The 71609-nt window shown below is 40.9% G+C and overlaps 7 protein-coding genes across 8 annotated transcripts in view; 1 reads left to right on the forward strand and 6 right to left on the reverse strand.

The window, feature by feature from the left end:
- Positions 1 to 1787, reverse strand: part of LOC103985861 (uncharacterized) — a 5733-nt gene extending 3946 nt beyond the window's left edge. Inside the window, exons 1-2 of the mRNA XM_009403721.3 lie at positions 1352 to 1787; positions 1216 to 1269 (exon numbers count right to left, since the gene is read on the reverse strand). Coding sequence (XP_009401996.2) covers positions 1216 to 1269; positions 1352 to 1726 — 429 coding nt within the window. The 5' untranslated portion in view covers positions 1727 to 1787. The remainder of the gene's footprint in view (positions 1 to 1215; positions 1270 to 1351) is intronic.
- Positions 1788 to 2870: 1083 nt separating this feature from the next.
- Positions 2871 to 9243, reverse strand: LOC135673950 (VAN3-binding protein-like). Its single transcript, XM_065183345.1, has 8 exons — positions 9091 to 9243; positions 5104 to 5283; positions 4473 to 4568; positions 4319 to 4381; positions 3801 to 4197; positions 3576 to 3686; positions 3335 to 3439; positions 2871 to 3151 (listed from the first exon to the last, which is right to left on the reverse strand). The coding sequence occupies exons 1-8, from the start codon at positions 9241 to 9243 to the stop codon at positions 2976 to 2978; spliced, it is 1281 nt and encodes a 426-aa protein (XP_065039417.1). The 3' UTR covers positions 2871 to 2975.
- A 28716-nt stretch (positions 9244 to 37959) lies between these two features.
- Positions 37960 to 38469, reverse strand: LOC135673952 (putative invertase inhibitor). Its single transcript, XM_065183346.1, has one exon. The coding sequence runs from the start codon at positions 38467 to 38469 to the stop codon at positions 37960 to 37962; it is 510 nt and encodes a 169-aa protein (XP_065039418.1).
- A 696-nt stretch (positions 38470 to 39165) lies between these two features.
- LOC135673953 (pectinesterase inhibitor-like) lies at positions 39166 to 39669 on the reverse strand. Its single transcript, XM_065183347.1, has one exon. The coding sequence runs from the start codon at positions 39667 to 39669 to the stop codon at positions 39166 to 39168; it is 504 nt and encodes a 167-aa protein (XP_065039419.1).
- Positions 39670 to 40206: 537 nt separating this feature from the next.
- Positions 40207 to 41761, reverse strand: LOC135675078 (E3 ubiquitin-protein ligase ATL4-like). Its single transcript, XM_065185347.1, has one exon. It carries the CDS (start codon positions 41705 to 41707, stop codon positions 40577 to 40579), a length of 1131 nt encoding a protein of 376 aa, XP_065041419.1. The 5' UTR covers positions 41708 to 41761; the 3' UTR covers positions 40207 to 40576.
- A 4476-nt stretch (positions 41762 to 46237) lies between these two features.
- LOC135674203 (pentatricopeptide repeat-containing protein At4g17616-like) lies at positions 46238 to 50169 on the reverse strand. Of its 2 annotated transcripts, none has more exons than XM_065183806.1 (3): positions 49967 to 50169; positions 47729 to 49855; positions 46238 to 46658 (listed from the first exon to the last, which is right to left on the reverse strand). In XM_065183806.1, the coding sequence occupies exons 1-2, from the start codon at positions 50045 to 50047 to the stop codon at positions 47804 to 47806; spliced, it is 2133 nt and encodes a 710-aa protein (XP_065039878.1). In that variant the 5' UTR covers positions 50048 to 50169; the 3' UTR covers positions 46238 to 46658; positions 47729 to 47803. The 2 variants fall into 2 exon arrangements, with proteins under 2 accessions (XP_065039878.1, XP_065039877.1); XM_065183805.1 differs by having other exon boundaries at positions 47295 to 49855.
- Positions 50170 to 66777: 16608 nt separating this feature from the next.
- Positions 66778 to 71609, forward strand: part of LOC103985856 (uncharacterized) — a 7445-nt gene continuing 2613 nt past the window's right edge. Inside the window, exons 1-3 of the mRNA XM_065183807.1 lie at positions 66778 to 67046; positions 67128 to 67499; positions 67570 to 68031. Of these exons, the coding sequence (XP_065039879.1) occupies positions 66897 to 67046; positions 67128 to 67499; positions 67570 to 68031 (984 nt within the window). The 5' untranslated portion in view covers positions 66778 to 66896. The remainder of the gene's footprint in view (positions 67047 to 67127; positions 67500 to 67569; positions 68032 to 71609) is intronic.

The following is a 71609-nucleotide window of genomic DNA, read 5'->3' on the forward strand; positions in this document are numbered from 1 at the left end:
TAAAAATAGCCTGTATCGACACCTTCATTGGTCCACCAAAGTGGAGTAAGATGTTAGAAACCTATATGGTACAGACTGTTCTAATTGATTGAGAAGTCCTCCAATTACAATATGTAGACATAACCAGCTTTTTGGCTTTTTGGCTCAACCATCCAACTAAGAATGAAGCATCAAGGATCAAAGAAGTAGCCCTTTTTGGCTTTTTGTCTTTCTTGTAGTGAGAAACACAGGCCCTTTTTGTTAAGTTTAACCACGGGCTATGCAGTGTGCTAATTGAACATGAGTTGCAAGGATCAAAGAAGCTAAACATGTACAAATGGAGAGTTTGGTTGAAAAAATGGAGTTTGTCAAGCATTTGATGATCTCGACGTTGCTAGATGTCAGTATATATTAATGTGTGCTTCTTATTAACAAGGAACATCTTGGTTAGTTCCTCCTAAAATATTTAAGGAGCTTCATTAAGAAATTTTGGCATGGCTGTAAACCTAATTAGGGTTCAAATATGAGCTCAAGCGAAACTAGAGAAAAGGAACTTTTTGTTATTTATGCAAATTAAATGCTCTACTAAAAGGACACAAGGTGGACTAGTTACAAGGCTAATCAAGAGCTAATAGTCATATTAAATTTGGCAAAGTAAATGGTCAACCTAATGTACAAATATATTTAACAGATCAACTATGATTTTTTTTTTTTAGTCCAACTAGTCCCGTTATATGTGACACCAGCAACCTAATCAACCAAACAAAACCATGACCTAACAAAGGAAGTGAAGGAAATGTAACTGTACTCAAGTAATAGAATTTCCTCTTGGATGTCCTCAGTTCTTTTATCTGTATACCCATTTATAGCTGGACTTCCAAGTGATTAAAATTCAGCATGTACATCCACCTTGACGACAGGCAATGCATTTGACGAAAACAGACCAATTTAATTATCATTACATGCGCCAATCTAGAATCAAGATTAAAGATTGGCAATCAAGAAAATGGAGACAAGAGTCAAGATTAGCAATCAAGAAAACGGAGACAAGAGTCAAGATTAGCAATCAAGAAAACGGAGACAAGATTCAACACTAGCAGTGTGATCAAGAAAATGAAGATAATATTCAAATATTAGTAGCAATCAAGAAAGTTGAGACAAGATTCGACACTGGTAGTAATCAAGAAAACGAAGATAATGCTTACGGTTAGTAAAAGTAAGAGAAAGAGAACTCACGGCCACGCTTCTGCCTAGGGGTGTTTGCAGAAAGCCATTAAGCTCTCTCCTGTACTGCGGAAAAGAATCCAAAAGAAGCATCAGAGTCTTGAAAGAGTGGCCAAAAGGATCGATCGAAAAGGAAGCGAAACCGAACCCGAGGCCAATTCCTGGAGAAATCCACGGAGAACGACCTCCACTGCCGCCCGATCCCCAGCTCCTGGTCAATCTTGCGGGCCCAGTTGGCGGCGGCGCGGGCGGCAGAGTCAAACCGCCGGAAGAGATCGTAGCGGCGTTCGAGGCGCTCGGCGGCGCGGCGGGCCTCGAAGGCGACCTGCTCGATCCCGTTGTTGGCGCTCCGCCATGCGTCCCGTAGGGCCTCGCCGGAGGCGACGCGCCTCGCGAACCCGTCCAGGTCGCTCCGGCGGAAGGCCCGGACGGGCGCGCCGGGGCGGTGGGAGACGAGGAGGGGCGACGGGGCGACCAACCCAAAGGCGGAGGGGCGAGCCCACGGGACGCTCGTGGTCGCCATGGATGGACTAAGCCGCAGGTGGAGTCGGCGCGGATTTGGTTATTTGGTGGTTGTTGGGTTAGGCGTTTCGGCGTCAAATAAGACAAATATGAGGTTAAAAGACTAGTTTTTCTTTTTCTTTACCTTTATTCTTTTCTTATAGGATAAATTCATTAAAATTTTTTAAATAATACTCTAATATTAAAAAAATATCATAAAATATTTTTTAAATTATTCATTTTATCCCTGTCGACTATCGCCCTCCGCTTAGTTGTTGATTGCCCCTCCATCTGAATAGTCGGTCATTGTTCGCGACCATGTGCAGAGCCAACCAACGATAGAGGCCTCACCTTTGTCGAATCCCAACAATCACCTCCATCGCCCATAGGCCTCGCCCTTGCCGTAGTTCTCATCGTCGAGGTCTACGAATTCCTCATGCTATTGACCGTAGAAAAAGAAGAACGAGAGGCCTCGCACCTTTGTAAGGGATGGTGCAAGGAGGCAAGGGTAATGGTGTAGGTCAAAAATGACGATGAGTCTCACGAAGATAAGAGTTAGATAATCTTTTTATATAATCACAAACGTTCTACATTAATTTTTGAAAGTTAAAATACTATATGAGAATTTCTCATAAATATTTTTTTTTCTTTTTTGAGGATTCACCTTTATCTTATTTGCACATAAATTTGTTTGCGTGTGAATATCATATAAAGAAGGCACGTAAAGGTTGAAACTACGGCAGGGAAACAATGCTATGACGTCGAGGGATTTGTAGTTGCTAATCCCAGAGATTTCATGCAATTGCCAAAGCTCAAGTCATGTCTATAACAAGTACATCGAAGATCATGATAACTGAATCACAACACAACCATGTCGTCAACCAGCTCGACGTACATGCAAAAACGCTTGCACTGAAAAGTACATACACAGCAAAAGATTAGAAAAAACCTCAGTAAATGTAATATATTTTCCATCAAGGAGTGATATAGAATCTGCAAGACAACAATGATGGACAGGAAACAACAAATGAGATTGCTTCTCGGACCAAAGCTTGAATATGATCCACACAGTTTTATCCAAACTCTGCGGATTGGCTTTTTGCCTGCCTGCATTCTGCGTGGAAATAATTCATTGGCAAAAGAAAAAGAAAAGTGTATGCGTTTTTGCTAGGAAACGAAGCACAGAATCTTCAATTACAGTTTTATGTTTGGTGTATACACAGGAAAGCATCCATGGTTTAGCACCGGCGACGACTCGGATCTATTAGCTTTCAGCAATCACACAAGAGGTGACAGATGGTGGACCTCCAGATTCTGTATTGCACTTGTTGCTCGAACATGATCTGGATGGCTCCCCCAGTGGTGCCAAGAGTTATCGAGTAGAAGCCATGATCATCCTTAGAAATGCCACCTTCCTTCAAATCCTCCATTGCATTAAATATCGTACCTGAAAAAGAAGTATATTAGAATGAGCATAAAATATCGATGCGTGCAGTAGCTTAATCTTTATACAGAGAGAATGACTAAAGCATTCTTGAAAGTCAACTTGTTTGAATCATTTTGGCACAAAAATGTTGATATCCACAGCAGCACTTTTACAGGACGCCGGATGAGGTTGGCAGTATCTTACACTCTGTGTATGTGCTGATTACTCCACGAATGTGTTTCTTCCTTAATCTTATTGTAAGCTTATCACGCTTGAGGAAAATGTACACCAATCTTTGTCGAACTTTCCCTGCAAAACATCCACTCACGATGCAAGCCTAGTCATGGAATGTAATAAATAGTTCAGGAAAGTTCATCGGAGCAAATGAATGCTTGCAGGTACGGTATCATGTCTGATGATGAGGATTTCGACCATGAGTTCTTACCTTCAGGCATGCGGACAGGAAGTCGAGCACCTCTTGCAAGGGTCTTCTGGTCTTCTGATGCATGCCTACCAGCTGCTGCTCTCAGTTCGAGTGTGGCAGCTCCTCTTAAACCTACAGTAATTAACCTTTTTTTATGATGTGAATTCATGGAATGCTACGTCTGAGTTGATATCTAGACAAGACTCCTTGAGTCATCTGTAGAAGAGGTCGTAAATGGTGCATTACATGTTGCAGTCAGCGTGACCATATCAGCTGAAGTTTTGGTCGCTAGGCCTGTGCTGATGGCAGATGCAACACCCTCTCTGTTGGCCCCCACGGACTCGGCTGCTTCGGCGCACACAGTTGCGACCAAAGCTGCGGCAGAGGCAACCACAGCGTTCATCTTCTCATCCAAAGCCCCTCCTCCCATGCCTGTCATGCTCGTGCTCTTTGCATTCGTTGGTTCCAACCTAGAATTGGCAGAGATGCCTGCGATGGCCGCAGCCAGCCTCGCGACGGAGAGTGCTGCATGGACTCGAGCCTCCCGGACTCGCACTTTCTCGTTTCTCTTCTCTCTGCATCCTCTGGACAAGCTGCTAAAGAGTTCCACACCCAACCATGCCTTCATTCGTCCAACGTTCATCTGTGCAATTTCGAAGAAATCACACTGTAACGAGACCGATGTGGCCTTGGCTTCATCTTCCCTCGTAAACATGCAGTAATGAGACAAAAGTATTTGAACGTGTTCTTTCCTCAGGACTTACCCAACCAAAGTGTAGTTGCTTGAGCTTTCCTGATCGCACAAGATTTCCAGTTGAAAGCAGTGTCTAAAGTGACCATGAGCAACAGAAGACAGTCAGCTAACTTACCCGAACTAGATGACCATCTAATTTACACAAGGGTGAGAGAGGTTCTTACCAGTGCTTGCTCCAATCTGGTTTTATCATCCTCCTCGAATTGGACAAGGTTTTCCTCTGTTTGCTGCTCCTGGAGCCCTTGGTCAAGCTCCCCGCCCTGCATCCAAGATTCAAACCACCCATGTGAATTGACATTCATGACAGCCATTGATGACTTGAATGTGCCAGGAATTGGTTTAGCATTTGATGCACCATGGGTAGCTGTGAAGGGCTTAATCATGGTGGAATGTGATCTCGGACACTAATTATTGGCTGCTCGAGAGATATGCATGGATCACTACCTATCGATGCATCCATCAAAACTCATTTTGACGATTCAGAGTTCAGATGTTCAAGTGGCTGATCAGTATGACATATCAGCTTCGGTGAACGCTCAGCAGAATGATGATCGGTCACAGAGCTTCTCAACAAGGACAGAGCTAATAAGTATATGCCATATGTCCTCCTTCACATGCATCACCAAGCCAAGCCGTATGGTCCTCCTCTTTAAGCTTTCTTGGGTCTCACGTACTAAATTCCATATCTTCACGTCTCCAGAGACAAAAGTATAATAGACAGGGCGTGTAGTATGACTTCTGCCGAACATAGTATATAACGAACATGGATTAGAATTAGCTCCTTTGACTACTTACGTTTGACCAAAGTATTTGAGAGAAATCCGAGGAAGATGGGCTCCAAGTTCCAGAGAGGAACTCCATGGCCTCGTTAGGACTTTTGAGGACCTCCGATGGACAATAATATGTCGACAGCTGTGACTTCTCCTTGAACAACTCGATCTGTCCTTGCTCCTCGAGTTTCTCCATTTTCTCATCCTGAAGTAGATTTAGAACAGCAGAATAATATTCAGAGTCAGATAGCCACAATTTAATCACATAACCGGTACATGTTTCTGCAAGAGTTCCATATGATCATTTGGGCTGTTCAAGTTTCAATCATCCGTGAGGCCAATGAGGGCCAAAAGACTTGCATTAAGGAATTTAAAACCAGATTTAGTTGACAAGTTTAAGAATTACTTTAATTCGATGTGCTAAGTCGGGCGAATACCATGAAGTAGGGAACTGAAGGATGTCTTGAGAATGACACTCTCTCTACTTTAGTTCCTCTTCTTGTTCTCTCCATCTTGAACCACTTTAATCTGTTCAGGAAGCAGATACAGAGCACAAGGAGACAGAAACTTCATTCATTGCCTATACTAAGTAGCTTTTCTGATGATATGTTCAGTTCATCAAATGTCAGACAAAGCCAGTGAGCTAAAAATCACTTATTCCTTGAGTAGAGTTTCCACTCCTCAAAAAGTACAGGCATGCATGGTAAGTACAATAGAATCAAAGAAGTTCTTAGGAAAGAAAACAAGAGAAGAAGAAAAGCCCAAAGGCTAATAGGGTCATGAGAAACAAAAGTGTGCCATTTTAACAAAACGGAGGGGAGGTCTCCCCAAGCATGCAGTCATCACAAGAGCAAACACCATTCCATGAGTGTCAAGAGATGTCAGGCGATATGCAACAAGCTAAAAGTAGAAGGAACAAATCACTGATGCCAATATAAAGCTGAAATGAAAATAATGGGAACTTACTCGAAATAGAAGGCCCAAGGAATGTGTCAAGAAGCTCTTTGCCTGACGCGTGCATCCTCGGAGCTGTTATGCACATTCTTAAAGAAGACTTCACGAGGAGGAAGGCACCAAACAAAGAATACCCAACTTCTCTTAAACTATTCTATATCTTGGAATTATCATTTGTGTGCAAATAACTAGTCATCAAATTGGATCGTATCAGATCAACAACTTAACTCGTACAGAGTCATGTTCTTCACTTGTGATTGGCAAATGATATCCTCGGTATCAACATGCTCTTTTCTGTATCTTTTTCTTTTTTATTCTGAAGCTTTTGTGGAAAGAAAGTAAGAGAGACCACAGCAGCTGCTCAAAATAATAGAGCGAAGAAGCTAGTAGACCACAGCCATGGAGATATTAAAGCAGAAAGGAAAGCTAGGTAAAAATTGATGTAGATGGCCTTGCAAAAATATGCATTGGTGATTAGTCATATCACATTATTTTCTATGGAAATTTATAATGAACAATGAAGACTAGTTCGTGTCTATTATCCAACAAAAAAAAGCACTAATTGATGTAGAACTATCTTAGGTTTTTGCATGTCTATGTCCTACCAGCATATGTCATCCTTGTTAGGTTTCCTACAGGAAGCATTCTTCAAGGATCAATCACGCAATGTAGGAAGCATGAGTTACCTATAATCCTTCTCCTGGGGAAGCTTCTTTTAATGAGCATGTGCATCTGCAGTACCTCATCAGGAAGGAATGCAAGCAGTGCATCTCCATACCACGCAGCACAATTTTCACAATGGCGTGCGTCTAAATGGGTTGATTAGGCCCTAAGCAACTAATAATTGGGGCCACAGCACATGTTGATGCTCCCCAAGTGACACGATCATCCACGCCCCATCAGCTTGTGCCGTCATCTTTCTTGCTTGGTGCAGCACCTACTGTGCTGCTGTAAAGAGGGATGAGTTCTATCAGACAACCAGTACCAAGTTGACTAAATTAATATAAATCGACAAGGAAATTCTACTTCAGTTTGAGAAAAGCAAAAGCATTGTGAAAGCTCTTCACGTGTGTAATGTTACATACTTCATGCAAATAGATTACAGAGGAGGAACTCTCGAAAGCAAATATTTCCTTCCCCGCTTGCATCCTGCAATGACGAGAATGACTAATGTTCTTGCTCTGTCACCACCAACAGGCTGTTGGGCTGACAGCCCACGAATTTAGTTAATTAGTCAGTTTTAATAGTCCCCCATCTCTCTTTTAATCTAATCTTCGATCTAATAAGGAAGGATGATAGTAGTGAAAATAAGGAGAAAAATTACAGCAATTAGGTAGAAAATTACAAAAGCAACTTGATTCATAAAATAAGAGAAAATGATAGAAAAATAAGAGAAGGAAATAGAAAAAGATAAGTACAACACAGAGAGACTATTCTCAATCATCCAGGTAGTATTCTAATATTAAGTTAGATTAGATCTGATTCTTATTATAATTATTTGGGAAGAATTTTGATATTATGCTAATCCTTATATCCCAGTTATTATCTTGAGATTGTTACTTGGGTTTGAGCAAAAGATTCTGAGATTTGTATATTCATTATTCTTATAATGGATTATCTCTCGTTTGCTCGATGATTTTTAACCTTCACGTTGGAGGGATTTTTCACGTAAATCTTAGTGTCATATTTGATTGTGATATTTATTTAATTTCGTTATGTATTATGGCTTGCTTATATTTGTTTGTATATAAAGTTTGTTCTCTCTTTTTATCCCATCAATTGGTATCAGAGCAAGGTTTTGGTAATTTAATTTTTTGTGTTTGAACATGGAGGCCGGTAGTGTTTCTCGCATGATTAGCTTGAATGGAAACAATTGGATGATATAAAAACCAAGAATAGAAAATCTCTTATATTGCAAAGATTTATATGGACCTTTGTAGGGGGATAGTGCAAAGCCCGCAACTATGATAGATGATGAGTAGAAGATATTAGATTGAAAAACTATCTGGTTTATTCGACAGTGGCTCGATGATAGTGTCTTTCACTATGTTTCTACTGAAAGTTCTATATATTCTCTTAGGAAAAAGTTGGAAGGTCACTATAAAAGAAAAACAACTGGTAACAAAGCTTTCTTGATCACAAAACTTATAAAATTGAAATATAAAGTGTTAGGAACCAATCGGCATTGAGAGAGGGGGGTGAATTAGTACAACAATAAAAACACCGATTTTGAAAAAATACTTCGTACGATAAAAATCGATCCCGAAAATATGCTTGATTTGAAAGCGTGTTCGTAAATGTGTTGAAAGCAGTAAGCAAGTAAGTAGTTTGTAGTTAAAGTAAATTGCCCAAAATAAATGCAAACCAGATTTTATAGTGGTTCGATCGTCGTGACCTACCTCCACTCCTCTGATTCCTCTTCCGACGAGGCCACCGACATCCACTATCGGTCTTCCTTCAATAGGCGAAGATCAACCACCTTTTACAGCTCTTTCTCCTTTTACCAGGTTTAGGAGATAACCCTTACACCCCTACTTACTCATCTCTCAAACTATTTTAACACTTAGAACTTTAAGAGGAGTTTCACACATAATTACAATAGAGTTTTCTTTCCTTTTTTACTCTCAGTTGTGTGTAACTTAACTAGGGATGAGAGGGGTATTTCTAGGCTTCAAGTGGATTCAAACTTGGAGCCTAAAAATATCTCATCCCGGGTTTCGGGGTACGGGAGGTACCACCGCTTGTGCTGGGTGGTACCACTGCCTAGCACCCTACCATTGGGCGATACCACCTCCTGACACGGTTTCGGAGACTGTGCCACGATAGTGCCAACTCTTGGATCACTGTTTGGGCCCTTCATTAGGCCCAACACAATCCTTACATGGGCCTAATTGGCCCCTAATTTGGTTGGCCCAATTTCAATCCCAGTTATGTGCTAACTACGAAATCTAAGACATTTCCTAAGCTAAACAAATCCATAAGTCTAGGTTTCTTCAAGCGAGCTTCCAGCGATCTTCTAGCGGAATTCCGACGATCTCTCGATAATGTTTTAACGGACATCTGGCAAACTCTTGAACTTCACGATGATCTTCTTGGCGAGTTCCGACGAGCTTCTTCTAACAAGCTTCTGGGTTTCTCGGTCAATTTTGGCAAAACTTTCGACGAACGTCTGGACTTTAGATGAACTCTCGAACTCCCAACAAAATCGCATTCTTAAATTCGAGACTTCATTTTGCTTTATGCTTTGCTATTGTAGTTAATCTTGTACACGTAAAATACACTTCAATCTAGACAATTATTACTAAACATGAATCATGTTGTCCGGCATGTCATTGGTCCATCGACGCTTCGTCCGATTCTTCGGTGCATTGTCTTCTCTTGTAGCCTATTGCCCAATCGGTCAGTTGACCTCCACAACTCCAATATCCTTGGCGCAATATCCGCTCTTCTTGGCCCGATGCCCGAACTCATGGCCTAAAGCCTTCTGTCGATATGTCGATCGATCCTTCGACATGATGTCCAATCTTCTGATATGTTTTTCTTTGGCCCAACATGATTCTTCCTGCTTTAATTGTCTCTCCCTGATCGAAGCATCCTGCGACACTCAAAGCACAGATCAAATCATAAATACTTATCAATTGGTTTCATCATCAAAATCTAATATTCAATAATCTCCCCCTTTTTGATAATGACAACCAATTGATTATGGAGTTTAAACAAACTCCCCCTATCAATATGTCATATTGATAGAATCTTAAATTCAAGCTGAAATCAAGTTATTGTAAATTTCAACATGAATATTTGCAATACGTCATCATACATAACATGATCATACTTCTCCCCCTTTGTTATCAACAAAAAGGAGAAGTGTAAGTTCAAGTGTTTGAGATACAAGTTCAAATCATTGCATAATAAACATAATCTCCATTTTTATCATTGCAAGTTTGTAAATTTTGCTAGATGTGCAAGTTTAGCATATTTTGCTTCTTGAGATAGGCAAGATAGCACTTTTGATTCTCTTGAGATTGCAAGCTAGCAATTCTTGGTGATGTTCAAGATAGCAAGTTCTACATCATGCAAGCTAGCAAATCTTTTACATCATTTTAAAAAAATATAAGCTAGCAATATTTGAGATGTTTAAGAAAGTAACTTTTGCTTCTTAAAATATGCAAGTTAGTGATATTTGCTTCTCTTTTTAGATAAGCAAGCTAGCATGTTTTTATATTTTCTTGACTTATATAAGCTAGCTATCTCCCTTTTGTCATTATTAAAAAAAAAGAAGAATATAATTTTGTATCTCTTTTTTCCTTTATAATAATTTTTAAATTAGACAAAAGTAAACAACAAAAATGAATATCAAAAGATCATATATCATTTTTGACAAGTTTCTTCTTTTTGTAAATGGAAAGCATGAAAGGAAATAATCTTGATTTAAAAAGAAAACTCAAGTTATCATTCAAAAATTCATAAAAAAATCATGATTCATTTGACAAAAAGATTGTTGATTCATACATTTAAACCAACATCACTTCCACTCATCATACATAATTTCAAAATGTAAAATCCTCAAACATGATACAAACATTAGTGTTCAAAACCTTTATCATTACTCCGATAATAAAGCATTCATGATACCAAACATTAAATCAATATTTTTAAGTACTTATCAATTCATGATTGTTGGTACCAAACATTAAATCAACATTTTGATCATTTATTTTCTCTTTAGCAATTAGCAAAAAAATATATAGGAGAAATAAATGATATAATATCTTAATTGATGCATAAGAAATCTCTAGTTATAAATATTGAAAAATCAAGATAAAGCTTATTCAAATTTAAATCATCAAATCAAAATTATTTTCAAGAGATTCATAAAAAAGATATAGATAGATTCATTAATCTTTCCTTTTTAGAAAAATGGTAAGTAGAAACATAGGAGTTAAAAAATAAGATCTTGATTCATAGAGAAATCTCATATATCAAATATCGAGAAATCAAGATGATGATTCATATAAAAAATATCACAAGTTATAATCAAGAGAAAATTCATCATTTATCTTCAAATCATTCAACTTGTTAAATCAACAAAGTCACTTTTAAGAGATTCATAAAAATGATACAAATAGATTCATCAAAATCAATAAGATAGAGAAAAAAGAATTTTCAAAAAAATATTTTCCTCGGTTTAGTTGTTTCAATTTAAGTGATTGATTTCATAGAAGCATGTCTTTTTCATTTATGCCGAATAAAAACATGCATCAATGTTTATGATCGAAAAATAAGTTTCACTATAAAAACCATCCATCTTGTTTATAACTGAAAAAGTATTTTCATTGCAACAAAATCAATAAGCCATGAATCACAAAAATCATCATGCATAATTTCATATTAAGCATGATATCAAACCTCTTAACATTTTTATTAAGAAATAAAGTATGGTTTTAATCAAAATAAAAAATCATCAAGATATACATTATTTCTTCTTGAAAAACATACATAGGATTATTATTAGATTTAAATCTAATATTTTATTCCTTTAACATAAAAAAAATAATTTTCATTATCTTTTCAAAATTACTAGCATGATCCTAATTTTTTATATTTTCATTACATTATTAAACATGTAATTTTCAAGAAAAATAATTTTTCTAAACTAAAATAGCAATAACTCATGAAAAGCATTATGTAATTTCAAAGCAAACTAAGGGCATTTTGATTACCTCATTGTCGAAAGCCGTTAAGGCGTAGTTTGCCACCTCGCCTTTATTAATTTTCTCATTGTCTTCGGAGGAGCTCGATTCATCCTAAAATGCTTCCCTCTTCTTGCGTTCATAGCAAATAGTTACGTTCTTTTTGTTCCTTAATTTTTGTTTCATAAACTTTTTAAATTTAATAGTGAGGAGTTTAAGTTCACCATCACTTGAGCTTATGCTCGAGTGGTCTTTGATTGTTCTAAGTTCGAAATCCTTCTTGTTCTTTGAAAGGTTATTCTCAAGTTTGTTTTGTGCCACATGTGTCATAAAACTCATTTCATAGGTCATTAAAGACCCTATAAGTTCTTCAATTGGAATGTTGTTTAGGTCTTTAGCGTATTGTATTACCATTATTTTTGAATCCCAATTCTTATGAAGAGAACGTAAAATTTTGTTTACAAGTTCAAAATCCAAAAAACTTTTACCAAGTGCTTTTAAACCATTGACGACATTAGTAAAATAGGTGTACATGTCTCCAATATTTTCGCTTGATTTCATAAGAAACAATTCGAAATCATGCATTAAAAAATTGACTTTAGACTCTTTAACTCTGTTCGTGCTTTCGTGTGTAATTTCAAGTATATGACAAATGTCAAAAGTCGTTTTATAAGTAGAAACGCGATTAAACTCATTTTTGCTTAAGGCACAAAATAGAGCATTCATAGCTCTAGCATTAAAAAAAAAAGTCTTCTTCTCTAAATCATTCCAATGGTTCATTGGAAGAGAAGACCTTTAAAAACTAAATTCGACTATATTCCATAAATCGAGATTCAACGAAAGCAAGAAAACTCTCATTCGAGTTTTCCAATATGTGTAGTTCATCCCATTGAACATGGGAGGACGAATGAGAGAGTGACCCTCTTGAAAGCTGAAAAGAGTCATTTCTCTTGGGTGTTAAATCAAATAAGAAATAACGAGGCTTTGATACCAACTGTTAGGAATGAGTCAACACTAAGAGAGGGGGTGAATTAGTGCAGCGGTAAAATCACGTCAGTTTTGAAAAATTCTTTCGTACGTTGAAACTAATTTTAGAAAGATGTTAACTTGAAATATGTTCGGAAAGGTATTGAAGGCAGTAAGCAAGTAAAGTTGTTTGTAGTTAAAGTAAATTTCTCAAAAGAAACATAAATCATATTTTTATAGTGGTTCGGTCGTCGTGACCTACATCCACTCCACTGATTCCTCTTCCATCGAGGCCATCGGTATCCACTATCAATTTTCTTTTAATAGGTGAAGACCAACTACCTTTTACATCTCTTTCTCCTTTCACCGGGTTTAGGAGATAACCCTTACACCCCCACTTACTCCTTTCTCAAACTATTCTAACAATTAGAACTTTGAGAGGAGTTTCACACATAATTATAATAGAGTTTTCTTTCCTTTTTTGCTATCAATTATGTGTAACTTAACCAGGGATGAGATAGATATTTATAGGCTTCAAGTGGATTCAAACTTAGAGCCTAAAAATATCTCATCCCGAGTTTCGGGGTACGGGCGGTACCACCGTCAGTGTCAGTCTAACACTGACACTACACTGGGCGGTACCACCGTCCAGTCTGGTAGTACTACCACTTGACACCCTGCCACTAGGCGATACGATCGCTTGGCACCCTACCACTAGGTGGTGCCACCACTCAGTCTGGCAGTACTATCGCCTGGCACCCTACCACTAGGCGATACGATCGCTTGGCACCCTACCACTAGGCGGTACCATCGCCTAGTCTAGCGGTACCACCACCCAGACTGGTGACACCACCGCCTAACATGGTCTCAGAGATTGTGCCACGACGGTGTCAACTCTTGGGTCATTATTTGGATCTTTCATTAGGCCCAACACAGCCCTTACATAGGCCTAATTGGCCTCTAATTAGGTTGGCCCAATTTCAATCCCAATTATATGTGTAAATCTAGACATTTCCTAAGCTAAATAAGTCTATAAGTCTAGGTTTCTTCTAGCAATCTTTCAGCGAACTTCCGACGATCTCTCGACAATGTTCCAACGGATATCTAGCAAGCTCCTGGACTTCACGACGATCTTCTTAGTGAGTTCCGACAAGCTTCTTCTGGCAAGCTCCTGGACTTCTCGATCAATTCTGGCAAAACTTCCGACGAACTCCCAACAAAATAGTGTTCTTGACTCCGAGACTTTATTTTGCTTTATGCCTTACTATCATAGTTAATCCTGCACACGTAAAACACACTTTGATCTAGATAATTATTACTAAGAATGAATTATGTTGTCTGGCATGTCATTGGTCCATTGACGCTTTGTTTGATTCTTCGGCGCATCATCCTCTCTTGCGGCCTATTGCCCAATTGGTCAGTTGACCTCCAACTCCGATATCCTTAGGACAACATTTGCTCTTCTTGGCCCAATGCCCGAACTCATGGTCTGAAACCTTCTGTCGATATGTCGACCGATCATTCGGTATGACGTCCAATCTTTTGACATATTTTTCTCTAGCCCAATATGATTCTTCCTACTTTAATTATCTCTCCCTGATCGAAGCATCCCGCGACACTCAAAGCGTGGATCAAATTATAAGCACTTATTAATTGGTTTCATCATCAAAATATGAGATTCAACATAAAGATGATGCTTCTATTGTTGAGCATTTGAATGAAATGCAGAGTATCACTAACTAGTTATCCTCTATGAAAATGTCTCTTGATGATGAGTTACAGGCATTATTACTTTTCTGTTCTTTGCTAGAAAGTTGGGAGACACTAGTGGTTTCCCTCCGTAATTCTACGCTAGATGGTGTTGTCACAATGAGTCAAGTAATAAGTAGTTTGTTGAATGAGGAATTGAAAAGAAAGAATTCAGTAAAATTATAGAATGATTCATATGCACTTATCTCAGAGAACAAAAGAAGGTCAAAGTTTAAGGATAGAAACAATTCATGCATGGGTAGAAGCAAGTCAAGATCAAGAAAATATATTATTTATTATAATTGTAGTGAGAAATGACATTACAAGAACCAATACAAGCAACCTAAGAAGAGCAAGAAAAAAGGAAAAAAAGTGGAGTCTACATAGTCAAAAGATAATACTAAAACTATAGTGCAGGGTAGTGATTATTTGATTTTATCTCCTTTTGATGATATTTTTTCTTGTGTGTATCAGAATCTTGAGTGGGTGATTGACATATGTACTTTTTATCATGCTACACCACAGAGGGAGTTTTTTACCACCTATAGGCTTGGAAATTTTGGTGTTGTCAAGATGGGCAACTATGGCATGGCTGATATCATTGGCATAGATGATATCCACATAAAGACCAACCTTAGCTGCAAGTTAATGCTTAAGGATGTGAGGCATATGATTGACTTGATGTTGAATTTAATTTCAGTTGGAAGACTAGATTAGACTATGATAGTAAATTTCACAAAGGGCAGTGGAAGCTCAATAAGGATTCTCTCATTATGGCTAGTGGAAAGAAATGTTACCCTTTAAATAGGTTGTAGGTCAAAGCTTATGGTGAGAAACTGAATGCTATAGAGAAAGACTTCAGCATGGAGTTGTGGTATAGGCGATTGGGACACATGAGCGAAAAAGGGCTATGTATGAACCCTTGTATCGATTGTTTGGCTGGTAAACAACACAGAGTTTCTTTTGCTAGTCATGCTTTATCTAGAAAAATACATGCCTTATATCATGTTTATACAAATGTATGTGCTCCTTTAAGGATAAAAACTTCTTGTGGATCTGTTAATGTTCCTAGTCCAATGGTGCACTTTATTTTGTCACTTTTATAGATGATTTTTTTAGGAAAGTTTGGGTCTATGCTATAAAGACCAAATATCAGGTTATTAATGTTTTCAAAGAGTTTCATGCTAGAGTTGAAAGCGAGACAAAAAGGTAATTGAAATACATAAGATCAGATAATGGTGGTGAGTATATATGGTTGTTTAATGATTATTGTAGGTCACATAACATCCAACATAATATGATAGTTTCTGGTACAACTCAACATAATGCAATTACAGAGAGGATGAATCGCACTATCATGGAAATGATAAGATATATGCTTTCACAAGCCAAGCTACCTAAAAAAGTTTTGGGATGAGGCTTTGAGGACTACAATTGATGTGATCAACTTGTCACCATGTACAACCCTAGACGGTGATGTTGTAGAACATATATAATCAAAGAAAAATATTTCCTACAAGCATTTAAGAGTGTTTGGTTGCCATCTATTTGCACATGTTCCAAACAATAAGAGGTCCAACCTAGATGATAAAATAAAAGAATATATTTTTCTTGGCTACTAACATGATCAGTTTGGTTACAGGCTTTGGGATCCAAAAAAGCAGAAGGTGTTTAAAAGTAGAGATGTGATCTTTTTTTAGGATTAAACCCTTGAGGATTTGAAGAAAAAGGCACAACTAAGACTTTTGTAGAAGGATTAATAGATTATGACCCAATTTTTCCTCCAATACATTAGGGTGATGGGGGAGATGTGTAGGAAGACAATGTACAACCTGATGTTGATATACCTATAGGACATATTGAGCAAGAAGAAGTTGGGGAGCAACTTCCCACATAACCTCAATTAAGAAGATCTTCTAAACAATGTCAACCTTCTATAAGATACTCTATAGATGAGTATATGATGCTTATTGATGAAGGTGAACCAAAGAGTTACTAAGTAGTTGAAAGTGAGCAGAAAAAAAGTAGTTAGTTGTTATATAGGAAGAGATGGATGCTCTACAAAAGAACCACATATATGATTTGGTGCAACTACTAAAAGGAATTATGGCCTTGAAGAATAAGTGAGTTTTCAAGTTGAAGACTCAAGAATATTATTCTCAACCAAAGTACAAAACTAGATTGGTTGTGAAAAGCTTTAGTCAAAAGAAATGTATTGACTTTGAAGAGATTTTTTCTTCTGTTGTTAAAATATCTTCTATTCATATTGCTTTTGGTATTGCTGCTAGCCAAGACTTGGAGGTTGAGTAATTAGATGTGAAGATAGCTTTCCTTCATGGTGATTTAGAGGAGAAAATTTATATGAAGTAACCAGAAGGCTTCAAAGTCAAAGGTAAAGAGAACTTTGTCTGCGAGTTAAGGAAGAGCTTATATAGGCAAAAGCAAGCTCTAAGATAGTGGTATAGAAAGTTTGATTCATTTATGAATAAAAATAGATATAAAGAATAGTTTCAGATCATTATGTGTACATTAAATGATTTGATGAGAATTTTATTATTCTCTTACTTTATGTTGATGACATGCTTATCATTGAGAAAGATATGTCTACAATTGATAAGTTGAAGAAGGAACTAAGTGAGTCTTTTGTAATAAAGGACATGGGGCTAGCAAAGTAAATACTGGGCATGCAGATTTCCTATAACAAAAAAACCAAGAAGATTTGGTTGTGATAGGAAAAATACATCAAGAATGTATTGAAAAGGTTCAGTATAAGCAATGCAAAACCAGTTGGTTCTCCTCTTGCAGGTCACTTCAAGTTGTACTTATAACAGAATCCGTCAAGTGATGAGGAGAAGGAGAAAATGCAAAAGGTTCCTTATGCTTTATCAATTTGGAAGTTTAATATATGCAATGGTATGTATGAGGCCGAACATCACATATGCAATAGATGTTATTAGTAGATTTCTTGCAAATCCAAGCAAAAAGCACTAGGCAGCAGTGAAGTGAATCTTTAGACATCTTAAAGGGAGCTCTAAGATTTGTTTAAGTTTTGGAGGTAGACCACCTGTGTTGACATGTTACACAAATACAGATATGGTAAGAGATATTGATACGAGAAAGTCCACATCATGTTTTGTACTTACTTTTGTAAGGAGAGTTATGTCATAGCAATCCAGATTGCAAAGGTATATTGCTCTCTCTACCACAGAGGCAGAATATATTGTTGCTATAGAGATTTACAAAGAAATGTTATAGTTAAAGAATTCTTATAAGAATTGGAACTGAAACAAAAAAAGTATATGGTAAATTATAACAGCTAAAGTGTCATCCATTTATGTAAGAATTCAGTTTTTCATTCCAAGTCAAAATATATAGATGTCAGATACCACTGGATTTGAAATGTACTTGAAGAGAAGTAGTTGCAGCTTCAAAAAATTCACACAGATAACAACGGAGTAGACATGCTAACAAAAACCTTACCAAAAAAAAGGTAAGAGATATGTCGACAATTGGTCGATATAGTTTCACGTTGAAGAGTCATAAGACAGCCTCTCTTATAGGTTAAAGAGGGAGGTTGTTGGGCTGATAGTCCATGAATTCGACTCATAGTGAGCTTTAACAACCTATAGCCCACCTCCCCGTTAATCTAACCCTAGATCCAATAAGAGGAGGTGGTAGCTGCGAAAATAAGGAGAAAAACTATAACAACTAGGCAGAAAATTACAGGAGCAACTTGATTTAAAAAATAAGAGAAAATGATAGAAAATTAAAAGAAAGAAAGAGAAGAAGATAAGGATAACTCAGAGAGATTGTTCTTAATCATCCAGACAGTGTTCTCATCTCAGGTTAGATCAGATCTATAGTAGATTCTTGCTGTAATTACTTGGGAAGTATTTGGATATTGTACACAGTAACATAATCCTTGTATCCTAGTTATTCTCTTGATATTGTTGTATGGGATTTGGACAAAAGACTCTGAGATTTGTATATTCATTATTCTTATAGTGGATTATCTCTGGTTTGTCTCGTGGTTTTTATCCTTCACATTTAAGAGATTTTCTATATAAATCTTGATATTCTATTTAATTATAATTTTTATTTAATTTCATTATATTTCGGTCTGTTTGTATTTGTTTGTATATAAAATTTATTCTCTCTTTTTATCCCATCACGGGCGTTCATATGTTCTTTAATATCTGATATTACTTAGTCTGAAAAATATAGAATCCTCGTCATTGCTTTTTCCCATAGTTCCAATAGAGAGATTTATGTGTCTCAAGCGTAACGAAGTTTATGTTGTGTTTCGGAGGAATTCAAAGCTCAAAGATTTGTTCCTTCCACCTCCCAAGGTTTCTGAACTCATTCATGAAGCAGGAAATATCTTATACCTTTCAAAGTAGTGTTCTATGGGAAAAAGATAAACCAACAAACCCTTGTTGTTCTCACAATTTACTGATCAGGTGCAATAGTATGGTTGTGAGTTAAATACTTCAAAATGTAAGCATTAGATAAAGACGATCAGACCACTTCACAAAATGTGGTGGATTCAAACAGAGGCAGAGCCCGGACTAGTCGAAGGTAACATGTTTCCGAGGTTAAAAACACCAAAATTATCCTAATAAAAGTCAAAGAATTCTAAGCCTAGAGCTTTTTTATTGTTCTTCGAAAGAAAACATCGTGGCTCATGAAACTAAAGGATACGTAGTTGTCCACACACACACAGGACCTTTTATTTTCCTTTTATTTTTTTATATATTTTTTATTTTTTATATATTTATTAAATCTGTTTAGTTTAGTTAAAGTCAAAACTCATCAAGGAGGTCGATCCCCTCAAAGCGATCTTCTATTTCTCTTCCTTCTTTTACGATAAAACTTTAGGGTTTTATCATTTGGTATCAGAGCGACGATCCTTGGTATCTCACTGTAGTGATTGATGTAGCTATCATAAAAAAAATAAAAAAATAAAAAAAAATTATGAGAAAGGGTAAAGCCGACACCATGAACGTTGTTCCTTCTCAACTGAGAAGGAACCTTTGCTTCCCGACGCTGACCACCACTGCCTCTTCTCCACCGCTGGTGCTGCTTCCTGGCCGGCGACCAATGCAACCGTTGCTCCCTAGCCAGTGCCCACTGTTGCAGCTGCGCTCCGACCAGCAACCTTCTCTCCTCGCTTCCCCATCTCGCTTGAGCAAGAAGGTCGCGCCCGCTGTTTCCCAACCAGTGGATCACCCCTCGCAGTCGCCCATCGACGACGCTGCCCTAGCCAACCCACCACCACTGCCAGCCACCATGCGACGATCATCGCTCGCCTCCCAAGCGCTGCTCTTGCTCGCCTCCCAACCACTGCTCCCCCTTGCTCTGCATCTGTGGTGATCGAAACAAGGCAATCACCACCGTCGCAGTCGCGAGTCCCCTTGTTGTCGCAGTCGCGGATCCCCTTATTACTACGAACGCCGACTACCACCACCATCGCTACTACTGCCCAGCTAGTGACGACGCCACTCGTCGCCCAGCCGTGATCCTCACAGCCTCCCCCTTGCCCTAGTGACAAAAACAAGGCAAATCACTGATTACCCTTGTTCCCCGTAGTGCTACCGTCGATTCCTATTCTCCACTACAACCTCTGCTAGTCATAAGTGTCCAGCAAGCCAATCACGTGAGTGATGGCACGTGTGACTTGATACAGAATCTTTTTGCTTATTATATTTTGGCGTATATCACTTTATAACTATTGCATAAATGCATATATATTGTGATGTCCTTGGATTTGTGCAATGGGAATCGGATCGTGATGAGATCACGATAATGAGACCGATTCACCTTTAAACACATATCCTAAATAATCCCGGTCATAGGTTACTCGAGAGGGACATCGTGATAACCGGATAGACTGGTGTGCTGTATACCCGTCCATATGATGGATGCAGCTGGTCTCATAGCTGCTCGTGTAGGGACACTAGGGATACAGTACAGGTGCTCATTGGAGAATGAGTTCACTGATTGATCCGCTTACGGAATGCTGGATGGTTGATGATGCCTTATTGTCAGACAACGATTCCGTAGTCCTAGTGGTGTATCTGGTTCTTAGACTTGAGACACCAAGGATGTCCTGTATGAGTGCTCCACTCTTTGATACCAGACTTATAGGTTTGGCTGTTCCCAGATCTAGTACAGCTGGTCATTGGGAGTGGTAGTCGACCTTACGAGGGCTATTGAGTGTCGATAGAGGATCATCCACTCTCGGTATCATGAGAGGAATATCCCATGTGTTCTTGCTCAGACAAATCCCTGGCCAGGGTCATTCGGGTTGAGAGAGAAAGAGTTCTCCGGGAGAATCCGATTAGAGCGAGACTCGAGTAGAAACCGTATGGGTCTGACAGCACCATGCTCGATATACGGTCTCTGGGATATTAGATGGATGAGGGACTATAGGTACATGGTAACTGAGGACAGACAGGTCCAATGGATTGGATTCCCCTATATCGTCTGGGGACTACGGCGTAGTGGCCTAGTACTTCCGTAGTCGATGAGTCGAGTGAATTATTACAGAGATAATAATTCACTCAGTCAGAAGGAGTTCTGACAGGTATGACTCACGGCCAGCTCGATATTGGGCCTAGAGGGTCACACACATATGGTAGGCATTGCGATGAGTAGAGGTTCGGATATGAGATATCCGACGGAGCCCTTGTCTTATTGGATGCAGATCCAATACCCACTAGGGAAAGGACCCATTAGGGTTTTGACACGGGATCTCTATAAATAGGAGGGATTCACAGCCTCATAGGCTAGAGTCTTTGCTTGCCCTTCCTATTCTCCTCTCCCTCTCCACCTCAGAGTAGGCTTGGAGTTTTGAGGAGCGTCGTCGCAACCCTGCTGTGTGGATCACCGCTAGAGAGGAGGACGCTTGACCTCCTTCACCCTCTCCTAAGGATCTGCAAGGAAACAGGGATATACGATCTCCCTAGGTAACACAATCTCTATACGCAGTTTTGTGTTTTGCGGATTTTGCGCACCAATCTTCGCACGACGATGAACATCTTTTTGGGAATCGGGGATTTTTGTTTTCTTGTTCTTCCGCTGCGCATATGATGTCGCCCCCCCTATGATTTCCCAACAGTGGTATCAGAGCCAGGTTGTTCGTGCGAATGATTGGTTTTTGAACTGCGTGTGTTGTGTTTAGGAAGAATATTGACGTCAAAATCGTTGACGCAAAAGCAAGGAAGGGCAGCAACAGTTGCTGCCCTCGATCTGCATGCCTGCAGCCAGCCGCAGCCGCAGCCAGGCAGCACAGCGCCGGCGCATGCGCAAGCGCTGTGCCTGCAGCAGCCGGCCGACGGTCTGCTTGCAGCAGGCTTGCGGCCGGCGGGGCTGGCAGCCCGCTCGGTAGAAGCGCCTGCGGCTACTGAGCCCGCGGGCAGAGGCGCCGCGGGGCAGCAGCGCGGGCTGAGGCACCGCAGGGCAGCGGCGCCTGTGGCCGCTGCTCCCACGGGCAAAAACCCCGCAGGGGCGGCCGCCAGCGAGACAGCACCACCTGCGGGCGCTGACTCGCGGGCAGAACCGCCCGCGGAGGCGGCGGCGCCCGCGGGGGCGCCCACCTGCAGCGGCAGCGACCCCAGCGGGCGTGCCACCTGCAAGCGAGGGCAGTGCCCTCGCCCTCGCCGCACAGGCCGCCGCCAGCAGGGTGGCGGCGGCGGCGGCGCAGCAGCAAGGGGGAGAAGGGCATTAGGGTTTTCTGGGCAAAAAGACAGTTTTGCCCCCTCGGAATTTGAGAAATTCCAGTTTCTGTCTTTTGTCCAAATTACGAAAATACCCTTAGGAATTGAGAAATTCCCTATATATCCCTGATTTCAGAAAATATTAATTAATTAAAAGGTTTAGTTGATTATTATTTTTATTATTATCTAGTAGTCCTACATGATGATGATTATTTATACATGTGATGTATGATGAGTGGACGGATGATCATGGACCGTGTGATGTGTGTACTTGTGATTATTATTATTGAGGTCTGCGAACCTCCATTATATTTCTCGTTTATTGTCGGGCCTGCGTGTCTATGATTAAGTTGTAATCACATGAGGAGGCGCAGCGGGAGCGTGGATGCCATAGCGGGACCCACGAGACGGACGATCGTGATGCATGGAGATGCATCAAGATGTCAACGGAACCGACGAGGACGAGATGGACGATCACAAGGCATGGAGATGCACCGTTGCACACATAGATCTTGATGTGAGTGATTAGGCCTACTGGCTCGGGCCTAATCATATTAGGTTGTGGTCCATGATCATCTGGTGTGATTGCTTATACACATACTAGATATGTATATATATTTGCATGCGATGTAGATATATATTAAATATGTATATGTGTGACATGTCATATTAGGAGACCAAATCATAGAAACATCTCTCGATAAAATTAAGTCGGTAAACGTGAGGCAATTAGATTGACCCACGTGGCCTTCCATCGTTATGAGTAGGAACCGAATCCCGGTGTAGGTTGAGTTGGTCGAGTCCCTCGAGACTCACCTATATCGCGATTCGCTATCTTGCTTACGACATAGAGATGTCACCGGTGACCTGAGGGCATGATATGCTTGGTCGAGTCCCTCGAGGGTATATCATCAAATCAGACTCATCTTGTAACGAAGGTGTTGACTTAACCGAGCATCATGGTTGGTCGAGTCCCTCGAGGCCATGGTGATTCGGAGGCCGAACAGGACGGGAATCACAAGGAGTTGTGATCGGCAAGAGTTGTCTACCTTTTAGGCTTAGTGTGATTGGTCGAGTCCCTCGAGGTTACACTAAGACGCTGATTGGATCCTGATCCCCACTAGAAGTCTGCCGGAGACTTCCGTTTCACGTGCTGAGGGTGTCGCGTGACTCGTTAGTAAAATAGTGGGAGCATATTAAGATAGAAGTCCATATCTTGATAGTTTATTTCTTGCAAAATCTGCATGTTATTCATTTTTGCTACATCTTTATTTTCAGAAAATGTCGCTTTCAAATCCCTTACGTGGCATACTTGATGTCAACCGCCTCACTGGTCCAAATTATACGGATTGGCTCCGTAACTTGAGAATTGTTCTCACAGCGGAGAAAATCGTGTACGTCCTTGATACAGTGATGCCTACGCCCGAAGAAGGGGCAAGCGAGGATGAGATCGCTCGCTACGTGAAGTACATTGATGACTCCACTCTTGCTCAGTGCTATATGTTGGGCTCTATGACTCCAGAGTTACAGAGACAACATGAAAAGATGGATGCCAGATCCATTCTCCTACATGTCCGTAAATTGTTTGAGGAACAGGGAAGGACTCAACGATATGAGATATCCAAGAGCCTTTTCCGCGCTGGGATGACTGAGGGGACACCGGTTCAGAACCATGTCCTAAAGATGATTGAGTGGATAGAGAAACTCACAGGTCTAGGAATGGTCCTAGAGGATAACTTGTGTGTGGACATTGTGCTTCAGTCCCTACCATATTCCTTTTCACAGTTCATAATGAACTTTAATATGAACAAGCTTGAGGTGACTCTCCCAGAGCTCCTCAATATGTTGAGGGAGGCAGAGAGTACTATTAAGAAAGAGAAGCCAGTTCTCTACACTGGTGAGACCAGAAAGAAAAGGAAAGCAAAAAGGTCCCTTAAGAAGGGAAAGGGCAAGGGCAAACAAGGTAAAGCAAAGGTTGCTAAGAAAGACCCAACAAAGGACAAAGGCCAGTGCTTCCACTATGGTAAAGATGGGCACTGGAAGAGAAACTGCAAAGAGTACCTTGCAGAAAGGGCGAAACAAAAGCTTGATGAAGCTTTAGGTACATTCATGATCAGTCTCCATTTGTCAGACTCTTATGATAACACATGGGTATTGGATACCGGTAGTGCTTATCATATATGCAATTCGTTGCAGGTTCTGGCAAGGCCTAGGAGACTAGAGAGAGTCGAGATGGACCTCAAGATGGGTAATGGAGCAAAAGTTGCTGTATTAGCTGTTGGCGAGGTCGCCCTACATCTGCCTAGTGGAGCTTTTATTGCATTAGATGCATGTTATTTTGTTCCTTCTATTATCAAAAACATTATCTCCATTTCATGTTTAACAGTTAGTGGATATAAATTTGTTTTTGAGAACAATGGTTGTTCGATATTATTAGATGATAAGATCATCACGAAAGGAACATTGCATAATGGTTTATTTATGTTAGACACCACTCCACATATCATGAATATAAATGTGTCCAAAAGGAAACGAGATGAGTTGAACAGTGCATACCTGTGGCATTGTAGGCTAGGTCACATCCATGAAAGAAGGATTCAAAAGTTGCTAAATGATGGATATCTAGATCCATTCGACTATGTGTCATATGCAACTTGTGAGCCTTGCATTCGTGGAAAACTGACCAACTCTCCATTTAGTGGAACTAGAGAGAGAGCCACTGAGTTGTTGGAACTCATACATAGTGATGTATGTGGACCCATGTCAACTCATGCCATTGGAGGTTACTCCTACTTCATTACATTTACTGATGATTTCTCAAGGTATGGATATGTGTACTTAATGAAGTACAAGTCCGAGGCCTTTGAGAAATTCAGAGAGTATAAGAATGAGGTGGAGAACCAGACTGGAAAGAGTATCAAAACTCTTCGATCAGATCGAGGAGGTGAGTACTTAAGTACAGAGTTTACTCACTTCCTCAAGGACCATGGGATATTATCCCAATGGACACCTCCTTATACACCTCAGCTCAATGGTGTCTCTGAAAGGAGAAATCGTACATTATTAGATATGGTACGGTCCATGATGAGTTTCGTTGACCTACCCATCTTATTCTAGGCATATGACCTAGAAACCGCAGCTTACCTTCTGAACAGAGTTCTAACTAAGTCGGTAGTGTCTACACCATATGAGATATGGAAAGGGAAGAAGCCTGATCTTAAGGTTGTTAAGATTTGGGGCTGCTCTGCCCATGTTAAAAGACACAACCCCGATAAGTTAGAATCAAGGACAGGGCGATGTAAATTTGTGGGATACCCCAAGGAAACTTGTGGGTATTACTTCTATCATCTCGAGGACCAAAAGGTCTTTGTAGCTAAGAGAGCAGTGTTCCTTGAGAAGGAACACATTCTTGACGGAGACAGTGGGAGAATGATAGAATTGAGCGAGGTTGGAGAACCAAGCTCAAGCACCACTCTACAGCCCGAGTCTGTTCAGGTATCTAATACACAAGTTTCAACTTTACGCAGGTCTGATAGAGTATCCCATCCTCCTGAGAGATATGTGGGACATATTAGAGCAGAGGATGTAGAGGATATTGATCCTCAGACCTACGAGGAGGCTATTATGAGTATAGACTCCGGGAAGTGGCAAGAAGCCATGAATTCTGAGATGGATTCTATGTACTCCAATAAGGTTTGGAACCTAGTTGATGCACCCGAAGGTATTGTACCCATCGGTTGCAAGTGGATCTTTAAGAAAAAGATCGGAGTAGATGGAAAGGTAGAGACCTATAAAGCAAGGCTAGTGGCTAAGGGGTATCGTCAAAGGCAAGGTGTTGACTACGACGAAACTTTCTCACCCGTAGCAATGCTAAAATCCATCAGAATTCTATTGGCTATTGCAGCACACTATGATTATGAGATCTGGCAGATGGATGTGAAAACCGCATTCCTCAACGGGAACCTGGAGGAGGAGGTGTATATGATGCAACCTGAGGGATTCGTGTCCAAGAACTGCCCAGATAAGGTGTGTAGGTTGCTTAGATCCATTTATGGACTAAAGCAAGCTTCCCGAAGTTGGAACATAAGATTTGATGAGGCAATCAGATCTTATGACTTCGTTAAGAACGAAGATGAGCCTTGTGTATACAGAAAGGTAAGTGGGAGCGCTATTAGCTTTTTGGTATTATATGTGGATGACATCCTCATCATTGGGAATGACATAGGAATGCTATCCACAATAAAGGCTTGGTTATCTAGACACTTCTCCATAAAGGACTTAGGGGAAGCATCCTATATCTTGGGGATTAGAATCTATAGAGATAGATCCAAGAGGATGCTTGGCTTGTCCCAGTCCAGGTACATAGAAACCATTGTCAAAAGGTTTGGCATGGAAAATTCCAAAGGGCAAACATGGATATGATACCTTATGCCTCAGCAATAGGGTCTATCATGTATGCCATGCTATGTACTAGGCCTGATATAGCGCATGCTCTGAGTGTCACGAGCAGGTATCAGGCGGATCCAGGCTTGGAGCACTGGAAAGCAGTAAAGTGTATCCTTAAGTACTTGAGAAGGACTAAGGATCTTTTACTAGTATATGGAGGTAATAGCCTTAAGGTTGAAGGCTACACTGACTCAAGTTTTCAGTCTGATGTCGATGATAGCAAGTCGAATTCAGGGTATGTGTACACCTTGAATGGAGGAGCAGTGTGCTGGAAGAGTTCCAAGCAAGATACCACTGCTGACTCGACCACAGAGGCGGAGTACATTGCTGCATCAGATGCAGCAAAGGAGGGAGTCTGGGTGAAGAAGTTCATCACAGATTTGGGAGTCGATACAGATAGCAACAAGTCGACTTCCTTATATTGCGACAACTATGGGGTGATTACTCAAATAAGGGAACCCGGGTCTTATCAGAAGTGTTCTGAGGAGGTTCCAGCTTATAAGAGAGATCGTAACCCAAGGAGATGTAGCAGTGGAAAGAGTTCCATCCGAAGATAACATTGCAGATCCACTGACAAAGCCGTTGTCTCATTTTGTCTTTGAGCGTCACAGGGGTCTGATGGGGATCAGACACATAGGTGATTGGCTTTAGGTCAAGTGGGAGATTGCTAGTCATAAGTGTCCAGCAAGCCAATCACGTGAGTGATGGCACGTGTGACTTGATACAGAATCTTTTTGCTTATTATATTTTGGCGTATATCACTTTATAACTATTGCATAAATGCATATATATTGTGATGTCCTTGGATTTGTGCAATGGGAATCGGATCGTGATGAGATCACGATAATGAGACCGATTCACCTTTAAACACATATCCTAAATAATCCCGGTCATAGGTTACTCGAGAGGGACATCGTGATAACCGGATAGACTGGTGTGCTGTATACCCGTCCATATGATGGATGCAGCTGGTCTCATAGCTGCTCGTGTAGGGACACTAGGGATACAGTACAGGTGCTCATTGGAGAATGAGTTCACTGATTGATCCGCTTACGGAATGCTGGATGGTTGATAATGCCTTATTGTCAGACAACGATTCCGTAGTCCTAGTGGTGTATCTGGTTCTTAGACTTGAGACACCAAGGATGTCCTGTATGAGTGCTCCACTCTTTGATACCAGACTTATAGGTTTGGCTGTTCCCAGATCTAGTACAGCTGGTCATTGGGAGTGGTAGTCGACCTTACGAGGGCTATTGAGTGTCGATAGAGGATCATCCACTCTCGGTATCATGAGAGGAATATCCCATGTGTTCTTGCTCAGACAAATCCCTGGCCAGGGTCATTCGGGTTGAGAGAGAAAGAGTTCTCCGGGAGAATCCGATTAGAGCGAGACTCGAGTAGAAACCGTATGGGTCTGACAGCACCATGCTCGATATACGGTCTCTGGGATATTAGATGGATGAGGGACTATAGGTACATGGTAACTGAGGACAGACAGGTCCAATGGATTGGATTCCCCTATATCGTCTGGGGACTACGGCGTAGTGGCCTAGTACTTCCGTAGTCGATGAGTCGAGTGAATTATTACAGAGATAATAATTCACTCAGTCAGAAGGAGTTCTGACAGGTATGACTCACGGCCAGCTCGATATTGGGCCTAGAGGGTCACACACATATGGTAGGCATTGCGATGAGTAGAGGTTCGGATATGAGATATCCGACGGAGCCCTTGTCTTATTGGATGCAGATCCAATACCCACTAAGGAAAGGACCCATTAGGGTTTTGACACGGGATCTCTATAAATAGGAGGGATTCACAGCCTCATAGGCTAGAGTCTTTGCTTGCCCTTCCTATTCTCCTCTCCCTCTCCACCTCAGAGTAGGCCTGGAGTTTTGAGGAGCGTCGTCGCAACCCTGCTGTGTGGATCACCGCTAGAGAGGAGGACGCTTGACCTCCTTCACCCTCTCCTAAGGATCTGCAAGGAAACAGGGATATACGATCTCCCTAGGTAACACAATCTCTATACGCAGTTTTGTGTTTTGCGGATTTTGCGCACCAATCTTCGCACGACGATGAACATCTTTTTGGGAATCGGGGATTTTTTGCTTTCTTGTTCTTCCGCTGCGCATATGATGTCGCCCCCCCTATGATTTCCCAACAACCTCAACCCCAGCCATTTCAACGACCGCTCCCTCTTGTTCTGCCTCCGCTACCGTAGTTGCCGGTTGCCATCATCGCAGCGTCAACCTGACTATTCGACGATCGCTCCTGTGAGTCACAATAGTTGCAGCCGTCGCCTTCCAGCCCTCGACGCTCTCATCTCACGCAGCGACCAAAACACAGGGCAGCACCTCTTCCTCCTCGGAACAACCGCAACACTACCCTTGGTGTCCGTTTCCTCGACAACTTCGCAGCCATAGTATGGATGCCTTTGACCAGACATTAGAAATAAGAACTAGGGATTACCGATTTACAATCGTACGCAATGGCTGTCGATAACTCAGTGAAAGCATAAATGGAAGCGTTGGAAATCAGAATTGAGAATCGGTTACAAGAAACCCTTCATGATTTCAAAAAAAGCTTGTTGGAGTACTTCAGCCAGTTTCAACAAGATGGGAGCTCAAGTTCTACACTGAATAGATTGGGAGGTGCAGAAAAAGGGACCCAGGATGGTGACACACACTACTCATGCATTAGGATAGAATTTCCACGATGGGAAGATAGAGATCCGACCAGTTGGAACTCTAGGGCGAAAAAAAAATTTCGTTTTCACATAACCCCAGAAGAATTTAAGGTAGAAGTGGCCTCAATCCAGCTCGATGGAGATGCAATCCAGTGGTACGATTGGTACGAAACTTACCACGGAGTTCCTTTGTGGGAGTAGTTCAAAAGAGGGCTTCTTGTTCGCTTTGGCCCATCCGAATATGAGAATATTGATGGCCAGCTCGCCAAAATTTGTAAGACTTCTACAGTATTGGAATATCATAGTATGTTTGAAATATTGTCAAACCAAGCTATAAATTGGTTAGAATGATAACTTTTGGATACATTTATTGAAGGGCTTATTCTAGAGATTAAGTATGAGGTTAACGCTCATCAACCTCGCACTATAATGGCTGCAATTTCATTTACATGCTTACACGAGGAAAATATCAATGTGGAATATCATCGAAACAGAGGTGCTAATAAACATGTGATTACCAAGCAACCTATCTCATCTACTCTTAGTCGAAATCATAACACTCGCAAACTAACCCGAGAAGAACTCAAAGAAAGGTAAGCAAAGGGTTTGTATTGGCATTACGATGAAAAGTGGAGTAAGGAGTACCGATGTAAACAAGGAAGACTTTTGATGATTGAACCAATCGAGGAGGAACCGGAAGTAGAAGTGTCGGATTTCGATCATAAGGATGTAGAAACTAATGAAGATGTTGAAGCCATTACACATACCGTGCATGTATTGGCTGGCTACTCTAATCCATAAACTATGAAAATTGGGGGAACTCTGAAACACCAGCCTATCATTATTTTGATTGATATGAATAGCACTAATAATTTTATGGATAGGAAAGTTACAGTCCGATTGGCTTACCACATCAAATGTTGTGACAAATTTGAAGTCAAAGTCGTCGATGGACGGATTTTAACCTGTGATAGCAAATGCTCAAAGATAAAACTAACTTTGCAAGGCCAAGAATTACTTGTGGATTTTTTTTTATTACCATTGGAAGACTATGAAGTGGTATTCAGAATTGAATGACTATCAACCCTAGGTGATGCCTCCTAGAATTTTTCTAAGCTAATTATGAAGTTATTTATTAATAGAAAGCAGGTGACTCTTAAAGGAAGACGCGGAGGTAAGGTTGCAACTATCACTAGCCATCGGATAGAGCGGGTCCTCCGGAAGATACACACCGGATTCTTGGTGCAATTGCAGAATATTGAAAAGGAAATGACAGTGAACATCCTAACTGAAAATATTGAATCATTGCTAACAGAGTTTGTAGATATATTTGCAGAGCCACACAGACTTCCACCTCTTAGATGTCATGATCGTCAGATCCCACTATTACTCGGGAAAGCATCAACCAACGTCCGACCCTATAGATATCCACATTTCCAAAAGGTAGAGATAAAGAGGATTGTTACAGAGATGCTCAAAACAGGAGTTCTATGAGCTAGTGTTAGCCCATATTCCTCCCCAGTCTTACTGGTCAAAAAGAAGGATGGCTCATGGCAGATGTGTGTCGATTATTGAGCACTCAACAACATTACAATGAAAGATAAATATCATAATGGACTATTGGACGAATTGGGAGGAGCTCAGGTCTTCACTAAATTGGACCTACGATCGGGCCATCATCAAATCAGAGTATATAAAAGTGATGTTTAGAAAACTACCTTCAGAACACATAACAGCCATTATGAATTTCTAGCAATATCTTTTAGGTTAACCAATGTGCCCTCTACCTTCCAGAGTTTAATAAATAATATATTTCTAGCTCATCTCCGTAAGTTTGTTTTGGTTTTCTTTGATGATATTTTAATTTATAGTCATTCTCTAGAAAGTCATTTATTACATTTATGAATTATTTTTAATATTCTTCGTGAGCATGATCTTTTTGTCAAGAAATCTAAGTGCAGTTTTGGGCAACCTGAGGTTGAGTACCTCGGCCGTATCATATCTCAAAAGGGCGTTGCAGTTGGTCCTTCAAAAATCCAAGTGATGACAGACTGGCCAATTCCAAAATCAATCAAAGCTTTAAGGGGGTTTTTCGAACTAACGGGCTATTATCGAAAGTTTATAAAGAATTATGGCAAAATCAGTGCCCCCTTGACGTCACTTCTAAAGAAAGATACATTCAAATGGTCAGAAGAGGTAACTCAGGTATTTCATTTCTTGAAAATTACAATGACTACTACACTAGTGCTTGCTCTACCCGATTTTAATAAGTTGTTTGTGATTGAATCTGATGCTTCTGGAGCTGGAATAGGGGCTGTATTAATGCAGGAAGGTCGGCCTATCGCTTACGCTAGTAAGGCTCTTTCCCATTCCCATTTGAGTTTATCCATTTATGACAAGGAGATGCTAGCCATAATACATACAGTCACAAAATAGAGACCCTACCTAATTGGTTGGTAGTTTCAAATATGCACTGATCACAAAAGCCTTAAATATTTTCTAGAGCAAAATATTTCTTCTTTAGAGCAGCAGAAATGGGTCACAAAGCTACTGGGATTCGATTATGAGATCGTTTATAAAAATGGGAGTGAGAATTTAGTAGCAGATGCCTTCTCACGCCTTCTAGAACAAGCTGAACTAGTAGTTATTTCTATTCCTATTTACGAGACTTTGGAAGTTATCAGAAGGGAATGGTTAGATAATCCTAAGATCCAAAATATCACAAAAAAATTAGAAGAAGCCCCAAGTTCTATCCCAAATTATAGTTGGGATTCGGTGGACTTGCACTATAAAGGCCGAATAGTGGTTGCCCTACATTTTCTTGCCATGCGATAATTCTGAAGGAGTTCCATTCATCACCAATTGTTGGTCACTCGGGATTTCTCCACACTTATAAGCGAGTTCGACATTTTTTTTACTAGAAAGGTATGAAAATTTTCATCAAGAAATTTGTTGTAGAATGTGATGTTTGCTAGCGTCACAAAAGTGAGACAGTAGCCACCCCAAGCTTACTATAGCCCCTCCCTATTCCCGATGCTACTTGGATCGACATATCTATAGACTTCATTGATGGACTCCCACCATCTCAAGGAAAAAGTACTATACTTATAGTCGTAGATAGGCTTACAAAGTATGCTCATTTCTGTCTTTACGACATCCTTATATTGCTACAAGTGTTACTCGTATTTTTATGGAAAACATAGCTAAATTACATGGAAGTCCCCGTTCCATTATTAGTGATAGAGACAAGGTTTTTACTAGCTCCTTCTTGACACAACTTTTCCATTTATAGGGTACTCAACTGAATATGAGCATTGTTTATCATCCACAAACAGATGGGCAAACTGAAGTGGTAAACAGGTGCCTAGAAAATTACCTCCGATGCTTTACTAGCGACAAGCCGAAGGAATGGATTAAATGGCTTCCCTGGGCGGAGTGGTGGTATAATACCTCTTACCATTCTTCTATTAAAATGACTCTATTTAAAGCAGTTTATGGTCAACCCTCACCTACAATTACAAAATATATACCTGGTTCTTCTAAAGTTGATCAAGTGGACAAGGAATTGATTAATAGAAATAAGATTATTCAGCTTTTAAAGGATAACCTCATAGTCGCATAAGCAATATTGAAACAATAAGTTGATAAACACCGAAGTGAACAAGAATTTACTATGGGTGATTGGGTTTTCCTTCGTCTTCAACCCTACAAGTAAACTTTCATAAAGGTCTGATCTTCTATAAAGCTATCTCCTCAGATTTTTGGGCCTTATAAGATATTAAAATGCATTGGACCAGTTGCCTACCACTTGGATTTGCATGCTAGCTCTAAAATACATCCGGTCTTTCATGTTTCATGCCTTAAGAGAAAGTTGGGTGAAGATGTGATAGTGCAACACCATTTGCCGGACACTTCTACTACCGGGGAAGTTCAAGTTCAACCACAAGCCATACTTGATCGACGAGTTGTAATATAAGTGAAGTGTTGATGCGATGGGCCAACTTACCAAAGAAAGATACCACTTGGGAGTCCTACAACACACTTAAGGAGAAGTTTTCAGAATTTGATACTACACAACCTTGAGGATAAGGTTAAATTAAAGGAGGTGAAATTGTTATGACCCTTTTATTTTTTATGTATTTATTAAGTCTATTTAATTTAGTTAAAGTCAAAATTCTATAAATAGGGAGGTAACTGTTTCTTTTTTTGTTATCTATGAAAAATTTGACAAACCCTTGAAGGTCGATTGCCTTAAAATAATCATCCATTTCTCTTCCTTATTATCACCCTGTTTTTTCCAAGTCCCGTAACCTAGAAACTGTGCCAAACACACGTAGCGACGCATGCATTGTTGCAGGCCAATCTGAACGAAATCCTAGCCATCACATGCCGCCAATTAGACCCAATATTTTTTAATTAAAAAAATAGGCCTAATTTCCGAGTTCAGATTTCAGCCCATATATTTTAATTAAATGCATCAAATATGCCAATAAATTAAGATTTAGCCAAAGCGGACCGTGTGTATACATATATATATATATATATATATATAATGCAAAACAAAACCTGGTGCCTTAGAAATTTATGGCCCACGGGAGAGAGGGAACCATACGAAACAGACGAAGACCACGAACCAGCCAAGAAGAAGAATCCTTCCCTCCTCCTCCTCCTCCTCCTCCTCCTTTACGCCATCCGAGAGAATCGAAGCTGAAACCCTAACGTCTATTTTTATTCTTCCTCTCCTATTGCTACCACTACTCCAATGGCGGAAGCGAGGAGAGGAACCGAGGCGCCAGCGGCGCAAAGATGAAGTGCATGCACCACCCGTACGAGGACGGCCCGGGCGTCTGCGCCTCCTGCCTCCGCGATCGCCTCCTCGCCCTAGTCGCTCCCCGAACGGAGTGCTCGCTCGGCCATCCCTCCACGCTGCAGCCACGGCCTCTTCCCCTCCCCCTACCCCCCTCGGCCTGTCGCAGGGAACCTGACGCCTCCGCTCCCAACCACAATCTCTCCTTCGGTGCTCCTGAGGTTGGGCCTTCCTCCTCCGTTAGCCGGCGGTCCGGCTCCGGCAAGCTTTGTATCCTGTCCATCCTCTTCGGCCACCACCCAAAATCCGAGGAACCGAAGCGAGATACGAAGCGCCCCAAGTCCCCGATATCAAGTCAGTGGGTCCCAACGCTCACCCACGGCCGCCGGAAGAAGAAGATATCACGGCTGTTCCGGGGGCGGTAGTGGCTGGACGGCCGAGAATGTACTGCCGCGGGGGGAACCAGGAGCTGTCGCCCAAACCCATGGTGTCCGTGACGTAAAGCGGGAACAGGACGGAGTCACCAGGTGGGATGTGGTGGCGCTCGACGCCCTACTTCCGGCGGGAGACACCGCGAAGCACCACCACTGCCACCGGCGCAGACTTGGCCGGGTTCGCCATGTGCCTCAACCCGCTGGTGCGGCCGAGCCCCGGCCGGCGAACAGATCCGGGTTTTTCGGAGATATTCAGAGGGCGCTTTGCCAGCGCGACCACCGGCCACCTGCCGGCAATGAAGTGGCGTTGTGCCCTGACCGCTCGCGTAACCTAGCGGACGTGCGTGGATTTCGTCAACGCTTTGGCCCTATTATTGCGCGTTATTCACCGTCGTGCCATCTCTAATTTTGGCAAAGAAAAAACAAACATAACAACTTTCTGTTCTGTTATTATTAAGTCAAATAGACCTCGTCGCTCTTTTGTTAAAGTCGGTGTATATGATTGTAATATTTTATTTCTCAATGGATTACAGTGCTAATTGTTTCATTTGTTGTAGTAATTACAGTATTAATTTTGCAAAAAAAAAATGACAGTATTAATTGTGCCTCTGCTTGCGTTCAATATATATATATATATATATATATATATATATGGAAATGTATAGTGGATTTCCTTTACCCTGTACATTAACGATGCTCCTAATAATTGACAGTTGTTTTGGTGTCTGAGATCAAAAGCTATTGTGATAATAAAGATGGAATAAAAGATTTTTCGTCCCAAAAATGTTTGATTCGACCTAAGCAAGACAACATTTTGCTGTGTATTGATTAGAAATTAGAGTACGAGTCCACCTTGATAAATTTTCAGAAATACTTTTTTAACGAGATAAACAAAAAAATGGATGAGAAACTAATATCGCTATTTTGTTTGGTATAAAATTTTATCAAATAAATCAAAGAAAGGAGATGAGGCATTCATTCTATAAAGGAAAAGAGCAAGAAAAATCAAGATTTAGAGTAACAGTGCATTCTGGAAACCAAGATCAAAAGAAGCTTTCACAAGCCACAAAAGAAGGGCCTCGCACCAAACACAACGAAGTTAGAACGAGAAATCACAGAGAAAAGCGAAGCAGCAACAAGGACCACCCGAAAATGGCTCGCTTGCTTGAAGATAGAGAGAGGTGGGAGGATGAAAGAAATACCTGATAAAGGATGATGGAGGAATGACGAACACAAAGCATGAACCCCAAGTAGTAGCATCCGCCTTTTTCTCCCTCGTTTCCCACTCCACCTACGTCGAGGCTTATCGATGGGATCTTCGATCTTGGTTTACCCCTCGTCCCGGCATTGGTCGTCGTCGACCGTGGTCGACCGAGGGGAACAGAGGGCTGGGGTTTGGCGGTTATCTTGGGAGTAGAGAGGAGCTTGCTTTGGTAGTATTTTTGGCGGATCGGTATTTTTATTGGAGTAAAAGAACATAGGAAACTGATCTGCCGTCTAGACCGATCCAACTTGATTTATCTGCCAATAGACATTTCTCCTCATGTAATCCCCAATGAGTTATCCAAAATGGCGCCCCTATTTTAACTAACATTTAAAAATATCTCTCATCAATTTCAATATTTTTTTTAAAAAAATCTGTTATCATGTTTTTATCATCACAATAAAAATATTATAAATGATATAAATGAATTTATGACTTCAGTTAAAGTAATTTTAAATCTTAAAATTTAATATCTTAATGGTCTATAAGTAATAACAATAAAGAAATACAATATGATATTAGTTATAATATTTTTTTAATATTTTTATATTATTTTCAGCATCTTATTAAAAATTCTATAACAGTTAATGTGAGTCAAATGAAATCAAAATATACTAGAAAACATTTGATATGTTATACTAGGATTGAAATAGTTATTTATAATAGTTTAATATCACCCAAATAGAAACCAAAAATTAGTTTGTTATAGTATTTCGACCACCACAGTAGAAATGTTATAAAGTTTATTTAAAAATATTATAAATGATCCAAATAAACTTCTATAAGCTAAAAATATAATATTATAATAGATAACTAAAGAAGACAATATGATGTCACTTATAGTGTTCTTTAGTAGTTTTATAATATTTTTAACATGTCAATAAAAATACTATAAATGTTATTAAAAAATATTAGAGATAAGCCAAATGAAGACATTATAATGGCTTAAAACTGATGAAGAAACTGGAGCATATTTTGGGAAAAAAAATAAAAAAATAAATTATTATTTACAACTCCCTCTGTACTATTTATAATCATATTTAAAAAAATATTTAATATTTTCTAAATTATCCTTTTATAAATAAATTTATACTCTCTTTACCTCGTTTTTCTCTTTCTTTCTCGTCATCTTCTCCTCCGAGTCAATATCAATAAGGAGCATGGTGCTATAAGTAATAAATAAATAAAATCAGTTATATCATGATTGTAAATAATAAAATAATATTTTATTTTATTTATTTATAAATAGTAAGAAAAGATTGTCAATTGTAAAAAAAACATGAATAGTAAGTTTCAAATGAAAAAGGGAGCTTTTTAAATGAAATCACCATATATATATATATATATATATATATATATATATATATATATATATATATATATATATATATATATATTCTAATTGTTACACCGACGGGCTGTGATCTTGCAGTCAGTTCACGGTCAACTAACGGACATTAAAAATTTAACAGTCAACTAACCAAGATGTGCATTAAACCGGTGAGGTGAGCCGGTGAAATGCGGTGGTCATTAATGCCGCTATTAGAGTCACGAGGAGCCCTCATGCGTGCCTTACAAAACGTAGTCGCATATTGCATTGAGTGCTGGGCGTATCTGTATATGTACGTACGTGTCAACCTCATGCGTGCCTTACAAAACGTAGTTGCATGTTGCATTGAGTGCTGGGCGTATCTGTATATGTACGTATGTGTCAACCTCATGCGTGCCTTACAAAACGTAGTTGCATATTGCATTGAGTGCTGGGCGTATCTGTATATGTACGTACGTGTCAACCTCATGGGTGCCTTACAAAACGTAGTCGCATATTGCATTGAGTGCTGGGCGTATCTGTATACGTACGTACATGTCAACATGAGAGCGTTCAGAGACGAAGGGACGGACGCACAAATTACATACTTTCATTCGCATGGGTGTCTTGTTAGATCCGGTTAATGCGAGTGAGTGGATCACGATTAAGTAACACAAGCTGCCTCATCATCGTCTGTGCTCTCACTAGCTTGTGAGCTTAATTGTCTTATTTTGTGGTACGTGGTTGTTATTCATCATCAATGCATTTGTTTCTGGCAAAGCATTGTCACCCAAATCAGTAGTTCTTATTCCTCGTAGAGCAGGACAAAGAGAAGAAAAGGTGAACAAACTTGAAAGCTAACGCAGATGGAGGGTGATGGCCTGAGCAAGCAACGTGAGGTTGACGTAGTCATCAGCCGCATCACCCAGCTCCACCACTCCTACACAAGCTGAGGCCGCATCCAGGGCCACGAAGAGCACGGCTCCAGCGCTGGCATAGAACTTGGAGGCTATGGAATCCGCCGACCACCGCAAGGACGGGATCACGTTTGAGAAGATCAGCAGAGCAGCTTGGGCTCGTCTCCTGTCGTAGGAATTGCTAGCATTCTTCAGCAGCTCCTTGATATGTGACCTGATGACCGTGGCCTTGGCGATCGTCAGCTCCGCCGCGATGACGCCCAGGCCCTTGGCGTCAGCCTTGCTGCTCCTGAGGTCGGACTTGAGAGTTCTGATGCAGTATCCTTTGTCGACGTAGCTGTCCTGCACATATTCGCACACGTCTTCGATGGGAGAAGAGGAGATAGCTCGGATGAAGGGTAGCAGAAGAAGAAGAAGAAGAAGCAGAGAGAGGAACACGGAGGGCCTCATCTTGTTTTGCTGCCCTGGCCTCGGCGTGGTCTGCTTGAGTGAAGGTTATTTAATACGGGAAGAACACAGGTCACAGTTCATTCAATATGGCAATTGTAATAATTTTCGTGGTGAATTTTCTACAATTATTTGACAGAAATAATCTTATAGTCGACACGTAGATTGCTTTTTTTCCCGCTGTTCAGCACGACATGTGAAGGATTTTAAAGCCCGAAACCTTTTTTCTTCGCAATAACTCTCGGTGTCTCCATTGCAACCACCACCGCTGCTTCCTCACTGCAAAGCTTTAATGCCCATCCATGGACTCGGTGCAATAAGAGGAACCACGGGTTGGTCGTGAACATTTAAGGAGGCTGTCCATAAATTATACGAAGGTAATTGTGGATAGTAAATCGATTTATGATTCGGTTGGGTGTAAATGTATAGATGAATGACTTCTTCATCCCTCACTGCACTCTCCCAACATTTACGACATTGTCGATCAAGATTTACTCTCCAATATCAATTTTATTCAAGACGTAGGCCAACAACATGTTTTCTCATAATAATCTCCATGCAAGTCGTTGTTAAGGTCAGAAATCGGCGTCCACTTTGCCTTGGACATTCTGTGAACACAGCAAACAAGAACACGATGATCTTATTCGAGATCGCGGTTTGGATGACAAGCACAAACATGCAAACATGGGGGAGGGTAGCTTATGCCAATGCCTCTGCGAATCGCCTAGCCATGAGCATGAGATTGAAGACGCTGTCATTCTCCGTAGCCAGCACATGGCCCAGCAGCCCCTCGCAGCTCCCCGGGGCGAAAACAGGCGCCTCCATCATGGCCTTGGCGACACCGAAGTGCTTGGACGCCAAGAACTCCGCCGCCAGCTGCAGCGGCGGCAGTGCGTTGCGGTACAGTATCAAGCACGCCTCCAGCTTGTTCTTGGTGTAGGGGTTGGAGGCGTTGGCGTGCAGGGTCTCCAGCTTGGAAGTGGTGGCGTTGGCGTGGGCGATGGATAGGTCGATGGCGATGGCGCCGAGGCCTCGGAGATCTGCCGAACGGCTTCGAGGGTCGGCTTTTAGGGATTTCATGCAGAAGTGGTAGTCGATCGTCAGGTTGCAGGCTTTCTCCATCGTCTCGGTTGCAGAGGAGAGGCTTGAGAGGGCGAGGAACAGAATGAGAAGGAGACCGCAGGACACATCGTAGGGCCTCATTCTTCTCCACGGATCTCGTTTCAACTCGAGGGTTCGGAGGAAATGATACGTTCATCGGTGAGCTGAATCCTTCGGCACGCAATATAAAGCTCGGGTTCTGTCGTCGTAGATGGTCCGTTGACAACGTGAGCTGCACGTGATACGAGCTCTGAGTCCTGAATTGGGCCGAGCTGAATCCGAGACCACAACCTAAGATGAGTTGGTCGCCACCAAAACTGGTGGCGTACACGAATGACTGATGTCACGGTAGGGGCTTCGACTGCGGTCTGGGGATCAAAAGTCCTCCTGGGGCCACAATAGATTTGCAGATATATATTGATGGGACGGACACCTTCAGGCTAAGTGATCATTAAGGTCTTCTTGATTCATCATGATCTATGAAGAGCGCCATCCATGGAAGCTGTTGATCGACATGAAATCTAAAGAATTCCTGACAAGAAATATATGTAAGTTGAAGGCTTGCAGGCAATAGGAGTTGGTGGTGCACATTGAAACACTACGGTACAGGCGTTGGTGGTGCCCTTCACAGATCATCACTGACTCGACTGATTCCATTTATTTCTCTTTCAAATCATCATCATCATCATCATCCCAATACAACAGCACAAAACAAAGTTACAAGAATTCGAAGTCCCTCCTCCAATGCCAAACGTGAAACGTAGAACGATGAACACATGATCCTATCTCTCGGGAACCAGCGGCCGTTGTGGCCCACTGATGCCACTACAAGAAGCTTCTCTATGTGTACCGGCTTGTGGGCCCTCCGGGTTTTATCGTCCAGAGGGAGACACGTCGGGGCCCGCGAGGACGTTTTCGTAGTCGTAGGGGAATGCTGTGGGTGGGTACTTCAGTCATGTGGAGGCGCACGAAAGGGTGCTTCGACGAGGAGGAGGGAATGAAGTGACCTTTATGCCCCTATCAGCCACCTGTAGAAGACGTAGTAGCCACCCTCCTCCGCCTCCCGCCGCGCGCTCCCTTCCAAATCTGACGAGTATCGCGCGACCCCGCCTCCGTCGTACCGGTGGCTCCACTGCCCAGAGAAACGGAACGAGGAGAAGGAGGTCGAGGCCGAGGATGCGAGCCGGTCCACGTACGCCCGCAGCCATCCCCTCCCTCCTACCCCCGTCGCCTCCGCCGCCGCTGGAGCCGGCCCCGCTACGATAGCGGAGGAGGCAGGCTCGGCCGCCGCTTCCCGTTTCTCCTCCTTCTCCGCCCGTCTTCGGATCCGCGCCACTATTGCCTCGACCTCCTCGTCCACCACGTACTCGAACGACGACCCTATGGAGTACGTCCTCAGGTGCTGCGGAGGGTTCACGGCTGGCTCCGCTTCCGTTGGGGTCCGCAGGCTCACGCTGCCCATCTCGACGCGGAAGCTGCCGGACCGGGAGGGGTTCCCGTAAGAGGCGATGGTAAGAAGCGACGCCGGTGGCGGGGGTGGGAGAGGCGGGGCGGGGAGGGCGATGGAGGAACGGCAGAGAGGGCAAGAAGGGGTGGAGCGGAGCCATGGGTCGACGCACCGGGAGTGAAAGGCGTGGCGGCAGGCCGGGAGGAGACGAAGCTCGTCGTGTGGGCGGAAGGGGTAGAGGCAGACAGCGCAGTCCGGCGAAGACTTGGGGAGGACGGCGAGCGAGGAGGCCAGGGAGAACAGCGGGAGGGAGTCAATGAGCGCCTCCTTGTCTTGGTCGGAGAGGCCGAAGTCGGAGGCCACGGCAGCGGCAGCAGCGGACGATGAAGGGGAAGAGAAATCAGAGTGGCGGAGCTGGAAGAGCGGCGGCAGCGGCGGCGCAGCAGCGACGGAGGACGAGCGACGGCGCGAGGATAGGAAACGGAGGAGGAGGTGGATGGAGGCGGACGCGACGAAGACGAAGGCGACGATGGCGGAGATGATGAAGAGGCTGGGACTGAGGGATATAGCGGCGGAGTTGGTGGCGCCGCCAGAGGCCTCCGCTGTGGGAGGCAAGTTCTTAAGGGGTCGCAGCGAAGGCGGAGCTGCCATCTTGGTGAAGGCGAAGGAGATGTAGGCTGTGTGGCCGTGCATATATAGTGGAGTCCGGCTTTGCACTTGCCATTCCTTCTCTCTGCTCTCTGTGCACATGTATTTACACATTTTAAAGTTTAAAGTATTTCTAATCTCCTCGTAAAAATGTAGAATAATATATAAATATATACATTATATATAATATAATATAAAATGGAATCACAAATCGAAGAAGAAGGAAAAATACGTGCATGCATTGTTTGACCGATATAACACCAAATCACATTGGATTCGGTTAAGTAGCAGTGAAGCATCATACTTTGAATCTTCGAAGGAGTACAAAGCGTGATATAAATTGCCGGGGAACAGTGAACACTGCCTCCAGATGAAGCCACCGCAGGACATTATTCCCATCAGTTCTCTTCCCGGCCGAGGTAATCTCTGGTACCGACTCTCCATGGGTGTGCCGTGTGCTTGTGAATGTTCCGCCGTTGATTTGTGTTGTTGATTGACGAGTAAGACCATCAAACACAGGCCAACTTTAGTTCTGAAGAGCCCTAAGCAATCGATTGGCTGCCCCACCTGTGGGTTTACGCTTTAGATCACACACAAGGTGGGGAGAGGAGCAGCGGATGAATGATACATGTCGAGTCCGTACCGTGTCTTTGTCGGTGACCAAAACAAAGCGCAGCACTGCATCATCAACAACGCTACTACTACTGGGGAGTCTTTCTAAAAAGTGGCGAAGAATGCCGGGTTGATTGCAGATGATTCAACTATGCCCATCTGTTCTTCCGCTCATCTTCTGCTAGCTGTGCCTCCTGAGAAGGCTTTGATCTCTGTAGCAGTCAGGTTTAAGTTCTCACAGGGAGGATAAGAACAGCCGTCGTGCAGCAAAGTCTCCGCCCCACGAAAAAAGAAATGATGCAACTAAAGCCAGGGTTGATTTGGTCAAGGGAATCATGGTTTGATTTAGCCTTTATTACCGAGAGGAAAGCAAAAGCTTCTCCTCCTCGAAAGCAAGTGAACGTATTGTCCATTGGCAGACCGACTATTCCTTCCTTGTTTAGTGTTAGCTGATCCTCCCTCCAACCGAGGAAAGAGAAGGATCAAAACATCTGCAAGAAATTAACCTCGGTTGCACTACTGCTGGCCTGCGGTGTCTGTGATGGGAAGGAAGAGGCCAATGGCTTCACTGTGGCAATTTCCAACAAAGCAAATAGTTCTCCTCAGCTTTTCAGTGGTTTTGCCCTTCCTTTTTCTATCTGCTCGACCACTGCAAGTTTCAGAGGTCCCTTGGAGTTTCTACACAGCTTGTTTCACATCTTCTTGTCCCACAAGATTATGATCCTTACTCAACTGCACTTCAAGGCTCTTTAGTCATCGCAAAGACGAGCAGTCTAGATAAGCGTTTGGCGCTGTGATGGCAGTTGTCTGTATCTTCCTGATCTTTTATTCGATTGGACATTGTTCGAGTCAATTACATGCGCTGTGATGGGCTTTGAAACTTATGATTGATAAAATGATAAATAATAAGGACTACAGTGATGACAATTATTGTTCACTTGTGTTCAAACACTTGAGGACAAATATGTGTCATGTCATCTCCGAGTCAAATGAGAATGAATACTGTGAAATGGTTAATCAATTAGATTAATATGGCATTTTCATATATATATATATATATATATATATATATATATCTCTCTAGAGTTTCATCTAAAACTCCATTTTTTTTTTGAGATTGTGATAAGTATGATAGCTAAATAATGATTATTGTAGCAATATGGGGGGTCATGTTGAGACTCATATATTTAGTGAATTTGATGTGTGCTCTACTTTAAGACTCCCATCATAGGAAATCTCATAGATCACATAAAAGCATAAACAATTGGTGTATACACCAACAGTATGTGTCATCATTGTCACTTGATTTATAGACCCCCCAACCCCACTATCTAAATACTATGCTACCTCAAACCTTTGTTCTATTTGGAATGGTCCCTTATGCATATATCAACACCTAAACTAGGGAAATATAATGTCAGAAGCTAAGATGAATCTCATCATTAACCAATGAACCTTTTGCAAGGATATATATATATATATATATATATATACATATGCATATTACAGCATTTACTTATTTGTTGTTGTTAGTGTGGAGTTGACTCCTTAAGTTGTTCTTATTCTTCATCTATTCTGCACCACAATGTTTAGTGAGGTCTGCGGGGCTTCACAAGCCCTCGTTGCTCTCAATAAAAATTGCCATGATGATGTGGTTGCAAGTGGCTATCTTGCTTTGGATTTCTTTCTCTGCATTAATTGTGCTCCAGTGTAGGTCTCATCATTAAGGAACAACAAAATTGCACATAATAAGATATTATAGCTTTCCCAAATAATTGCTTCTGTCTCTACTTTTTATAGTTGCAGAAGAGTCAAAAGTCCAAGTCTACTTACTAGAATAATGTTAAATACTTGTTTTCTGGTTTATGTAGAGGCCAGACTTTGGTGGATTATATATTGCTCATTATAGGTGAGAGACATGAAGCAAGGTTATCATAGATAGATCTTTGAGAGTGTATGTGATAAGCATTCCTGTAGATGCTGCTATTCCTCATCAATTTGGTGCTAAATTTGTACGTATATACTTTTCTTGGACCAGAATGATTCACAAATCTAATTACAAATGGCAGACTTAAGTCAACAGGCTGCATTATTAGTCTGCCTCCCATCACCTGATTGAATAGATCATTTTCTACATCATTTACTAAATCGAGTGAAGAGAGAAAGAGAGAAAAGAAACAATGTCGTTTTGAGTAATATTCTCGAGTGGAATAATAGGCTGGTATGGCATAAAAGTAGTGTGCGATCATGTGAATCATACAACTTCAAGAACTTGAGAGATGGTTCTATCAATTCCTCCATCTCAGTTTAAGTGCCGTGCATGTCAGAAACCATATGATGATACCATCTGCACTGCACTAAGTGGAGACCAACACGAGCAGCAGCCACTGCCAAAAGCTTGGGAACGCAGCAGCAGCAGCAGCAGCCGACCCCATCGAGAGGTGTCGACACGGCGTTCCCGTCGGGGATTCCTCGGGTTCCAATCCCCAACAGGAAAGGGAACAAAGAATTAACTGGACGCTGTGGTGACCCGACACAGTTACCATGCATTCGTCACAGTATAAGAAGAATACCGTCGCTTGCTACAAGACATTGCGATGGCAGGTCGCGCTGATGCTGTTGTTGGAACGTGTGGTCTTCACATCGTCTTCTCACACACACACACACACACACACTAAGTTTGGTTGGACTCGAAGTATATCTCCTAGTTTGAATTTTTCTTTTATTTTTTTATTATAATTTTTTTTGATATATTTGGTGATAGATCTTAAATAGTCAAGATTTATAATTTTATTTTTTATTTTCATGATATCAGTACAACTCTTGAAATCTCTGCCCAGTCTTCCATATATGATATCAATTCAACTCTTTAAAATATCTGCTATTTCACTTTTATATTTCTTTTATAATCTCTCTCTGTTCACAAAAGTCTATCATTGGTCGCCTTCGAGTAAGGATCAGCAAAAGACTGCAAAAGTTCTCCCCCTCTTCATTTCCTTTTTTTCTTGCTCTTGAGACAATTCCTTTTTTTTTTCTTCCTTCATTTTATTTTTCTTTAGCTTTCATTTTACATTCTGTTGCAGATTTAACCTTTACAGTTTACAGTTCTATTATTCAACCAAGTATATTGAAGAGTAGAACGTGAAATCTAAAGATAAGATTCGAACCTAAAAACTTACTGATAAGGTCTTTTGGGCGCCAACCACGTCACCACCGATGCACACCACTCCCTCGCCAAGTCAGCACAAGTACTCCTACACGCCAGACATGATCCGTACCAAGACACTTTTCGGCACATCCCGTTCCGAAAAACTCGGGATGGCATCATGTACTTCCCGCCCCGAAAAGCTTAGGACGATGCTGTATGGCGTCGTTCCACGCATTCCGGGATAGCGATCGTACAAAGGTACCATCTTGTCCCTCAACTACCGACCGCCGTGCGAAACCCGCGGTGACCGACCCTTATACAGTAGTATAAAAACCCTTGACCGACATCTGCCCAAGGGAAAAAAAAAGAGAAAGATGAGAACTTGTCCCTCGGCTACCGACCGTCGTGCGAAACCCGTGGTGACCGATCCTTATACAGTAATATAAAAACTCTTGACCGACATCTGCCCAAGGGAAAAAAAAAGAGAAAGAGAACTGACTCATTCACCGAGGGGCCACTGTCGGGTACCCCCAACGCAAGCCTTCTATGCAGGAGCGCGACCATCCCTGGAAGTGCGACAGTCCCGACTAAGAGACACCAAGCAACATCCCGACCCGCGAGTGTGATCGATCTCGACAACCCATTCGACCGAGCGAAAACTCCCGACATCGGCCCGTGGACTAGGCCGTGCTGACTCACCAGCCACGGCACACATGCAATGAATTATTAATTTTGTTATCCATTTACTAGTCGATACCTTCAAATAAGATAACAGTACTATATGTGAAAATCTAAAACTTAATGCAGTGACGATCTACAACCATAAGACTGTTCCCTTCGAGTCTCGAAATCAATAACATAAAATTGTGCATTGACCATCCTAACCGAAAATCTAAATATTAACCTACCTAATTTACAAGCATAAGATCTGAATCAAACATAACCTACAGGTCAGATTCCTCTACTTTCTGTGTTGTATACGTCGAGCCTAAGTCATAGTTACAAGTTGATATTTAACGTAAGACAAACACCCTAGTGTGAGATCATAACTACTTCCAGGCTTTCATACCTCATCTGGAGTGACCTTTAATAGCTAATCTCGTTCTCTCTAACAGGATGTCTGCTTCTCTTCAGGTGCCTCTTTGATGCTTTTTAAGTCAAGTTGTGCCACGGCGCTTTCATCATCAGCTATTGCAGTTTTGGTAGCTTTCTTTGGCTTGCACTGTCGTAAGAATACTGTAGATTCAACAAACAGTTAAAACTTGATAGTAAAACTTCCTTGTACAAATGATAGCAAGAAAACCATTCTTTTTTCTAATAAAAATTTATATCCTGTTTAATTCAGATAGAGAAAATTAACTGTCATAATTGATTCTTCGCTATTAGGACCAATATGCATAAGAATTGTAGAACAAAAATATCATATGAAGTAGAGACGTTAGGAATTATCAAGCAAGTTATGTAAGAACACTCTCCAAAGATGAAGTTCACCAAACAAGTAAAAAGACTCGGAGTGACACACATTTAAAGGTAGCTATATATTTAACTGCTTATTGAATATCTTTATAAACCAAATGCTACAGTAAGATCTTTCACTTTTTTTCCGCTTTCCTTTTTTGGTGAAAAACCATACCCTATGAAACATTCGTATTCCCCTTGAGCAGGCTTTAAAATAAGGAAGTGAAATCCCAATTAGTTCCATGACACTAAAAATTCAAATACTGTTAGCATTTCTCTTCTCAAATGCTCGCAAGCACTTTTTTCTTTATAATAATAAACAAAAATAGCTCAAATTGATAGAAACCATATTGCATCATCAACAAAACTTTCTCAAAAGTATTAGAAAATGTGAGACAAACTTATTTTTGATACCTTTTTCAGCAACAGAGACATCAATATCATGTGGCTGAGGAATCAAAGAACAAGTTGACACAGACCCACATTCAAGTTGTCATGTATATAGCAACTCAGAAATGCATCAACCGTACCACTTAAAGACCAGATTTGTTGACTCAAATAGTAAACCACCGCATCGCCTTGGCATGAAGGAATACCCAATTAGCACGGCAAAACATTGTTCCCTCTTAAAAAGTTTGAAATGAAATAGATATTCCAATTGATCCACTACTGCAATTAATTATGACATAGCAGCATGTATCAAAGTCACTTCACTTTGTGCAAATTGTAGATGTGATGCGGAGAAAAGGCCTGTAGTCTGACAGATATACTTAAATATGATTGAAGATCCACAACATAGAAATAGCCAAGTGTCCCAAACAAGAAAAATATATCCAGATTTCTTTTACCTTTAACAACCAGCACCTTGTTATCGTCTCCCTATGATGCCTAAGCACAAAGGGCTTCTGCAGTTATTCTTTGAACTATCGGTCAATGCCAGACCATTTCCTAAAGGCTCGGACATATTCAAGCCTCCTGTTCTGAGCATCTGTTCTGCAATCTGATGCTTTCAGACTACAGTAAAGATTTTTGTGGTACTTCAGAAACTCCCTTTTGTACTTCCATTTATCCACATACATATTATGCTTCAACATATAATTGATGATTTCCATTGCTCTCTCAAAGTACCCACCTCTTAGAAAATTCCAGAGCAAACAGTCAAACAAATCTCTGTCTGCAGCTAGCATTCCGTATTCCATCTGCCTCCTCATTTCTCCCCACAATATCGTAATGTCACGATACATTCCCAAAGAAGAATAACCATCAACTAAATAGCTGAAGGTCAAAACCGTTGGTTGGACATTCCTTCGTCTCATTTGCTTTAACGTCTTTAAAGCATCTTCTATCATTTTGGCCTTGCAAAAGAATAAAATTGAAGAATTAAACTCATAAACCAATTGATTTCCAAGGTTATATTCCCTGTCTTCCTGTTCTAGAAACTGAAGCAGATCAGATTTCTTCACTAAATTTGATGTTCTTTTATCTAAATGATTGGCACCTATATTTTCTACAACACAAGTGGATTCACCATGCTCATCACATACACTAACTATAAAACCAACCTTTTTCATTTGATTTACTAGGACTTTGGATTCCTCCCACATTTTCTCCTTGAGATATGCATTCAAAAGTGATGCATAAGGATTGGCTCCGACAGGAATTTTAGCTAATTCCAAGTCATCTAAAATGTCATGGGCAGTATCCAACCATCCTAACATAATGCAAGCATGCAAGACATCTGAACACAAATCCTCTTCTACTATATCTGCCTCTTTCTGTACATTAATTAAGAAGTTAGACAGCTTATCTACGTTCCTTTCTTTCACATAGCCATTTATAAGCTTTGCAATAGCTTTGCTGCTGGGAAGAAATTTACCATCCACAAAGAGAATGAGTCCTGATTGACCTTTTGCAGCAACCAGGAAATCATTCTTCAAGTTCAGTGAATCAATTATGATTCTACTACCCGTCTGAAGATTGCTTGATCCAACTTGAAGGAAGCATTGGGTTTGAGACCCATTAGAATTCACACGTGGCAGCACACTGGAGGAGTGAAGAGACCGTGTACGTCGAAAAAGATCCAACATAAGCTCTGCAGCAGCATCCACATCATTATATTTGAAATGCAAGCACAAAAGACTGTCATAGAACTGCCAATATTGTCTACTTAATGCTGGGGAAGAGATACTATCGATATGCTCTCTCAAGTTGTTCAAGTCACCACGCTCCCCCATCATCTTGTAGATCTTTGCAATAATTACAATGGAATTTGCATCGGCGATAACCCCTACTTGTGGCATCAACTCTATTATCTGTCGTGCTTTTATCAGAGAACCAAATCTTATGCATGAATCCAGGACAAGGTTAAAAATGGTAGTATTTGGCTTCATGAGGTTGATCTTCTTAGCCTTTCTTGTGCCTGAGCTACAGAAATTATTCAAATAATATTCACAGATCTCAATCAAGATATCCGACGCGAGACAGGACCCAATTCGTGTCTTCACGAGGTGTAAGAACAACGCGCTTAATATATCTTGTGATGGAATTTTGCCTCGCTCCAACACTATCCGGAGGACGGTGGAGGCAGGAACTGGCATTCGGGTTCTGGCTAGAGCGAGGGATAGTCTGGAGAAGGATTCACACCGAACAAGGTCAGGCTTTTCCTTCGAAATCTTAATGGCCAAATCGTAAGCTTTTCGAAGCCAATGAGCACTCGATGAATAGGAAAGCGAAGCGATCAATTTGCTCACCAGTCGCTGCTCGGGGAAACCATGCAACATTTTGAAGTTGCCGAATGCTTCCCACGCTTCCTCAAGGGACTCATCCGGCAGAGCCGACTCGAACTTCCTCAGCAGGGTCTCGTAGGAGGAGCCTTCCCATAGGGATCTTGGTTGAACTCTACTCGAAGTATACCGTCGAAACGGATCGCAGCACATTGCAGCACCAATTTGGAAGGGTAATCCGGCACGATCGACCTGAAATCGAGAGAGGTGTGATTAGGAGAACGGAATCATGGGACAAGTTTCCCGTCTTTTTTCCTATTTATAACAAATTCAACAAGATTTGGTATCTAGGGTTGATCTTACGCTCGCATCAACTGTGGACGAAAGGAGGATGCGCGAGAGCCTTCGGTGGAAGGGAGAAAGCCGCACGAAAAAACGACTCATTTGATGCCGATGAAGCTGGTGGTTCGCATCAGAGACGGAGGAGAAGAGGCGTAGAGGGAGGGAGGCCGACAGGCGGTGTGGCGCCGTCGACAATCCGAACGAGAACAGAGACTAGGGAGGAAAGAGGCACACGTCTTAGAACCCAGACAAGCCTCAGGCTGTCTATGTCAGCATGGGCCGATTGAACCGTGTTGTGAGATATGGGCCGGCCCGTAACACAAAATTAATGAACCGGCCGGTGTTGTGAGACATGGGCCGATTGAACCGGCTGTTGACGAGGGGCAGACTAATAATGCAGCCAGTTGACTTAATTCTTGTCATTTGTATTTAGATTTGTGAATCATTCTGGTCCAAGAAAAGTATATACGAACAAATTTAGCGCCAAATTCACGAGGAATAGCAGCATGTTTGTGTAATTAATTAACGTGGCTTATGGATCTACAGGAATGCTTATTGATAGAAGATAAAATTTTTCTAACTATATGAGAAAATCTTTATTCTATTGAGGAAATTTATCCCTCTATAAATAGAGAGAGAATACGTCAATACAAAATAGCTTCTTTAGTAATTTTTATTTTATATTCTCTTCTAACACTTATCACATACACAATCGAAGATCTATCTATAATACCTTGCTTCATGTCTCTCATCCTATAAAAAAGTAATATTTAATTCTACTCTGGCATTAAACCAGAAAACAAGTATTTAACATTATTCTAGTAAGTAGAAATGGACTTTTGACTCTTGAAGGGGTCATCTTCCTCTCTTCTGCAACTGTAAAAGCAGAGACAAAAGCAATTATTTGGGAAAGCTATAATATATTATGTGCAATTTTGTTGTTCCTTAATGATGAGACCTACACAGGAGCACAATTAATACAGAGAAAGAAATCCAAAGCAAGATAGCCACTTGCAACCATATCATCATGGCAATTTTTACTGAGAGCAACGAGGGTCTGTGAAGCCCCGCAGACCTCACTAAACATTGTGGTGAAGAACAAGAACAACTTAAGGAGTCAACTCCACACTAACAACAGCACACTAAATAAGTAAATGCCGTAATATGCATATGTATATATATTTTTTCCTTGCAAAAGGTTCAATATGTGTGCTGTATGTATGGGCAGATGGTTAATGATGGGATTCATCTTAGCTTCTGTTGGGTCAAGTCGATATATGGGCTTCGACTAATGATTTAAGCAATAAGTTCAAATCTGATTTATTAATAATTAAAAAAATAAGATATGATATGAATGTGCGAGCACAATAGAACGTGACGATGTAGAGAGAGAAAGGAAATAACAGAGAGAAATATATAGGATATTGAGTTTTTCTACTCGACGACAATGATTAAACGTTATAAATTTTAGCCCAAATTATATATGAAGAATTTTTGTAGTAAACTTTACAATCCTAATAGTTCTAATATATAGTTTACCCTCTTTGAGATACTTTCTTCATGTATTTATTCTGTGAGATCTAAATTTTTTTTTTATGAAATCTCTTTGTTGACGCTGATAAGTTAATGTTGAGCCAAGATCTATATTCTTGATGTTGTTGTGATCCTCTGGTTATTCTAGAGAAGATTTATTTTAAACCTATTATCAATTACTATTGATAGTGGAAATTTAAAGTAGACTGTGGTCCCGTGGTTTTTCCCGCATTGTGTTTTTCATGTTAAAAATTTGGTTTCACTGTATAATTGATTTATTGCTCTACTGTTTATGCTGTTTTGGTTAATATGTGTTTTTAATAACAATTTAATGAGGAACTCATTTTGATATCAGAGCAACATATTGTTTGGTGCTAGTTTTTTCTTGTGTAATTGAAATGGAAGAGTCAGATGGTATGATTAAATTGAACTCATCAAATTATTCCACTTGGAGGCGTATGATGGAAGATCTGCTTTATCGCAAAGATTTATATAAGCTCATCAAAATTAAAGATAAACCTTCTACTATAGACGATGAATAATAGGAAGTTCAACATAGAAAAGTCATTGCCTATATCAAAAGATGGATAGATATAAATTTGCATAAGCATATCTCTGATGAAACGATGTTATTTGGCAAAGGTTAGAAAACCTCTTTGCGAAAAAGATAATGGAAAATAGAATTTCTCTCCTCAGAATGCTTGTAAATTTGAAGTATAAAGATAGCGGTAACATTGCTGAGTATATAAGCCTATGTCAGAGTCTTGCAAATAAGTTAGTTGCTATGCAAATGAATATAGATGATGAGATGCAAGGATTATTACTTCTCAGTTCTTTACCAAAAAGTTGGGAAACGTATGTGGTGACAATTTATAACTCCACGCCAGAGTGTCACGACCTTAGCTGGTTTTGCCTAAGGCGTGCGGCACCCTCGCGCGTCCGTCCGCAAAGGTCAGCCTCCCCGAAGCCTCCCATTGTCCCTTAGGACCAACAAAAGAGAGAACGGGTTAAAGAGAACGCCTCAATCGGGATCCACAAGCAAACATGTCCGAAAAACACTTCATAGACAATGCAAATTACAAACAGACTTTACAAGCTCTGAATAGTTGCACAACAAAGGGTAAAATGGTCCATTACAGACCGAAAAGCTCTCGCACGTGTCCACATGACACAACCTTTATTTACAAGCCTAAAGAGGCCACCAACCCAACTAAAATGAGACTTATAAGCCTTCGACTGCCCCTCTACACGCTGTACAAGTGTTAAGACTCTAGCTAGGAGAGTCCTAATTGAGAGGGACATTTTGTTAGGACTCTAGCTAGGAGAGTCCTAATTGAGAGGGACACTCTGTTAGGACTCTAACTAGAAGAGTCCTAATTGAGAGAGACATTCTGTTATGAGGTTTTTTCTTAGAGAAGAATTAGGAGTTGTAAGGGAATATAAGTCTTGAGTATGAGTCATATTAGGAGTTGGTTAGAAGTAAGAGTCTTAAGTAAGAGTCCTATTAGGAGTTAGGGTTTAGAAGCCCCTATAAATAGCCATGTATTCCTTCTCTTTTGTTAAGCAATAGATGAATCTTTTCTGCAGCCTTTGAGTAGCAACTTGGAGGGAGGAACCCCTATAGAGTTCCAAGGAGGCCGATCCCCTAAAGAGATCAACCCCAAGTTTAGAATCTGCAAGGGTTCTATCACCTGGTATCAGAGCAACGTTCTTGGCATCTCGCTGCCCTTCCACTGCTATCCATCAACCCTCCACAACCGCCCAAAGCAATTCCCACAATTGCTTAAAAGATCGTCGCCAAATTCCACCGTCATCTCCACCACCGCAGATCATCCTTTGATCTCCCTGTGAATTGCAGCAGGTTCTCGTTTCCTACCTTACTGCCGCTGCAATTTAGTTATCCATATTCGAAAATCCAAAAAAAAAAAAAAAAAAAATTCGTTCCTATATTGCTGCAAATTTCATCGTAAGTTGCTGAAATTTTTCGACAAGAATTCTGCTATCGCAACTTACACCAATTTTCTTACTGTTACTGTCGAAATTTTCTTGATTAAATTAGACATCCTTGCTGTCATATAAACTGAGATATTGCTGTCAATTCCCTCCTCAAATCTCTCAAATTTTTTGTGGAGATTTCGTCGAGAAACCGCTGTTTCTTCGACGTTAATTCTGCTCTTACAAGACAACACAATTATGCAGCAAACTTTCACTGATTTCTATCAAACCCATACATGCCTTTAACCCGTCAACAAAAGAGAGATCTTAACATCACAGATTTGGAGTCATATACTATGGCATCTGAGGACGCAATCAATGCTAAATTTGAAGCCTTTGAGGCACGAATGGAGGATAAGATTCAGACTCTCCTTACCGAATTCAGTTTGGGCCGACCACCAAGCCCGAAGAAATCACATCAAGGAGAGAGCTCTAATCAATCAAATCATGCCCAAAGAGATGACTTCCAAGAGATGGGAGGTTCTATGACCGACCCCAACTATTCGCGCATGAGAGTGGACTTCCCTAGATGGGAAGAAGGAGACCCAATTGGTTGGATCTCGCGCGCGGAGCGATATTTTCGGTACCATAAAACTGCGGATGCATCCATGGTGGAAATTGCAGCTATACATCTGGAAGGGGATGCCATACAATGGTTTGACTGGTTTGAACACACTTATGGAGCCCTTTCATGGCGACAATTCAAAGAAGGACTACTGATCCGCTTCGGACCAACTTATTATGAGAACATTGACGGACAACTAGCAAAGATCCGACAAACCTCCACCATTCAGGAGTACCAAACCAGGTTTGAAAGGTTATCTAATCAAACTCGTGATTGGTATGAAAAACAGTTATTGGGGACTTTTATTGAGGGCTTAAAGCCGGAGATCCGGGGAGAAGTTAAGGCGCGACAACCATACACGCTTATGGCAGCCATCTCTTTCGCACGACTTCAAGAGGAGCGATTGAACCATGAAGCCCGGAGGACAAGGATCACTCCACGACCTACAATACTAAAGCTCTCAGCCCTCCCTACTATCAACCGAGTCCCTGCACCGAAAAGGTTAACAAGAGAAGAACTTCGAGAGCGATCTGCGAAAGGGTTATGTTGGCATTGCGACGAGCCGTGGAGCCACGAGCATCGCTGTAAAAAAGGTAGACTTCTTATGATTGAACCAGTAGAAGAAGAGGTCATTGAACATCTAGAAGAGAGCCTTGAACATGAAGAAGAAGATATGGAAGAAGAGCCACAGCCGACCGATATTACGATACATGCACTAGCCGGCTACTCAAATCCGCAAACGATGAAAGTTGGAGGCCTTCTCAAACAACAGTCGATCACTGTTCTCATCGACACGGGTAGCACTAATAACTTCCTGAATAGTAAGGTTGCTGCTCGGATGACACTGCATATTGAAGCTTGCAGCAAGTTCGATGTAAAGGTTGCCGACGGCAAAATCCTAAAGTGCGACCAAAGATGCCCGCAGGTGAAACTATTACTGCAAGACCAAGAAATTATCACCGATTTCTTCCTCCTACCAATCGATGACTATGAGGCAGTGCTTGGTATCGAATGGCTGACTACACTAGGTGATGTCTCTTGGAACTTTTCTAAATTAATTATGAAATTCTACTGTAAGGGCAAACAGATCATCCTACGCGGGAAGCGCGGAAGCAACGTTACCACTGTTTCGACCCAACGAATGGAGAAAGTTTTACACAAGGTAAATGGTACCTTTTTGATGCACCTCCAGCAGCAACCAGAGGGGAAGAAAATAGAATTTGAAGATCAAAATCTTGCCCAATTGCTCACTGAATTTGCTGACATATTTGCTGAACCGCACGGTCTTCCTCCTTCTCGGCAACATGACCATCAAATTCCAATCCTTCCGGGCAAGCCACCAGCGAACACTCGACCATACCGATATCCTCACCTCCAGAAAGATGAAATTGAAAAGATCATAAAGGAGATGCTTGAAACAAGGGTGATTCGACCAAGTTGCAGCCCCTATTCCTCACCGGTTCTACTTGTACGCAAGAAGGACGGAACTTGGCGGATGTGCATTGACTACCGAGCTTTAAATGGCATCACCGTCAAGGACAAATACCCAATACCAGTGGTGGATGAACTTCTTGATGAATTGAAAGGAGCTCGAGTCTTCACGAAGTTGGACCTCCGATCCGGTTACCACCAAATTCGGGTATGTGACGATGACATTCCAAAAACTGCATTTCGCACACATGATGGCCATTATGAATTCTTGGTAATGCCTTTTGGACTCACTAATGCTCCTTCAACGTTTCAAAGTCTCATGAATGATATATTTCGGAGCTTTCTTCGTAAATTTGTGCTGGTATTTTTCGATGATATTCTCGTTTACAGCCCTTCTCTTGAGACTCACTTTCAACATTTACGGATTGTTTTGACGATCCTTCGGGAGAATACTCTTTTTGTTAAGCAACCAAAGTGCAGCTTTCTCCAGCAAAAAGTAGAGTACCTTGGGCATATAATATCAGAAGAAGGAGTGGCGGTAGACCCAACAAAAATTGAGGCAATGCAAGGCTGGCCGAAACCTACAAACGTGAAATTACTGCGGGGGTTCCTTGGACTAACGGGCTACTACCGAAAATTTGTTAAGGACTATGGGAAGATCAGTGCACCACTCACTTCTTTACTGAAAAAAGATGCTTTCCAATGGTCGGACAAAGCCTCTGCTGCCTTCGACAATCTTAAAGCAGCCATGACAACGACGTCGGTGCTTGCGCTACCAGATTTCAATAGACCCTTCATCATTGAGGCCGACGCATCTGGAGTCGAAATTGGAGGCGTTCTCATGCAAAATGGTCGACCACTCGCATACACTAGCAAGGCATTATCTCCCTCCCATCAAAACATGTCAGTATATGATAAGGAGATGCTTGCCATTGTACACGCAGTAACGAGGTGGAGACCCTACCTGATCGGCCGGCGATTTCAAATTAAAACTGACCATAAAAGCCTCAAGTACTTTTTGGAGCAAAAGATATCATCCCTTGAGTAGCAAAAATGGGTAACCAAACTTCTTGGATTTGATTATGAAATTATTTATAAAAAGGGGAAAGAAACCGTTGTTGCAGATGCACTCTCACGGCTACCTGAACAAGCTAAGGTTTCAACCATCTCCCTTCCTACCACCAGTCTCCTTGAGGACATTAGGGAAGAATGGAAAAAGGATCCAAAGATCAACAAGATCATAAAAAAATTGGAGGAGGATCCAAGTGCAATAGCCCACTACACTTGGGATTCGAGGGATTTACGCTACAAAGGTCGCATTGTGCTTATACTTGACTCCCCTTGCATCACAATCATCTTGCATGAAATGCACTCTATACCTTTAGCAGGGCACTCTGGATTCCTAAGAACCTACAAAAGAGTGAAGCAAAATTTTTATTGGAGAGGGATGAAAAAAATTATTGCTTAATATGTGGCACAATGTGATATATGTCAACAGAACAAGGGTGAAACTGTGGCAAATCCAGGGAAGCTACAACCACTACCCATACCAGACTCAGTGTGAACTGACATCTCCATGGACTTCATTGAAGGGCTGCCATCTTCCAAAGGTAAAAGCACGATTATCGTGGTGGTTGATCGACTTACGAAATATGCTCATTTTTGTGCTGTGAGAAATCCCTACACTGCTGCCAGTATTGCCCAGATTTTCATAGAAAATATTGTTAAACTGCATGGGATGCCAAGGTCCATCGTAAGTGATTGTGACAGGATCTTCACTAGTAAATTTTGGACCGAGTTATTTCAGTTACAAGGCACCAAACTCAAGATGAGCACAGCATATCATCCACAAACTGACGGCCAAACAGAGGTGGTAAATAGGTGCTTAGAGACGTACCTCCGGTGTTTCGCTAGCGACCGACCAAAAGAGTGGGCGAAATGGCTTCCCTGGGCCGAATGGTGGTATAATACTACATATCATTCATCTACAAAATGTGCCCCTTATGAAGCATTGTATGGTCGACCGGCACCTGTGATTCCAAAGTATGTAATTGGCTCGGCCAAGGTAGATCAGGTTGACCAAGAATTGATTGATAGGGATAAACTCTTACAACTATTAAAAGATAATCTCTCTACCGCTCAAGCCAGAATGAAGCAGCAAGCCGACACACGACGAAGTGAAAGAGAATTTTCAGTGGGAGATTGGGTTTATCTTCGCCTACAACCATACAAACAACTCTCTATCAACACTCGAGCCTCCATGAAACTATCCCCACGTTTTTATGGGTCCTATCAGATCACAGAGCGTATTGGAGCCGTGGCATACAGACTTAAATTACCTGAGGATGCCAAAATTCACCCTGTCTTCCACGTATCATGCCTAAAGCCCAAGTTGGGAGAACACGAGTCACCCCAAATCCAACTGCCCAACACAACTGAGGATGGAGTTATTCAAGCCCAACCACAGGCCATCCTCGATCGCAGGATCGTGATACGTCGCCGACATCCCTCTACTGAAGTACTAGTGCACTGGAATAATCTACCACTTGAAGACGCCACATGGGAACCATATGATGAGCTGAAGACCCGGTTCCCTGAGTTCATGGAATCTCAGCCTTGAGGACAAGGCTGATTTGAAGAGGGCGGGTCTGTTATGACTCTAGCTAGGAGAGTCCTAATTGAGAGGGACATTCTGTTAGGACTCTAGCTAGGAGAGTCCTAATTGAGAGGGACACTCTGTTAGGACTCTAACTAGAAGAGTCCTAATTGAGAGAGACATTCTGTTAGGAGGTTTTTTTTTAGAGAAGAATTAGGAGTTGTAAGGGAATAGAAGTCTTGAGTATGAGTCATATTAGGAGTTGGTTAGAAGTAAGAGTCTTAAGTAAGAGTCCTATTAGGAGTTAGGGTTTAGAAGCCCTATAAATAGCCATGTATTCCTTCTATTTTGTTAAGCAATAGATGAATCTTTTCTGCAGCCTTTGAGCAGCAACTTGGAGGGAGGAACCCCTATAGAGTTCTAAGGAGGTCGATCCCCTAAAGAGATCAACCCCAAGTTTAGAATCTGCAAGGGTTCTATCAATAAGGCATGAACATGCCAACAGACACGGACAGATATAAGCATTACATCCAACATCCTGTTTCAAAGTTTGTCCGTGACATTCTCCCCCACTTATCCCTTCGACATCCTCGTCGAAGCCTTTGTGAACACTGCAACTCTTCGCCTTTGCTGAGTCTTCAATCTTCTGCTCCAGCTGCAATGCGCCTCCTGGCTCCCAGCTGCTCTCCGCTGCTGTTTCTGAGTAGTCGAACCTTTGATCCGCCATGCTGCTTCAACTCGCCAATGACTCTGACTCTGGTGTGGGGTTGGCTGAGTTGTATTGATCCTCGTTGATTCCTGCGGATCCACCAAATGAAGGAAAAGACCATCCTTACTACGCCAGTCTCTCAAAATTTCCACATGCTGCTTGAACTGGGTGGATGCTTGTTGGAGCTTTAACGAGCATCGCCTCGCAAACTTCTGAAGTTTTGGGTCCTTCCTCCACAAAATCTGCTCATTGACTCTTCTTTCAGTTAGTTGTCACATCCAAGTAGGTTCGCATCACTTCCGCTTTCGATTGGCATTTCGTTGGGAAATGAGGCGGACAATCTACTCTCAGTAGCACTGATCACCGTTGGTGAGGATTTGACAACTATTGCCTTCCATTATCTTCGAAGGGTCTTTGAACTTGTGCAGCGCTCCTCTGCTGGATAGATAAGAGAATTGGGGTACTCGGTTTCGCCCATTCTCTTAAGAGTTGAGAAGGCAAAAGTTACTTGACTTCGCCCGCCTCCTCGAGGTTGTACTTCATACATCGAGCTGGTTACTGGTCTTCGCCTGCTCTTTGCTCACACTTCTGAAGCACTTGAAGTGTTTGCACTCCTTGCGTTGAGTTAGCTACTGTGATTCACCTTCTCAATGCCATTGAACTTCTGGAATGCAGGAAGTTTTCACCCCAACTTGGAGTAATTCTCTGATAGATGAGGTCGCCTCTGGGATTGTACCGTCTTCTCCATCAACCCTGCCGCCTACTTCACTGAGTAGCAAAGGTACAACACCGCGTACTGCCTGCTTCGTTCCTTGGTCGTGCACTCTTGCATGACCCAAAGTCCTTCACTTACGGCTATCTTGATGAGAAACTTGTTGACACCGGTCTTACGAAGTTTCTTGGCCTCTGCCCTTCAGCCTTGTCTCGGTACTTGGAGATTGCCTCTGCATGCTCCACCTCCTCGGCCCCTTTCACGACCCAGTGCTCTCCCTCCGTGAGAGCAAAGGATCAATGACTTGCACAGAAGTCCCGCCTCTACGGTACCATGGCGCTGCCATGCCCATGGCCCTACTATCCGTCGCCTCGCATCTGTATCCCTTTTCTGCATGATCAGTAGAAATGTCTCTGTGGCACTCCTCTGAGTCCACCTCCATTCCGACTGATGCTTGATTTTGGGTAGCTAAGTCCCTCTGGACTCGTCGTCGCTTCCTCGCCCCTTTCGACCCCCTGCTTCAACACCTCTGTGTTCTCCAAGCAGTCCGTTTGGTCGTTGGAAAGACAGACTGCAACTCCCATGCATGGCCTCTGCCATCATGTTGTAGAGTTTGCATCGATTCTGTTCTCCTTAGCTTCTTTGGTAGCAACGTTCGCTTACTCGACCTTGTCCTCTGACTTGTCGGGCTCCCTTAAGCGAATATGAGCTTTAGAACAGTCCAACTCTCCAGTTGCTTCGATCATACCTCTGCATGATCAAGTCCCTCCCATGGAATTCACTAGTACTTGCATTCGAACTTTTCCCTTGGTGGAACCCAACCCCCATATGCTGATGACCAAGATTTTCATCCGATGCAAAATTCGGTGCACGCCCGGAAGACCCGCCTCTGTGGTACCATGGCCTTCACTCCTTGAATCCATAGCCCTTCCTGTCGTCGTGTTGTTCACCAAAGCGGAGCTCCCAGTAGCTCCCGATCATACCTCCATATGATCTCATCCCTCACGGGACGGATTGTGTGTATCGCATTGCCACGAACTATTCCACCACGATCCGCTGCACCATGTCGCCTCCTGGTGACATCTCCATTGCATTCTGATCCTTGTGGAATAAACTCGAATTGTGAACCCTCCATGTGTGGCCTCTGCCAATACATCGCAGGGTCCCTTCCCCCTTCGATTTTGTTCGCTCCTCTGGCAATCGACCTTCATCCACCCACTCCTGGGTCACACTTAGATGAAGCACCGCTCTAGGACAGTCCGTCGCCTAGTAGCTCTCGAAGTCCACCGACTTCACTGTAATCTGTGCACCATTGTCTGGATCCTGGGCCTCTGCCCCTACCAGCACAATCTCCGCTGCGCACTGCTTCCTTCATGGCAACTTGAATGGCAACACTGTGGCATATTCTTCAAGAGTACCCACCTCTGCGTCCTCTTGCCCCGTGCTAAGGCCTTCTAAACCCAACTTCGCCTCCGCAAGTTGAGTCGTCTTAGTTCCTCCATCAAATGCTCCTCCGAGATAAGGTGCATGTGCCCAGAAGCTCCCTTCGTCTTTGGCACCATGCAAGATGAGTCCGCTCCGTCAGAATGAAGGACCCATGGAACAACATGATCCTACCCTTGCCTCTGCAAGAGTACATGTCTTTGACCTCTGTCTAAGGAAAGCACTGTGCTTTTGCTCCATGTTCCAACTTCTCTGCTGGCTCCCTTCATGCGGTTTGGGTACCTCGCCAAGTTACACCCAAGTTGCTCCGCTCCTCGTTTTTGCATTGAGTCGATGGTGGCCCTCGCGCCCTCCATTCCACGGGTCAGCCCTCCCTTGAGTCCGATCTCCATATCGACTCTAAGTGTGCCTTCATTTAAGTTGCTTCAGGTCGCTCCCCCACTTGATCTCGCAATGCATCCACCAATGCATTCTCTCGAGCGACATCATGCGACAACTCCTCGCCGCTTGCTCTGTCCATCGAGCTTCGTGAAGTTATTGTTTGTGAGGTACTCCTCCTCAACATGTGAAGTCCGTCTCACATGATTCTCCCTCTGGAGAGTCGGGACTTATCCCTCCTGGATAACTACCCCGTTGGAGCAACATCTCTCTTCATTTCGGAGACCACCATCCCCTTGGACTACTCCGATCTGCTGAACAAACTGTGCATTATTCTGCCTCCTACAAACGCACTTGCTAGATTGCGACTCCATGTCCATACAGCCCCCGCGGCACCCCTCAAGGCCTAGCAACATGCTGAACTCATTGCACACTTCAGCCTCCTACGGACGTATCCTTCACATGCCGGAGAGAAAGTTTCAATGCTCCATGGCGTCGAGTCTCGGTCGCCTTGGGATGGCCACGAACATTCTATCGTCCGCATACAAGCCCATGCATGAGTACCAAATTCTTCGAGTTAGCAATTCCCCTCACCTCTGTGAGCTTTTGCATAACTCTTTTGGTCGTTGAGCAACTCATTCCACCTTGCATGGTCTCATTCTTGCCAAGCGCCTCGCTTGCCTAGAGCACCATCAAGTATAGTTGTCAACGTTGAGCCGTAGCTCAAACTCAGCCATCCCAACCTTTGTGCGCTCCAAATTCTTACAAGCTTGCCTGTTCTCGTGGTGCCTCTTGCGCGAAGGGTTGGCCATTCCTCTGAATGCCAATCTCAAATGCTCGCTCCTCTGAGCGACTTTTTTCCCTATATCTCCATGCCCGTTTTCCCTCAAACGGTCGCGCGTGTGCTGATTGCCCTCAACGCAGCCCCGCTAGGTCCCCCACGTTTGCATGTTAAGTGTTTCTATGAGTGCTTGTCCCGCTCTGATACCATAATGTCACGACCTTAGCTGGTTTTGCCTAAGGCGTGCGGCACCCTCGCGCGTCCGTCCGCAAAGGTCAGCCTCCCCGAAGCCTCCCATTGTCCCTTAGGACCAACAAAAGAGAGAACGGGTTAAAGAGAACGCCTCAATCGGGATCCACAAGCAAACATGTCCGAAAAACACTTCATAGACAATGCAAATTACAAACAGACTTTACAAGCTCTGAATAGTTGCACAACAAAGGGTAAAATGGTCCATTACATACCGAAAAGCTCTCGCACGTGTCCACATGACACAACCTTTATTTACAAGCCTAAAGAGGCCACCAACCCAACTAAAATGGGACTTATAAGCCTTCGGTTGCCCCTCTACACGCTGTACAAGGCATGAACATGCCAACAGACACGGACAGATATAAGCATTACATCCAACATCCTGTTTCAAAGTTTGTCCGTGACAAGAGGGGACTTTAACTATAGATATAATTAAAGACAGTTTGCTAAATGAAGATGCTAGAATGAAAAATAGGGAGAATCTTCTTATGATGCATTTGTTACTAAAAAATAAGAAAGACATGGAAGAAGTCATAGTAGAAATCTACATGGTTATAGAGGAAGATCCAAGTCGAGAAGAGATATCAAATATTTCCACTATAACAGATCATGTCACATGAAGAAAAAGTGTAGGTTTTGAAAGCGAGAATAGAATGAAAGGAAGAAAAATGAGAAAGAGACCAATACAATTGCTGTTGAAGGTGATATCATTATTATTTGTGATGAAGGTTGTGTTAGCCTTGTAGCTCAGGACAGTAATTGGGTAATTGACTCTGGTTCTTCATTTCATATTACTTTTTATGGTGATTTCTTCATATCTTACACTACTAGTGATTTTGGTAATGTTAGAATGCGAAACAGTGGTACATCTAAGATTGTGGGTATTGGAGATATTTACTTGGAGACTAGTATTGGGAGCAAATTGATACTCAAAGATGTAAGGTATGTTCCAAATATTCATCTTAACCTGATATCTATAGGCAGACTTGATGATGAGGGATTTACATATTATTTTGGTGAAAGGAAATGGAAACTCACTAAAAGTTATTTAATTGTGGCAAGAGGAAAGAAGCTTAACTCTTTTTATGTTATGAAAGCTAAGCTACATAAAGGAGAGATTAATGCAATTTAGAAGGAAGAAAGTATAGATATTTGGCACAAGTGGCTTAGTCATATTAGTGAGAAGGAACTTCAAACTCTTGCTAGAAAGCAGTTCTTAATAGAGTTACAAGGTATATCTCTTAAATCTTATGATCATTGCTTAGCTGAAAAAATACATAGAGTTACCTTTCATATATATCCATCAACTAGAAAATCAGATGTTATTGAGTTGAATCATATTGATGTATGTACTATGCAAACTAGAACTCTTGGAGGTGCTCTTTACTTTGTTACTTTCATTAATGACTATTCTAGAAAAATGTGAGCTTTTGCTTTAAAATTTAAAGACCAGATACTCGATGTTTTCAAAGAGTTTTATATCAGTGTTGAAAAAGAAACTAGCAGAAAGCTAAAGTATGTTCGATTAGATAATTGTGGTGAGTACAGGGGTCCTTTTGATAATTATTACAGGTTCCATGGTAATAGGCTTGAGAAAATAGTTCTTAAAACTCCTCACCAGAACGATATGACAGAAAGGATGAATAGAACTCTTAAAGAAATGATTAGGTGTATGCTTCCCTATACCAAGTTACTTAAGTCATTTTGGGGGGAGGCTATGAGAACTATAATTGACCTAATAAATCTTTCTCCATCAATTTCTCTGAAAGATGATATTCTAGAGAAAGTATAGAAAGGAAAAGATATATCTTATAATCACTTGAAAGCCTGTAGGTATAAAGCATTTGCTCATATTCCCAAAGATGAGATGTTTAAGCTTGATGATAAGGCACAAGCATATATCTTCTTGGGATAAGATTATGAGATCTAGTGAAGAAGAAGATTATTAGAAGCAATAATATTGTGTTTCTTAAAAACTAATTATTTGATGATGGTAATATGTTGAGAAGCCAAAAACCTTTGTTTATATTCCTTGGATTTTGGGTTTAGTTCCTTCACCTGTAGTTCATGATAATCATGGGAGAGATGAACAAGAAGATCATGGTGAGAATGTCAGTGATGATACTTCTACAGTTGATGATGTTGAACCAACTGAATAAGCACCTCCACCATTAGTTGAGATTCCAATGAGAAGATCCATAAGAGAGTGATAACCATCTACCAGTGAGAAAGAAAAAGAAGAAATGTTCATAGTGCCTTACTCATCGTAGATAATTTGATGTATATTATGGTTTGTACTAAGTCATATATAATTTATGCAATTATAGTTGTCAGTCGATTTTTCTCTAGTCCTGGTAAGGAACATTGAGCAACAGTGAAATGAATATTAAGGTATCTAAGAGGTACTTCTAGGTTGTGTTTATATTTTGGCAGTGATGAACCTATGCTAGAAGGGTACACAGATGCAGACATGACAGGTGTTACTAATTCCAAGAAGTCTATTTCGGGATTCTTGATAACATTTATATGGGGAGTAGTCTCTTGGTAGTCTAAGTTATAGAATTGTGTTCCTCTATCAACCACAGAAGCAAAATACATAGCAATCACTGAAGCCTACAAGGAAGCTTTATGGTTGAAAAAGTTTCTACATGAATTGGGTTTGAAACAGAAAGGATATACTGTTTACTGTGATAGTAAAAACGTCATTCACCTCTCCAAGAATTCAACGTATCATTCTAGATCCAAGCATATTGATATGAGATATCATTGGATTTGTAATGTACTTGAGATAAAAGAATTACAATTGGAAAAGGTACATACTAATGAGAATAGATCAGATATGTTGATAAAGTCTTCGCCTAAGAAAAAGTTTAAAACATGTAGGCGAAGAACGAGCTTAGTATAGCCCACCATATGAGTTGGAGGGGGAGAATTGTTGAGTCCAGCCCATATGTGGGCTTCGACTAATGATTTAGGTTGTAAGCCCAAATATGATTTATCAATAATTTAAAAAAAAAAAATGAAACGTGTATAGTGAGGGCTGTGAACGAGCGATCATGCGTGCAACGAGAGAACGTGGGGGCGCACAACCAGAGGAAAGAATAGAGAGAGAAATATAATTTTTTTGCTTGATGATCAGTTGCCAAACGTCGTCAAATTTTACCCAAATTATATGTGGAGAATCCTTACAGCAAGTTCTACAATCCTAATGTGCTAATCTACAGTTTACCCTCTTTAAGGTACTTTCATGTTATATCCATTATGTGAGATTTAAATTTTTTTTTTTTCATAAAATCCATCTTTGGTGGTGATAATAAGTTAATGTTGAGCCAAGTTATTATTGAGGCAAGATCTATGTTCTTAATGTTATTGTGATCCTATGGTTATTCTAGAGAAGATTTACTGTAAACATGTTATCATTATTATTGATAGTAGAAGTTTAAGGTTGACTATGGTCCCGTGATTTTTTTCACATTGAATTTTTTACATTAAAAATTTAATCTCACTGTATGATTAATTTATTATGTTTATGCATGTATACAAAATAATGAGGAAAGAGTTATTCCGCTTTTTCCAGCAGCTTCTTCTGACATTATATTTCCCTAGTTTAGGTCTTGATACATGCATAAGGGGGCCATTCCAAATAGAACAGAAGGGGAGTTACAGTCTTACCCACCCACACGCAAAGTCATTTATATGGCAGAGAGAGGCTGACCTATGAATTATTGTGTTGTTCACATGTGACGGATGCCCTCTTATGGGTAGCAGTACTGGCATCACGTGATATGTCAAGTTATTCCCGTTTCCCACTTTACACCGGACTCATTTCATGAGCATATCAATCTCATTTTTCTGTCGGTGTTTGTCAGGATTCCGATGCTGTGGACCCACAAATGCAGCTTCATAACACACCTCATATTGTCGCTGGATGCTATCGAATTTTTCATATATATAATATTATATTATATATATACATATAAATATAAATATATATATATATATTTATTTATATATATTTATATATAACACTAAAGCCTATGCGAGGTGGCTGTCGAAGACGTCATATATACAGTTATTATTGCTTTTGCACATGCAAAGCAGTACGGAAGGTACGATCGAGGCACTAAAAATACACCAACGCTAAACCCATTCATTCTCCCAACAACCAATGATCACCTCTGTCATTGCATTCAGTCGGAAACACGAAAATTAGGTTCCAAGGGAGAAGACAAGAAAGTCTTCCACAAAAGCAAACACAGGGAATGCTTATGTGATACCAACAGTTCGTAAGCCTTCGTCGATCTGTCCGCCCCCAGTTTTTGGATCGTCAGATGCCTCAGATCTCGATGGAAAGAAGCCAAAAGAGGCACGTCACCTTTGAGGTCTGTGTCTGGAACTATATATCAACGGCGCCAATTTATGACTAAACAATTGAATGAAAGGACTCGGTGGTGCTTACAGCTTATTATCCATGTGCCGCGTATCGAGGAAGGAGTCGTCTGAGCAGCTGATCTTTACAGGTCAAAGTGGAGTTCTCCGATCTCCTCTGTACCTCGATGACTGCCATGGGCTTTTCCGGCGCCATCTCCTACCGTGCCACCGCGTTCATCGTCGCCCCTCTTCTCGTTTTGGTCGTCATCTATCGCTGCTTGTGGCCGACGGGAGTACCCACAGCTTTCTTCCGCTTGCAAAATGGTGCAAATACTGTAAGTTGAGCCACACACAGTATATGCTGAACAGTACGCACAGAGAGCTCAGAAACTAGCTTGTATTTTGCGTGTGGTCAGATGGAGATTACCCCAAAAGATGAACTGGAAACAGCACTAGAGGGGGTCGCCATGGAGAACAGGACTTTGATCATCGCGATACTGAACAAGGCGTACGTGGAGCAGAACGCGATGCTGGATCTGTTCCTGCAAAGTCTTGGAGAAGGGGAGGACACCGAATTCTTGATCGACCACCTTCTCTTCGTCGCCGTCGACCAGAGGGCCTTCAACAGATGCCGCACCCTGGAGCTTCACTGCTACAAGCTCGTAACCGAGGGCGTCGACTTCTCCAAGGAGGTCTTCTACATGTCTGATGCATTCAACAACATGATGTGGAGAAGAACTCTCTTCCTCGGAGATGTCCTCCGGCGCGGATACAGCTTCATCTTCACCGTAAGTCATAGTAAGCCATCCTGGTAATTGTATATTACTGCGAAATTTCTTATGTTGTCTTTGCTATCAGGATATGGATGTCATGTGGCTACGGAATCCGTTCTCACAGTTGGATCGTGATGGAGAGGACCTTCAGATGAGCAGTGATTTCTACTACGGCAACCCATTCGATAACTTCAACTTCAACACCGGCTTCTATTTCGTGACAGCAAACAACAAGACCGTAGCACTGTTCGACGAGTGGTATGGGTGGAGGAACAACTCGAAAGGCATGAAAGATCAAGATGTGCTGCAGAAGATGAAGAAGGAGGGCGCGTTCACGCGGCTGGGGCTGAAAGTGAGGTACCTGGAGACTACCTATTTTAGTGGGTTCTGTCAAATGAGTCAGGACTCGAGGAAAGTGATTACGGTTCATGCGAACTGTTGTGTCAGCATGAAAGTTAAGCTCATAGACCTGAGATCTGTGCTAGAAGCTTGGAAGGTTAGCAACTCGAATGGCACATCAAATGCTACTTCTACTGCATGGCCTCCGGTCAAGGGAATCTGCTTGCACGACACTGCCACCAAGCAGCACACTGCCACAAAGCACTCAAGTGAACAGGGTAAGATGACCAAGGTTTCTGTGCATTCATAACTCGAGAGAGAGACTTGTCGATCCATGTATCACTTGTGTGTTCCAGACAATTATAAATGCTCCCCGTACCAGTTTAAAGCAAAGGTGCAGGATGAAATTTTTAGCCTATACTTAGTACCGACGAGCAATAAAGAGAGAAAAAATAATAATTAAAAATTAAGAAGAAAAAAAAAGGGATAATTGTCATTCTCACTCTTAACGCAAGAGAATACTCCTATAATGAAGTTTGATGCTTCCGTACATCCTGTGATCGATGAAACTATTCTATCGAAAAGCAGTTTATATTAAAATAACTCAATTCATTGATCTTCTTCTCATCGATCAATGCACTCTCTATTTGTAGGTCCAAATATAAAAATAATAAATTGTAAACAGATAAGTGTTTACAATCAGAATTTATAATCTTCAATCATAATCATTCGTAATCATAATTTGATTTATTATATTTTTTTATATTTTTTATTTCTTGAGTAAATTATGAAAGTAGGTTAGAATTATTCACACCTATGTAAAATAATATTTAAATTAATCAAATATATTTAAATAAATGATAGACTAAATTGATCCTGCATTATTGTACTTTTGAGATATCATTTCCTTTCGTAAATTAGAGTATTATTAAAATCTTAAACGGGACTCGTAGAAGAATGGGAGACCCGCGAGTAACTCGTGTACAGCATTATAAAGATCAACTTTGACCACATACAATAAACCAAAATGAAATTATTCATAGGAAAAATGAGGCATCCATGAACAACTCATGTACGACATGATAAAGACCCACTTGACCACATTCATCAAACGTCAAACTCATGCACTAAAAAGATGAACGAGAAGTTGGGAGAGAGAGACCATTGGTAAGGGTCGGAGAATATCAGCAGCTAAATTTCCTGTTGCTCGAGTTCTCATATATTCATTCCTAAAGTTTCGTTCTTGTGTTTGCCAGCCGGCAAACTCCAGCAAGTTGTGGCAGAAAACTGAAAACTCCAAGGCAGAGATGAAATGTTTTGTATAGAATGCTTAAATAAATATTATTTTTTACATCAAATTTGGGATCAAATTTTTATTGAGTGAGGAGCAATATAATTAGGCATGATCTTTTTCTCCCTTAATATAAATTAATTATCATAAATATATATTATTTTAATTAAATTATTAACTTTCTTGTGTGTATAATATGATTAAGGAAATAATTAAAATTAATTTCCTTAATCAAATGGATAAATTAGTAATTTTTTTTATCAATTAATTAAATTATTAATTAATTTTATTTTTAATGAGTGATATACTTTTTGAAAATAAATAATTTAAATTTAAATATTAAAATTCTATCTTTGTGTTTAAAAATAAATTAAAATTAAAAATTAAATTATTACTTATCTTTTTTGAAAAAAATAAACCAAGCATGACCCAGTTTAATAATAAGACTCGGCATAATTTGTGAGTAAGACTCAATCTATCTTGTGAAATTAGGCTCATCCAGTTATGTGACCAACCTAAATATGTCATTGCCTATTTATTCAATCCATTATACCTCAACCTAATTTCTTACTTGAGATAAGCATATACGGTGCACGTGACTTATCGAAGACTTAGATGAATTGATTCAATCTAGGATAGCATGATGCAACATATTTTAATTTACTAATTTGAGCTCATTAATTGATCGAATTAATGTTTGATCGGCTTTCAAAGTTATTCTAAACTAACTTGATAAGTTTTAACTGACTTGACCTAATTGAAATCAATTAAATCTAAAATAGATTAGTGTATGATGATTTCAAACTAATTTTACAATGATTTAAGGTTGATTCTTTTAGGTCCTAAGTGGATTGAGTTTAGTTTAGGTCAATTAGGCTATTCTAATTAGAGTTCTAGTTGATTGAAGATGAGAGATTGATACCTCATATTTTTATGATTTAATAAATTTAAAAATTATATCTAAAGGTGTCATTTAAAAATAATTATTAGTTTTTTAAATTAAATTGATGATATTAATATGATTATTACCATATAGTATAACTATATTGAGTGGTCTACATGAAGTATAACATGTGAAAAGAGTTATATGTTGTTATAATATGAAACCACCAATAGTCATAGTCTAGTAGATCATACATTAAGCATAGTTTCTCATAATATTTTATCATATTATTTGGAAACAAGTATGAATAAATAGATGAATATAAATGAATGATTATGGTTGATTATGTATCTCTATCGGGTAAGTAAGATGATTCCATTAGAGGATTAATAACCCCTTAAACGTGATGGTTAAATGATTTATGTATCTATTATTAGGAAGAAAATATTTTTACTTGTTTGGGTGATTAATACAACTTTATCTGCTTTTGGGAGTGCAATAGAAGTTTTCTTCATTCGTTGTTGGGATGAATCCATCGTATAAAATATATCTTTTTATCAACTATTGGGAGAGTATATCGTCTGGTATAATATACACATTTGTTATCTCATTGTTATGTACGTATATATGCAAGTATTATATATAATTGATGCATAATTTTGTTTACTATATAAAAATTATTATTATTTTACTGATATATATGTTTCATAATAAATTAATAGTTTATCATGTTATATTAGATTATTGATATTTATATATGTATCATGAATATTAAAAATTTTTTTATGATTTTTCAGAAGTTACAATCAATATATATGGCTATTTATATGTTTTTATTCTATATTTTTAAGTAATCTACTATTTTATAATAGATATGAGGTTTGGATGAAAATTTTTTTTTAATCACTTGTGACCGAAAAAAATATTTAATATTATAAAGACATTAATTTAAAATTTTAAAAAATCTTCTATAAATAATGAATAATAAAATAATATTTTTTTAATTTAGGATATAACATAAAAAGATCAACAACAAGAAGTTGACAAAGAGAGATTTTATCGGTAAAGGTCGAAGAATACCATAAGCTATAGTGCACCTTAATATTAAATCCGTATGGTCTCGATATTGATATAAGTTTTGTAGCTTATACTATTATTATATAAAATTTTCAAGTTAGCTTGTTACTTATTGAAATGTTTAAATTGAACGGAGGCAATGAAAAATTATTCAAATTTTAGACGTCTTATTAATTGACACATTATAATTGTTGTATAAGTATGTTTTGCATGTAGTGAAATATAAGTAGATGCTTGAAAAGAAGTAGACATCTAGTTAGAGTGAAGAAGATTAGCTATTGAAGGCCATTCCAGTTGTGTATGAAATCCTGGTAGTAATTATGATCCTACACTATGATATTTGTCTTATGTTAAATATCAAGTTGTAACTATGACTCATGCTCCACTATACAACACAGGAAGTACAGGAATCTGACTTATAGGCTAGGTTTGATTCAAATCTTATGCTTGTAGATTGGGTACATTAATTTTAAGATTTTAGGTTAAGATGGTAAATGCACATAAGTATTTATGTTATTGATTTTGAGACTCGAAG

The sequence above is a fragment of the Musa acuminata genome, chromosome BXJ1-5 (genome assembly GCF_036884655.1).
Source record: "Musa acuminata AAA Group cultivar baxijiao chromosome BXJ1-5, Cavendish_Baxijiao_AAA, whole genome shotgun sequence".
Classification (NCBI taxonomy): Eukaryota; Viridiplantae; Streptophyta; class Magnoliopsida; order Zingiberales; family Musaceae; genus Musa; species Musa acuminata.

What these genes read in the sequence shown, in the direction of transcription:
- LOC135673952 (XM_065183346.1), bottom strand. Translation starts at nt 38,469, where the DNA reads ATGAGGCCCTCCGTGTTCCTCTCTCTGCTTCTTCTTCTTCTTCTTCTG.
- LOC135673950 (XM_065183345.1), bottom strand. Translation starts at nt 9,243, where the DNA reads ATGCGATTTTGTTGGGAGTTCGAGAGTTCATCTAAAGTCCAGACGTTC. An exon ending in CTCAAATACTTTGGTCAAAC is followed by an intron (nt 4,569 to 5,103) that starts GTAAGTAGTCAA and finishes TCTTGGATGCAG; the next exon opens with GGCGGGGAGCTTGACCAAGG. An exon ending in CCAGATTGGAGCAAGCACTG is followed by an intron (nt 4,382 to 4,472) that starts GTAAGAACCTCT and finishes TGGTCACTTTAG; the next exon opens with ACACTGCTTTCAACTGGAAA.
- LOC135673953 (XM_065183347.1), bottom strand. Translation starts at nt 39,669, where the DNA reads ATGAGGCCCTACGATGTGTCCTGCGGTCTCCTTCTCATTCTGTTCCTC.
- LOC135675078 (XM_065185347.1), bottom strand. Translation starts at nt 41,707, where the DNA reads ATGCACGGCCACACAGCCTACATCTCCTTCGCCTTCACCAAGATGGCA.
- LOC135674203 (XM_065183806.1), bottom strand. Translation starts at nt 50,047, where the DNA reads ATGAGTCGTTTTTTCGTGCGGCTTTCTCCCTTCCACCGAAGGCTCTCG. An exon ending in CGTCCACAGTTGATGCGAGC is followed by an intron (nt 49,856 to 49,966) that starts GTAAGATCAACC and finishes TCTCGATTTCAG; the next exon opens with GTCGATCGTGCCGGATTACC.